General features: G+C 45.2%; 1 protein-coding gene across 1 annotated transcript; it reads right to left on the reverse strand.

Annotated features, from left to right (window-relative positions):
- Window positions 1-5964: 5964 nt before the first annotated feature.
- On the reverse strand, window positions 5965-43855 carry klhl24a (kelch-like family member 24a). The gene is made up of 7 exons (XM_067995548.1): window positions 43522-43855; window positions 31013-31977; window positions 29644-29828; window positions 23943-24061; window positions 17449-17637; window positions 15794-15982; window positions 5965-13556 (listed from the first exon to the last, which is right to left on the reverse strand). Exons 2-7 carry the CDS (start codon window positions 31930-31932, stop codon window positions 13359-13361), a joined length of 1800 nt encoding a protein of 599 aa, XP_067851649.1. The 5' UTR covers window positions 31933-31977; window positions 43522-43855; the 3' UTR covers window positions 5965-13358.
- Window positions 43856-68457: the final 24602 nt, after the last annotated feature.

Consider the following 68457-nt stretch of genomic DNA (forward strand, 5'->3'; position numbering starts at 1 on the left):
TGATAAAAACTACAGAACCAGACTGAATAGACAAAGACCATACTGTCTTAAGGTGATAACAGTTGTTTTAATATGATTGGAGGCCCGTGGTTGCTGTGCGGGCTTAATTGGCTAATGTGTACACTAATAAAGACTAATGATGTAATAGCTACTGAAAATCTGTATTTCAAAGGTATAAAAAAGCATGACAACCATTTTGAAGTTGAGGAGGTAGTTGCGAACACTGCGGAGCGTCCAGTTCTTCTCCCAAAGTACTTTGTCCAATAAACTGCATGTTGAATCTTTAAGTCTGACTCCGAGTGGTGATTTTCCCACAACAAATTGGCATAGTCGGCAGGATCTCACTACTGGTGAGCTGATCGGTTGGCCTCGATCAGCGAACTGGAGTAGAGATTATTGAACTGTGGGAGTCAGACTAAGCCAACAGTGCAGTTAACACGGGGGGGTAAGTGAAGAGAATTTATGGGACTGTTGGGTATAACTAAGAGCTGGTTGCTTGTGCTGATCGACTAAGGACAAGGAAGTGCCTCTTTTACGCACTGCCTTAGACCGGTTGTTAAGAGGGGAGATCCCCCACGCGAAGGTCAGGACCCTGAAGTGGGCGCAAAAACAGGGGCACTTGCGATTGTGAAGCACAAGTAACCAGAACCATCCGGTATCAAACTCTGTAGTGGCGAACAAACGCAGAGATTAGAGCATAAGTTAAAGCATAAGTTAATCTACGATGTGTATTGTCTGATCATATGAACCTAGAACTGAACTCCACGCGAGGAAGCACATTACCAAACTGGTAATTGTGGCCGTGAGTATATAGTTGCAGCTAAAAGTAAAATCTGGAGTGGAGTTCGGGCTGGGAGTTAGAAAGTTTCAGAGTGTTGGGAAAGAAAAGAAAATCCGGTGATTCCGGTATAGACCGGGGATTACGGCTGGACGTACGCCAGCACTACCGACAGAGTCGGTGATTACGGAGCACCGGCAAAGTCCGGTACCGGGACACGAAAGTAGACAGAAAAGAAAACCCGGTGAAAGGCCGGGACCCGAAAGATAGATATAGCGAGAGGCTGAATAGACAGCGAGAGGCTGAATAGACAGAAAAGAAAATCCGGTGAAAGGCCGGGACCCGAAAGATAGATATAGCGAGAGGCTGAATAGACAGCGAGAGGCTGAATAGACAGAAAAGAAAATCCGGTGAGAGACCGGGACCCGAAAGTGAAAGTTGAGAGAAAAGAAAATCCGGTGAGAGACCGGGACCCGAAAGATATAGCGAGATCAGAGCACGACAGGTGAAGATGACAAGTGAACAACCTAGATGGGGACCTGCGGGTTCCCTTATTGAGAAGCATATGACAGATAGACACTCGTTGATTAAGCAGATGCAAAAGGATGGCTGGGATATTTCTCAGACCTTAGAACAACAGAGAAAGTGGATAGATAGGGAAAAGAAGGATAGAACAAAAAAGTATTACTAGTCCACCAACTAGCTGGACTAATAGGACAAGTAGGCACCTCCACTAGAAAGTGGAGCGAAGATAAGGATAAAATAAGGGAATTAGAAAAAAAGAATCAATTAAAATGTTTAAAAGACAGAGACCCGGAAAAGAAAGGGTGTACTGTCTCTTTAAAAAGCCTGTCCTGATTGTGAGTGGTTTTTTTCGGTGTTGTGGGCCACGCCCCCTTCTTACTGCGTCTTACGTGTTTATGTATTTGTTTTGTCTTGTGTTTAATTCTGAGATTGCTGAATTAAAATTGGAGTTATTGAAGTTAAGTGACTGATTAAATTCTGATTCTTATAAAATGTGAGCATGTCAAATTCCAGACATGGGATCTTCTAAAAATTGGCATTTTGAATTTTTATTTTGTGATTGGCTGTGGTTTAAAAAAAAGGTTTAAAAAATTAACGGGACAGAAAAAAAGCTATCTGGTATCACCGTGATCGGAAACGTTGGAAAGCTGGAACAGCTCGGAGAGTTGGTCACAATCATTTAATCATACCCACTAAAAGTATGTAAAAAAAAATGAATTGGAAAGCTATAGTTGTGTATGACGAGCAAATTATAAAACTTACGAAGACTAAGTCATAAACTAAAATGTACGATAGGAGATGTTGTTTCCCGGTATGAATTTTTTTAAAAAAGAATTTATGTGAAAATTACGTTGACGTATGCTTAGAAAAGTTTAACCTTCCCAAGGACACCGATATCTGTTTCCAATTCACCAAGACAAAAATGAGGTTTTAATTGTAAAGAAAGATAAAGTGCAGATTTAAAGAATTACAAGTTACAATTGCAGGATGATCTCTAGTTATAAATTAAACTGATCTTCGAAGCACTTTGTGCTATTGTGATTGATTAAACACTATGATTAAAATAAATCTCAAAAAAGTGTGAAAAAGATAAAATGAAAGCAATCCACAAATGTGAGAAGTGAAAAAAAAATTCAGTTAAAGCTGTGTGAAGTTAATGTTAACCCCTTCCATCCCAAGAAGCGAAGACTGTCATGCCAAGCAGTTCAAACAGATAGAAATGACCCAGTCGGTTGAGAACTGTCTGAGGCTTGCCCAGAACACAGGTTGAACATGAGGTAACAATTGGTATAGGTTATATTATTAAAGTTGACCCAATTACTCGGAAATGCCAAAGGCACCCAGACAATGCTACAGTGGAAAAAAATTGATAAGAAAGGAATGTAAAACAAATCGTATCAAAAGAAAGCATAGGTTAGACAATTGGAAGTCCATTACTTGAGCTATGTACTGACACAGGGTACTAAACGCCTATCAGTTTTACCCCGCCACAGTATGATAAGGAACTTCGACAAGTTCGGGGGCTATTCACGAATAATAGATACAAAACAAATCTGACCAAAGAGGGGAGACCTTCCCTGACAAATTATATAACTCGCGTTGAGAATGCTATGAAAATTACACCTCCTAACTCAAGTGTTAAAACAAAGCGAGACATGGAATGGAGGTGGACATCGTAAAAGAGATAGATTTGTACATCTTGAAAACACAGAGATTAGGACTTAGAGTTAGAAATTCCAGTCCGCAGTCCTACGTACATCTGTATGTGGGAGAGACAGTGTTTATTTCAGACAGGCTGCGTGCTCCAGAGAGAGAGAGAAAGAGACTAGACAATTTCTCTCTCCTGTTTTGTTTTCTGATTTGGTTTCGGGTAAAGGGATTATTCCTTTGGACAAAATAAATAATAAATGATGATTTGACAAATTAACCCCTTGGGCTCTCAAGAAGAGCCGCAATGGATTTTCTCTGTTTCTTTTAAAACAGGTGACCCTGGTTACCAAGAGTAATTACAAAGTTACGATGCAACCTTTGCTGGACAAATTTGGTGCATGAAACGATCCAGTGATGTTAAAGATTTAAGACTTTAGCTGCAGACATCAGCAGATACCAAATGTCACAGCGTGGTGATATCAACCTGATTCTCTTCTTTTGAAAACATTTTGATTTGTTTTGTTTTAACTCCCATATCTTCCCACCCAGAGACAGAGTGCTCGAGGTGGGAAGATATGGGAGTTACATCCAAAATTAATTATGAGCACTTCATCTCTACTATAAAAACCACAAAGCCTGGACATAATTTGTTTCTGAAATTGGAATTGATAAGAAAATTTATATGAGTTGCTATTCAAGCACTCGAGGGAGAAAATTTACTTGTAATTTAAGGGGATAATCAAATTATATTTTAAAATAAAAGAAGTCAAGTCTAAATGGTTCCTATTGAATGCTGTGTATCAAGAATTCTTTTCGAGAGGGAAGAAAATTTTACATTGACAAGTCCTGTCAGTCCAACAATACTGCTCTCAAGTTGGGATAATTGTGAAATGATGGAAGGGACTCGGGCACAATATAGTGGGATATTTTGGGAAATGAAAAGCGATTCAAGAAGAAATTACGTAAAATAAATAAATTTTGGGATATTGGAGCTGACTGTAAATATTGTATCGGACAGTAACATTGATTTGGCAATATTAGATCAAAAGGTCAGAGATTTAGGGCCTCGCATTAAAGATATATTTAAAAATAAATGAAAATACAGATAAGGAATTGTCTGAGGATCAAATACTCATACATTTGCACAGGATAGCTACAGTGCTAGAAACACATGCCCAAACCATTAATAAATTAATAAAAGAGGAATATAATGTATCTTAGCAGGCGGCTGCTAATGACATCTGCAGTACATATGGTAACTGGATTGTGGATCAGACACGAGAGAACCTTGCCCAGATACAGGCAGGGGAAGTACCCTTATGAATAACGAATCAACAAATTGAGGGTGAGCCTGACCTGTGGGCATGATGGAGGTGGTACCTCCAAGCGGCTGTTACCAAACAAGAACATCACCCCTTGCCAATTCAGGGCAATGGTGCGAGTGTACCCCACTCAAGTGGAGTGTAAACCTGACGGAGGAGGGCTCCTAGGGTTGGTACTAGTAATACTGGTGATGGCACCCGAAACCCAGGGACGAGAGGTGTAACAAGTACAGAATATTGGGGTAATGAAGGACGGAATGCACATATCCCATCACAATATGTTACCATATGCTGAAAAAATTTAAAGGGAATTTGGCTGGAACAAAATTAAAGGGATGTGTTACTAGACATGCTGTCACTGTATGTCCACATAGTGTTAGACACAGCCCAGAAGCACAGGGTGGGGTAATTTACAACAGAAATGCGTATGTGCCGCCCCAACAGCCGAATAGCATAAAGATAGGGCACTTTGCACCCAAAATCTGTAACATGTAACCTGTGAGTTACGGGTTAGGCATACGCACAGAACATCACGGAAGTTAAATACCCGAAAGGCTGTGTATTAAGTGCCGGACCAATGTTGCATGGACTTTATCGGTATTGGTCTCTATGATTATTAAGCCATAATCATGACCAACAGGGGGGTCTGTTAGCGTAAAATTTGGGTTGTTGGGTTAAAGGCAAAGATGAAGTGACTATTGTGTGCATGGCGGCGGTCAATACCCTAAAACCACACCGAAATGCGCTTTGTGCAGACCAGACTAACCTTAATTAAAAGCTTAAACATAACACTTGACTACTAACAAAATGGACACTACTAAACAAAATGGATTCTGTGACTGTGGGAAAGACAGTTAAAAGTGCTGAGTTTGTATATTCCAAAACTGACTTACAGTCTGGGAATACAAAAGACATTTCACAACGAACTGATAAAAACTACAGAACCAGACTGAATAGACAAAGACCATACTGTCTTAAGGTGATAACAGTTGTTTTAATGTGATTGGAGGCCCACGGTTGCTGTGCGGGCTTAATTGGTTAATGTATACACTAATAAAGACTAATGATGTAATAGCTACTGAAAATCTGTATTTCAAAGGTATAAAAAAGCATGACAACCATTTTGAAGTTGAGGAGGTAGTTGCGAACGCTGCGGAGCATCCAGTTCTTCTCCCAAAGTACTTTGTCCAATAAACTGCATGTTGAATCTTTAAGTCTGACTCCGAGTGGTGATTTTCCCACAACAACGGCAAGGTTGGAAACTGTCTGGTCCAGTCTCAGACAGTGGCCAGGGAGAGCGATGGAGTCGTTGGCTAGGGAACGAAGTTTGCGGTGGGGACCAAAGACAATGGCTTCGGTCTTCCTAATATTTAGTTGGAGGAAATTTTTGCTAATCTAGTTGGACAAACAGTGTGATAAATCAGAGACAGTGGGTCGAGAGAGGTGGTGGTGAGGTAGAGCTGGGCGTCGTCAGCGTACGTGTGGAACCTGACCTTGTGTTTTCAGATAGAGTAAAGCTCCCTCTACATGGTCCATGGTTGAGATATTGGAGGGCACCTGTGGAACCAAATCCCAGTCTGAGTCAACAGCTTCAAAAAAGGAGAGGAAGGGACAAAATAGACAGAGTAATGCACACATTGTATGATATAGTACTCACACTCACACAAATGTAGAAAATGTAACAAACAGTTTGTTGAGAACAGGATTTTTATTAAAAGTCATTAACCTACATCACATACACACAATAAAATGTCATTTATATGTAACAAGCAGTATGATTACATGCAGAGATGTGCTGCCAATCACAGTGGATACTGACATCTCAACACTTGGAGGAGAGCTGCCGTTTGATGAACAGATGAAACATTCAGTGCAGCTCTCCAACCTACACACCTTCCTCTGGGTTAAGTGAAGGACTCTCCCACAACAACCAACTCAAGAAGGAAAATAAAACCACAATAAATACATTTTAAGAATGGGTTGAAAAATCCAGCTTGTGGCAACCACTTCAGGACAAGAGGGAGAAAGGCTAGACGGACATTGAAGGAAAGGGGAACAAATCTAGGAATTCTTGTGCCAATTATTTGAATATTACAATCTTTTTTCTGCTTTCTCTCTTTCCAATTTGCTTTCTCTCCTGTCCCCAGTTGGGTCTCTCGCACTACTGGATAGCCTGGCTCAATTGCTCAGGGCTTGGCAGGCAACATTCTGCCTGGTTCAAGTGCTTCCCAGGGTTGACTTGACCACCGTCATTCTCTCCCCATCAGGAAGCTTTCACTCAGTACAACTCATGGAATCATACAGCACAGAAGGAGGCCATTCAGGCCATTGTTCTGTGCCGGTTCTTTGTAAGACCTATCCAGTTCGTCCCACTCCCCCACTCTTTCCCCAGAGCCCTGCAAATTTCTCCTTTTCAAGTATATTTCCACTTCCATTTTGAAAATTACTATTGAATCTGCTTCCATCACCCTTTCAGGCAGTGAATTCCAGATTATTACAACTCGCTGTGTAAAAAAAATTCTCCTCATCTCCCCCTTGGTTCTTTTGCCAATTATCTTAAATCTGTGTCCTCTGTTTTACCGACCCTCCTGCCAGTGGAAACAGTTTCTCCCTAGCTACTTTATCAAAACCTGTCATAATTTTGAACTGCAGATTTTTTTAAAGTAATATTTTAAAATGAAGATCAAATGTGATAGTGACACTAACCATTGTCACTGCACTCCATACAAAAACTTCCACAGTGCACACGGTCCCCAGTGGCCAGTGTTTCTGGGTTGGACTGTTAAAAGTGCCTCGAGACCCGCTGCCTGTCATCACTGATGCCCAAAGGCAACAACAACAACAACTTGCATTTGTATAGAGCCTTTAATGTAGTAAAACGTCCCAAGGCGCTTCACAGGAGCGTAATCAGACAAAAAATTGACACCAAGCCAAACAAGGAGACATTAGGATAAGTGACCAAACGCTTGGTCAAAGAGGTAGGTTTTAAGTAGTGTCTTAAAGGAGAGGGAGGTGGAGAGGCGGAGAGGTTTAGGGAGGGAATTCCAGAGCTTAAAGCCGAGGCGGCTGAAAGACCAGCGGAAACCACACAGCCAGATAACTCAACCCACTATAGCTCTCAAACATCCAGAGGTCACTGTAAGAATTCTATGTAGTGGTATATTATTATTTAAATCACATTTCCTATACATTTCATAGTTCTGATCAAGTTTAAAAAATGCTACACCACCCTGGATTCACATACAGTTTGTTTATATCCTGCTCGCACTGTACAACGTAAGCATATAACAAAAGTAAAGCATTTATCTGTCTCCAGGACAACCCAAATATTACAAAAATAACACAACCACTTTACAATTATTTCATTACAAAAAAGGTATGCCAGCTACTTACAGCATTAAAAATGTCTCATCCAGACTGAAAATCATTCACTCACTGCTCCTGACATACAAACTCAAAACTGCTGCTTCCCTTCCATAAAGCAGGTCAGGTCCCCACCGAACTACACTCACTGTGAAGGTCTGTGTGCTCCAAGCAGAGATTAACCAATATGTAGGGGGGTTACAGGCTGAAATCTAACCAAAGGGTTCGGATTGTTTATTAATGAAGAGTGGGGGAGTCCAAAATTAAGGGCCATAAATAGAAGATAGTCACTAATAAATCCAACAAGGAATTCAGGAGAAACTTCTTTACCCAGTGAGTGGTTAGAATGTGGAACTCACTACCACAAGGAGTTATTGAGGCGACTAGCATAGATGCATTTAAGAGGAAGCTAGATAAACACGAGGAGAAAGGATATGCTGATAGGGTTAGATGAAGTAAGATGGGTGGGAGGAGGCTCGTGTGGAGCATGAACACCGGCATAGACCAGTTGGGCCAAATGGCCTGTTTCAGTGCTGTAAAATCTATGTAATGAATAAATGGGAGTCAGTTACAGGCTGGAATATAATTGATGGGTCTGGGTTTTATAATAAAACCATATAAAAAGTAGCTGGAATGTTTCTGAATCTCTTTAATTGGGGTCACAGCCTTCAAAAAAACAGCTGGTGTCTGCCGTGGCGACAACGCAAACTGTTTTAACTTGTGTATTCCAATGATGTACGGGAATGTCCGGTCACGGGGCTGTCAGTGGATATGCCAACTACAACCATGCTGCGTGTCGCCAACAGTCAATCATACAGTCAATTATTGCGATGGCCGATTCACCTTGTAGATCACGCATCAGTCAGACAGAATGCACTCAGCAGTGGACAGTTCACACGCTGACAGGGGTGGTCAGAAGAGATCCCCCCACATCCTCTCCTCCTGTACAGCTGGTGCACAGCAAACCACAAAAGGTGGCAACATTCACTCTGCAAGACAGTGCTGAAGAACGTACTTAAAGAATAAATAGGTTTGTTAATAAAGGCTTAGTTTACAACGTTTTATAAAAAGTTATAAATACTTAATAATTCCGTACAATTCTGAGCTGGTGATAGGTATGGCTGCTTACACAAGGGACGGTTTTCCTGGTTAGCTGTGGTAGATCCGCTTTCAGTTCAGGTTCCCAGGAGCCCTGGGCGACTGCGGTTATTAGTCAGACTCCGGCTTGTCTCAGGGTCCATGAGTAAAACCTCTTCTGCCATGTTTCACTGACAGTTGAAGAAGTCGCAGTGAGATCTCAGTGATAGTTTTCTGACGCACCACTCCGTGCAGAGTTTGACCGTAGCAGGATTCTCGCTTTCACCTTGTTCTTTGCTCTCAGCCTCCCTCGTTGGTGGATGTGAGGAACATCGGGAGTCTGAGGGACATTTGAAGGAGGCTGAGTGCAGCCTGGCTGAAGGCTGGACCCAATGTATAAGCTGGCCATAATTCACAAAGCGGAGTCCTCGCTGTGAGGTTTTCAGTTGCGAGCCATATATCTGAGCCATTGGGTTACGGCAGGAACATAAAACACGATTAAAAGCAGCTAGCTGTGTCCGTCGCAAGGGTTGGAGCGATGACTAAGTGGCATTAATGTCACCCCTTTCTTGTCCATTTTCTCTCTGTCCATCACCCTTTTTCTGTATTGCTCTCTCTCTCTCACTCACCTCAGTACCTGTCTGGCTATGGGACTTCCAAGAGCTTTCTGTCACTGGTAAGCAAGAGAAATCAATGCCTTTATGGAAGCAGCATTCTGAGCAGCAGTGAAAGCCCCTTGTTAAATCTATGGGGCCAAGGTGAGCTACTATCTATCTTTGGTTAAGTTCAGAAACAAAGCAGATCCCTGGCCTGTGAATAACATCACAGCATTTCTTTCTCTGCCTCTAATGCCTAGTGCTTTCAGCTCCATTTTCTTGTTTTATCTGGCCCTGTATATCCTGTCACAGCCTCATGGATGCCATTAACCGGCTCCCCTGCTGCACAGAAGATCCTTGGCCCTATCCAGCTCCTCGTCTGCTTTGAGAGACCCACCTCACTGATTGGCTCTTCATCTGGGCTGAGGGACCCACCCACTAACCAGATGGGCATTTTATTCCTATTTAGGAATTGCTTCCTCCACTGACAGTTCTTCTCTGTTGAACAGAAAGATAACGGAGGCAAGACTGGCTGCTCACTGAGACAGGCTGTCTGTCTCTCTCTCTCTCTCTCGAATAATATTTCCAATCAGCCCTCCTGACCTATTCCTTCAAACTCTGACATCGCTCTTTTAACAAACCAATGCAATGCTTGTACAGCTCTCAGAATCAGCCCCGTCAAAAGTATCTCCTTACTGAAGAAGTGTGGGCTGTGTCAACTCTCCAACCCCCGCTCCCTCAGCCAGCAGTGCTCGCTGATACAGTGAAACATAGGAATAGGAGTAGGCAGCGAGACATATTATTTACAACAAAGCAGTCCTCGAACATAACACTCAAAAAAAAATAATTAAACGATTACATATAAATGCATCAAATAATTAATTCAGATGAAGAACAAGAAAAAAATGAAGTCACCAAAAGGCCCAACAAAGTGTGTTCTGGGCGATTCTTTGATTGAACGGGAGGGCTAAGGAAGGGGGCAGGAGGGTGATGGGTACAGAGTGAGGGCTGGGTCACACATTCCCTGCTGGTTGCAGGCACAAGGTAATCCACTCAGATAAACACAGACACTAACTGGACGAGGCTTCCGTCATCAGTACAGCTTTAAGCCTTACATGTTTTAGATTGGCGCTGGACATTTTAAACCCTTCACAGTGGTGGTGAGTATGCACGGCACGAGCTACCCCACCTTTCTGGGCTGATTGGGAGGATAGTCCAACTGGATTATCCAAGATTTGTTGATTCTTTCCCCGCCATAATTTTCCGGAGCATCCTTGTTTCCCAACGTTTATTTAATCTCACTTAACAGAAGAAAAAGCTTAAAAATAAAGATTTTTTAAAAAAAGATCTGTGCACAGACCGGGAGTACCAATGTCTATTCCACCTCTCCATCATCCCACCCCAATCACTTTGGACTCCATCTATTTTCATCAGGCATTCAAACCCAAAACCCCCTTGACTCGCTCTTCAACCTGTAATGTCCTAGTTTAACAAATCTGTGATCCAGACAGTTCATTCTAAAGTTCCTAGTGATGTAGGGTTTTATTAAACATTATTGCAATTTTAATTTTTAAAAAATTCTCCCAAGCAGGGTCAGAAAATTGAATGCAATAATTGAGTGATTTGGAGTAAATTGAAATGATTTGGGTTTGACTGAAGTACCATACATTGGATCACAGAAGGCCGTAAAGCTAACTGGTCACCGTACAGCACCATTAACCCTTTAATTTCCTCAAAATTCTAAGCATTTAAACATTAATCATTTGCAAAATTACCCTGATATTGTGTCTTCCACTATATTGAAGTGCTGGAAAGTCCTTGGGGGTCGATTTTGACTTTGTGCAATCGTGTAAAACGGATGCTAGTGAATCGGCAGCCCGTTTTACATCTCTCCCGATTATTATTTTCATTGATTTCAATGGCGATAAAACGGGGGAGAGATGTAAAACAGGTTGCCGATTCGCTTTTACCTGTTTTACACTATCGCACAATGTCAAGATCGATCCACAATGTGTGTGGATGTGGGCCCAAGACTGGATCAGGCATGGCTATAATACACTCTTCCGTGGCCTGCTAACACTCACTGTCTCAGCTGGTACATGAAGAATGGCCCCTTGGGAGAGATGTCACAGGGCTACTGGTACCTGCGTCCCCACGCCCCACCCACACCCCACCCCACCCCGAGATAGTGCTTTCAGGAGACAAAGGGAGAACATTTTAGAAGCAGAAGGAAGTGGCAAAGGGACACGTTTAGGAAATGCTACAATGGAATATTGTTCTGTAGGGGACATTAACATCTTACATTAACATGGCGGAGGGTTAAAGCTCACCCGGGGGTGGTGATGCAGGACAGTGCACAATCTGATATTCCAGGGTTGACAGTCAGCTCCACAACTCTCCCTTTTCCGTTCTACTTTCTAAATCTTTTATTTCTCCCTCCTCACCTGTCACATACTATATACATTACTGGGGAATAATTCACAGTATCTGGCCAGGGTATATATACATGGTATATATAAACCACACACTGTATATACAGTACTGGGATATAACCCGCGCAATGGGGTATATATACACGGTATATAACCCACACAGACTCTACACTGTATGGGGAATCATGTACCTCCATTGACTTAACCACTGTTGGGTCTATGATCTGAAGCCAGAAGACCAGTTAGACCCCAAAATCCAATTTTCAGAAATGTAACTGTGGGTTCCAGGGGGTCAAAGTGGAGCAGCTGAGCTACTGCCTATAGGGCATTCTTTGTAAGTGTCAACACAGCAGCAGTGCTCATTACACTGCGAGCTGACCAATCCGATCACTTTAGATCCTTTCTCATGGTCTCAATCTGCCTGCACAAATCCAATATTGAGGCAATGAAACCCAGAAGGCACGGGCTCTGTGGCTGCAGTCCGGAGAACAATAAGAGCTGCTCTCAGTGACAGCCAGCATGCCCTCATACACGGACGGATGACAAGCCTACTCGCTGTCACTCTTGTCAAAGGCAGATACAGTAATCTCCGCTCCGTTTGGTGCTATGCATCGTCCTACACGTCATCTCTGCGGTTGGAGAGGTGGCAGACATTGGCCAACTCCTTTTCAACGAAGCAAAGACTACTACAACGCGCTCGAGGGAACGAAAAACCGCAAGAGACAAGAACTGGGATGGGTGCCTTCTGACCTCAACATGTGGGATCACAGCTCATCGAGCCTGGCCTTCTGGTCCTAACGCTCTTTGTAACTCAGGGTAACCGGCGCTGAGGTTTCACGCGGTCTACATCATGACTTCTATTGAGTCATGTGCAGGCATTAAAGTATTTGGTCCTCATATTCCTCAATAAAGGCAAAATGGTGAAAGAGGAGGACATTAACTAGGGGTCCTTCTACAAGAAGATACCTGCACAGCTCCACTTTACTGGAGTGACGCCACACAGTAGCCACTGATTGGCATCAAAGTGACATAGACTCTCTGATGTGAAGGCCTCAGTCCTGAGCTTGGACAGGGTTTCGGTCTCTTCGATTCGAAGGCCTCTACCACTGAATCAAACAGAAGGCTTCCGCTTGGATTTCCTGCTCCTGGACTTTGGTTCTGAACTTCTAGCTACATTAGAAAGGCAAATGAAAAGGTTTTTTTTTGTATATATGCTGTTTTAAAAAAAATAACGACCGTCTGGAGGACAGATGCTATTGGATCCTAAGATATTATGTCGTAGCACTAAACGTGCCACTCACAGTCCAGTACCCAGCCATGGTTATCTGAGGGATGTGGGTATATGTGCAAATGGCATCACTTTGCCTGCAATGCCACGGTTTTGGTATGCATATCACTGGGGCCTCAACGTTACACAAGAAAGAGATTGTTGATCTATATCTACCATTGTAATAAAACTTTTTAAAAAAGGCTCGATGGTTTGAAGAGTATGCTACAGTAAAACGGTCGTCTAATATAGAACCTGCAGAGGCCGACCCTGTCCCTCCGCAGGAAGTTATAGCGTGGTTGTGTCTCTTTGTCACACAGCATTGGGTGGGTGCTGGAGGTCCCTGGCTCAGGGCCTGTATTTCTCATTGTATCTGTGGATTGTCACACAGCCGTGGTAGGAGATGGGCCTGGGCATGGCGGCCATTGCTGTGATGATTCCCGTGGCTGGGTCGTAGCACGTGATGGTGTCAGTGGCCTCTCCGGTTTCCTTTCTGCCGCCCAGGATGTAGATCTTGCCGTTACACACAGACATGCCGCAACTCTCCTGCACGACATAGAGAAAAAGAGATTGTATCAGATACCCTATACTCTCTGGAGTTTAGAACAATGAGAGGTGATCTCATTGAAACATATAAGATTCTGAGAGGGCTCGACAGGGTAGATGCTGAGAGGCTGTTTCCCCTGGCTGAAGAGTCTAGAACTCGGGGTCATAGTCTCAGGATAAGGGGTCGGACATTTAAGACTGAGATGAGGAGAAATTTCTTCACACAGAGGGTTGTGAATCTTTGGAATTCTCTACCCCAGAGGGCTGTGGATGCTCAGTTGTTGAGTACATTCAAGGCTGAGATAGATAGATTTTTGGACTCTAAGGGAATCAAGGGATATGGGGATCGGGTGGGAAAGTGGAGTTGAGGTAGAAGATCAGCCATGATCTTATTAAATGGAGGAGCAGGCTCGAGGGATCGTACGGCCTACTCCTGCTTCTGTTTCTTATGTTCTTATACAAGCCTCTATAACAGACCATGCATGACCAGCATTATCTGTTACTGGGGTAACAGTGAATGAGTCAACAGGTTTATGTTGACGCTGTAAGGTCTGATTTTAACAGCGTACCTTATCATTCCATCTTTTGGTAAGATTAATTCCTGATGACTTCCTTATGGTAAATGATCCCCAATTGGATATTGGAGTTACTGAGCGTCAGTGTGAGGGAGCTGGATCAACATTGGTAGAGATACAGTCAGTAACACAGGGAGCTGGCTGGGAGGGGTCACTGAGTGACAGTGTGAGGGAGCTGGATTTACATCGGTAGAGACACAGAGATATTAAACTTCAGCAACTTCCTCTCATACTGGGCTTAGCAACACATCCCAGGCACCACTCAAAACAAATATATTCTAAGAAAATTGAACAGAAAGAAAAGCATTGAACGAGATGGGAGAGGCATGAATAATTCACCAGCTTTTCAGGCTGATTCAGTAGCAGCTATTGAAGGTACTCTGTTTCTCTCTATTCCTCAATGTCTCTCTCTATCTGACTATCTGTTTGTCTGTCCATCACTCTGTGTGTGTCGCTGTCCGTTCCCCTCTGTCTATGCATGTCTCTCTCTTTCTCTCATCTGGTCTTGCTCACTCTCATTCACATCAGATATTTAAGCCTAGACAGTGAATGGTGACAGACTGTCGAACTGCAGGCAGCCACTGAGGCCTAGCCTGATCCTGCCCTCTCCGGATATCCATACACTGGCATCTTCCAGCATGGATCCCTGGCTCATGGTCAAAGGAACAGTGGCTGATTTTCCACTCCCTAACCCTGGAATTTGGGCTGGGATTTTCTGCTTCAGCATTCTTGGCACACGCTGGGAGCAGATATTGGGAAACTCTGCAACCCCAGCCCTTGATAGTCTCAGCGTTAAAAGGAATAGTTGAAAAATCACAGGCAAGAGGTGTCGAATTTCCTACGTTACGCTCCCAGCATTCACCAGATGCACTAAAGCAGAAAATACCACCCACTGAGCCCCATTCTATCACCCCTACTGCCAGCAGACTTAAATCAGCTAATTCAGCACAGAAAGAGGAGAGAACCGGGGATGAGGGGGTGGACATATGAGAGGTTGAGTAGATTGGGACTCTACTCATTGGAGTTCAGAAGAATGAGAGGCGATCTTATTGAAACATATAAGATTGTGAAGAGGCTTGATCGGGTGGATGCGGTAAGGATGTTCCCAAGGATGGGTGAAACTAGAACTAGGGGCATAATCTTAGAATAAGGGGCTGCTCTTTCAAAACTGAGATGAGGAGAAACTTCTTCACTCAGAGGGTAGTAGGTCTGTGGAATTTGCTGCCCCAGTAAGCTGTGGAAGCTACATCATTAAATAAATTTAAAACAGAAATAGACAGTTTCCTAGAAGTAAAGGGAATTAGGGGTTACGGGGAGCGGGCAGGGAATTGGACATGCAGCTGAGTTCGGATCGTTCAATGCCCTGTGGGTGGCGGAGAGGGCCCAGGGGCTGAGTGGCCGGGTCCTGCTCCTACTTCTTGTGTTCTTTAGATTTGAGGTTAGGATCAGATCAGCCATGATCTTATTGAATGGCAGAGCAGGCTCGAGGGGCCGATTGGCCTACTCCTGCTCCTATTTCTTATGTTCTTATGTTCTTCCCACCCTGTACAGAGCACAGAGCAGCAGCACCTCTCTATTTCTGATCATTTTAGGAACAGCAGGATCAAATGACATGTTGGACACTTTCACAGTGTAGATGCGGAGGAGGGGTTGCGTGGTTACCTGTCTGCTGAAGGTATTCACCACGTGCATCCAATAGTCCTCAATTGGATCGTAGCAGTAGATGGACTTGGTCAAACCCCCGGCCACATACACAATGTTGTTCAGGGACACTGCGGTGATGCACCGTTTAGCAATGGGAATGGGCGCACGCAGCAGCCAAATGTTAGTGGTCGGGTCGTAACACTGAACCTGTCAAAGAGGAACAGGGAAGTCAATAAATGCACTGGTACTGTAACAAACACATGAATACATATATAGGTACTGTAAGAAACATGTGAATACACACAGGCCTACTGTAACAAACATGTGAAAGCATTCACAGGTACTATAACAAATGCACAAATGCATGTAGGCACACTGTAATAAGCATGTGAAAACATACACTGGCATTGTAACAAGCACTTTAACATATACTCGGGTACAGTAACAAACATATGAATGCATACTGCAACACTTCACTTTGCAATATATGCACTTTACAGCAGGTATTACTAGATAGTGATCAGGAGTGGCTGATTTTCTGATCCTAGCCTAAGGGCATTGAGGACAGTTGCAGAGACCCTGGTCTAAGATCGGCTAACAATCGAGACTGGGAATCAAACCTGGGGTGCTCGTGGTCTCTACAGCTCAGTACCACAACACTTGGTGCAGTTTCCCACATTGTAATAACTTATCACAGAATTCCTTTGTAGCTCTGTAACTGTTGGTAATCACCAGGCACGGAGCTCACAATTTCCTGCTCATTTACGGATGTAAAATTCGAGGGTGGTGTGCCTGCGATTTCCTGGTTAGTACGGCGAGCAGCTGAGGCTCCCCGGCAACAGGGCGAACTCGGAAAGTCAGCTCCAGTGTGTCACAATATCATGACAGGTTACTGAAGAAAGAATGGAGGAGAAAACAGCACCAGTCTACACATGCAAACAACTGGCGTAAGAGAGAGGCGAGAATAGAACCTATTATAGAACTGAACCACAAAGACCAGAAGATCACTGGTTCCATTCCTGGTCTTTACTGAGCCTGTTGATCTCAGCTGATTGCAGCAGTAAGCATATTCCAATTAGATTCAAAATCCTTGGGTCTGGGAGGGTAAAAATCAGTCAGATCACTGTCTGGTATCTCTCGCTAAACGTTGTGCGTGTGTGTGTGAACGTAAATGTGTGTGAATGTGTGGGTGAGCATGAATGTGTTGTTAATTGTATATATGTGATTTATATCAATTAGTGTTAATTGTATTCAGGTGATGGGTATTAATTGGGGACTCTCTTGTATCCATTTATAGGAGGGTGTGTAATGTGGAGCTCCGTGGATAAAGGCTTGGAAGCAACTGAAGACCAGGCTCTAGTATTCAATCCTTCACCACCTGGCTATCCAATTTATAACATGTGTGAGTGTGTATGTGTGAGACTGTGCATCTATGTATGTCTGAGTGTGTGTGTGTGTGTTTGTGCGGTTGCATGTGTATGTATGTGTGCACATGTGTAAATATGTGCGAGTGTCTGAGAGAGCGAGCACGTGTGAGAGTCTAGAGTTGGGTATGAAATGTTAAAATTATACAAAGAAAATAATGATACATCGAACACACAGTACACATGCTCAGACACATGCGTGCACCACCTTTTAAACATGGAGTGACTCTCTCCCTGTTTGATACCTACCTTATCAGAGCATGTGTTGTCATCAGGCCCTCCTCCAATCACAAAGAGTTTACTGACACAGCTGACCACAGCCGGGGAGCTGACCGCTTCCTTGAGGGGAGCAACCTCGATCCAGCGGTTGGAGAAAGAGTCGTAACATTCGACACTGCTCAGCCGATTCTGACCATCATAGCCCCCCACAGCATACAACTGGAATGGGGCAGAGTAAAAGAAAACTGATCAAGTCAACAGAAATCTTTTCAAAGTAGCTTTCACCAGAGTCCCTGAAAAAAAATGGGCAAGCAGGCCTTGGCTCCTTGCCTCAAACCCCAATTCCCAAAAAGGATCTTCCGTTATAAGCCCCCAGCCATCAGTAATTGAACCACACGTACTGTTGGGCACACTTAGAAATGTAGGCCAGGATTTTTCACAACTGCACTGGCCAGGCCCAGATTTCACTCCTCCCCCCACCCCCGTAGTGGATGGACAGGAAATGGTGGGCTGGAGATTGTGAACAAAAAGTACTGTGGGGGAGGGACTTGTACCCTGACACTGTTGGGGAGGGGGCTCGTATTTTGGTACTGCTGAGGAGGGGGCTTGTGTTCTAATAGTGTTGAGGAGGGGGCTCGTGCCCTAGTAGTGTTGGGGAGGGGGCTCGTGTTCTAATAGTGTTAGGGAGGGGGCTCGTGACCTAATAATGTTGGGGAGGGGGCTCGTGTTCCAATAGTGTTGAGGAGGGGGCTCGTGTTCTGGTACTGTTAGGGAGGGGGCTTGTGTTCTAATAGTGTTGAGGAAGGGGCTCGTGTCCTAATAGTGTTGTGGAGGGGGCTCGTGTTCTAATAGTGTTGAGGAAGGGGCTCGTGTTCGAACAGTGTTGGGGAGGGGGCTCGTGTTCCAATAGTGTTGAGGAGGGGGCTCGTGTTCTAATAGTGTTGGGGAGGGGTCTCGTGTTCTAATAGTGTTAGGGCGGGGTCTCGTGTTCTCATAGTGTTGGGGAGGGGGGCTCGTGTTCTAATAGTGTTGGGGAGGGGTCTCATGTTCTAATTGTGTTGGGGAGGGGGCTCGTGTTCTCCGAACACTAAAGATGTTACCATTGTGCCTTTGGCTCACTGGTCTGTCGTGACACAGTTTACAGACAAGGACAGCATCTGGTTACATTTTAATCTGCTTACCCGCTGGGACTTTGCACACGGCTCTCAAACATTGGAAGCAGCTGTACACAGATCCCCTTTCCTACAAATTAAAGGTGGTGGAGATGAGATGCCTCACAGTGTTTAAGTAGCATGGGGGTGTTGCCATGACAACCCACACAGCAGCAACATGTGCTACGTCATCCACTATCAATAAAGTTTCAAATATCCCAGAATTTTAGTTTCAAAGATACCACAATTACACACGTCAGTCTCAGTGGCTCAGTGACTTCTGCATCTTTGCCCCAGTACATAAAGGGAGCAGGATGAAAACAGAGAGCTCGAGCTCGAGCTGAATGGCCTCCTCCTAAGTTTTCCTATGCTTCCCCTGGCAGCCTTCTCAACTTCAGCGGATTTCCAACAGGAAGAGCCGACAAAACAAACAATCACCTTATTTTACTGAATCTCTCTCATTTTCAAGGTAAGGGATGTAAGCCGCAAGGGAAAGGAACACTTTATACATTTAGACCTTCCCCACATAAAGCAGTTATCAGGTACAGCCCGGGTGAGATACAGAGTAAAGCTCCTTCTACACTACCCCGTCAAACACTCCGTGTGTGTGTCTGGAAGCAGGAAATACCAGAGGGCTGAAGGCAGAGACATATGAGGGGCTGAGAGATGCCCTAAAAACAAAGTCAACGAACAGTGCAGAGAGAGAGAGAGAGAGAGAGCACAGTCCAACGGGCAGTCTGCATCACTCAACCAATGCAGTACAAGGCAGGTAAGGATAAATTTGTTTATGTTAATGTCTAAACAGTTATTAGGTATTTTTGGCAGTCAAAAGTTTTTTTAAAACCTGTCATCTTTCTTTAAGCCACAGTAACCGGTTTGAACTTGTTGCTGTTTCAAGTTTACAGATCCAATGTCACTGAGAGGACCCAGAATATTCCAGGTGATTAGCACATGTTATTGGCTGATGCAGTAGCCTATCAGGGAGCCTCTGGCGTACCTGTTGCTAGGTGTTGGGGTTCTCCCTTCAAACCTTAATTATTTTCAGCCTCCTCATTTACCATAACTGCATCGGCCGACTCACCACAACCTGTGCTGACTTTTGAACTGAGACCAGCACAGGAAAGCAGGTTAACAGAAGTAGAAGGAGGGTGAACCGGGAGAGGAGAGGAAGGCAGGGGCCCTCGATTTGTGACCAACTCCGGGGTCCTGCACGGGCTTCACAACAACAGTGTTCAACTATTAACCCCTCGATGCCTGCTTGGTCCCTCCCGATATTCTTATGTTCCCAAGAGCTGCCTTGGTCTCAGTGGTCGGTGGTGGTGGTGCTGGGCCTTCTCCTTGAAGCAACTGTGTTACAACTGAGTGGCTTGCTAGGCCACTTCGGACGGCATTAGAGAGTCAACCAGATAGTGCGGGAGTGGAGTCACATGTAGGCCAGGTAGGGGTGGCAGGATCACTTCACTGAAGGACATTCGTGAACCAGTTAGGTTTTAATGACAAAACAGCTGCTTTCATGATCATATTTTTCTGGTGCCAGCCTATGAATTACCAGATTTACACCTAATCTCATAATTTTGCAGGATGAGATTTGAACTCCTGCCCTCTGAGTTGGAAGTCCAGGCCTATAACTACCATGCTACAGTACCTGCCCTAATCGCACATTAACAGTGAGAAACTGCACTCAAAGGGAATCCGGGTCACAGATCTGATTCTCCTTTCAATGCAGCTCCCCAGTGTTGAAACAGGTTGAGTGGATTTACTTGTGTGGCAGCAGCAGAAATTAGGTACCTAATAAAAGGCATAACCTTGTTTTATTCTGACATTTAGGAAACAGAATGACAAGTTAGCCCAGCCCAAAAGAAACCATTTCTTCTCCCCTACTCCCTCGCAGTTGAATCAAGGGAAGTCAACTTATACATCCACCATCCTCCTCCATGTACCTACGGGATGCACTGCAGCAACTCGCCAAGGCTTCTTCGACAACACCTCCCAAACCCGCGACCTCCACCTACTAGAAGGGCAAGGGCAGCTGATTCATGGAAACACCATCACTGTTTCCTCATCGTCACTGGGTCAGAGTCCTGGAACTCCCTCCCTAACAGTACTGTGGGAGGACCTTCACCACATGGGCTGCAGCGGTTCAAGAAGGCGGCTCACCACCACCTTCTCAAGGGCAATTAGGGATGGGCAATAAATGGCAGCCTTGCCAGCGACGCCCACATCCCAAGAATGATATTTTTTTAAATGGCGCAGAGGGATCAACAGAGTGAGACTATCTGGGGTTAGGGTTAGGGTCAATGAAACTGCTTCTGGGCACTCGAGACTTATTTTCAGACTGGTGGTGGACAATTTTGTTTTATCATCTGACAAGTGTTCGGTACAGTGTAAACAGCTGACGTAATGTTGGTGAGGACTCCAAGGAGTATTTCTAAAGATTGGCTTGTTCTCTTCCTGATTGAGGCCTGGATCTGGAAAGCAATGGGAATCATTCCTCGACATGGTCTCGTCATTCACTCTGCTCAGTCTATCAGGTGACATGTCACACGCCTTTTGCTTTTGTGGCCAAATCATTCCCAGTCTCAAAGTAGCAGCCGGTTCTGGAATGTTGCACAATCCAGTGTCCTACATGGAGTTGGAATTATGAGCTCTCTGATTGAGGCCAAACTAGGTGACAATTTTGAAGTCCATCTCTGTGGCCTTTGCCGAGTCAGCTGATCTCAGGTGGGGCAGCAGTAGGCGGTGCTACCATTGGCCTCAATACTCTCGAGGTCAGGAAGGGTTCCTGTTCCTGATTGCTGTCCAATGGCTCCTGCTGGAAGGACCTGTGCGTGGACATCCGCTGAGGGCAGGATCGGGATGGTCAAATATCCTGTGGACACTCACTGACTGGGCTCACACATGACGATCGGCCAGTTGAGTGAGGTACTGGAGGAGGCCCAGTACCTGTGGAACCCAAACCCCGGCAAGAGTTGGAGCCTTCAGGAGAAGAGGGGGAGTAGTAGAAATCTAGACCTCTCTCCCCCAAAAGGCTGTGGATGTTGGGATAATTGGAGCTTTCAAGACTGTGGTCGATAGATTTATGTCAGGTAAGGATATCAAGGGATATGGAGCAAAGGCGGGTAAATAAGGTTGAGGTACACAACAGCCATGATCTAATTGAATGGTAGAACAGGTCCAAGAGGCTGAATGGCCCTATTCCTATAAGGTAAGAAAATTTAAAGGGAAGTTTGGAGGGGAAAAAAAACTAAATCTGCAGTGACTACAAAAGGGCCCTTTAAAAGCAGTGCAGATGGAGGGAGGCACTGCCCCTTTAATAGAGTCAATGAACAATTTGGGTGAATTTATGAGCCCAGAGTTTTGGCAGAATGTTGAGCAGTACCTGTAACCAGGATCTTTCAGCGGAGCATCAAGCAAGCGCACGGCACTCTCTACGTTGACACACCAGCTGTCAACGGGCTTCTGTTTACATTGAAGATTAAACAGGCTGAGCAGGATCTGCCTGATTCATTCGTCCCACAGAGTGCGGGCCATCTGTCCTGTCACTGCCAGAGCCTTGTGCTCGCCACCACTTCACTACTTGAGACGAGACCCTGAGTCAGATGTTCCATCATCGCGCAGATCTATTGACCTGCCCAATCCGCTGATGTCAGTACCGTTAATGCCCCCATCGCAACCGCATTGATTCCATTTTCTTTTCTTGCAATCTTCTCCCTTCTTCTGGGGAATACACCGACTGTTTTGGGGGTAAGGTCCCGCAGAGGCTGATCGTATCTCGACATCTTGTGCAACAGTCTTCAGTTGGCGTATTTTCAACGGGAGTTTCGGTTTCAATACGCCTGCTCAAATATGGGTGAGTGCACCCAGTGTCCACTGTCGTTTCCAGAGCAAAGTCCTGGAAGTAATGGTGACCAGTGGAACGGTGCCTCGGCTGATTCCTCCCACTCCCCCCGTCCCCCGACCCCAGTACTGCCTGAGGGTAAGTGGCAAAGGGGAAGACAATCTAACTGAGGGGTAGATCTTGACTTTGTGCGATGGTGTAAAATGGGTGACAGCGATTCGGCAGCCCGTTTTACATCTCTCCCGATTGAAGTCAGTGGAAATAAAAATGGGGAGAGATGTAAAAGCGGGCTGCCGACTCGCTATCCTCCGCTTTGCACCATCGCAAAAACTCTACCTGAATGTCCATGGGCTAATCCGAATCTGTCCTCACCTGACACCCACACTTTCCAGCGGTGGTCACTGGATAGTGCTCAGATGGGGGAGCCTTGGATGGGTTTACCCCTCCCTAATCCAGTCGCACTGAGCCCAACAGTAACACCCCAACTGCTGCCCTAATGGGGATCAACTAACTCATCAACAACAACTGGTATTTACGTAAGAAAGAGCTTGCATTTATATGGCGCCTGTCGCAACATCCAGAAGCAATTCACAGCCAATGAAGTACTTTTGAAGTGTAGTCACTGTTGTAACATAGGGAAACATTGCAGCCAATTTGCGCACAGCAAGGTCCCACAAAGAGCAATGAGATGAATGACCCAACAATCTGTTTTAGTGATGTTGGCTGAGGGATAAATGTTGACCAGGACACCAGGAGAACTTCCCAAATAGTGCCATGGGATGTTTTCCGTCCACTTAAGAGGGCAGACTTGGTTTAACTTCTCTGAAAGATGGCACCTCCGACAGTGCAGTACACGCCTGGATTATGCACTCAAGTCTCTGGAGTGGGGCTTGAACCCACGACCTTCTGACTCAGAAACAAGACTGCCATTTATGTAGCACCTTGAATGTAGAAAAATGTCCTAAGGAGTTGCGCAGAATCTTAAGAAAAAAAAATGGATTGCGAGCCAAAGAAGGACATAATTAGGAGGCAAAAAGCTTGGTCAAAAAGGTGAGTTCTAAGGAGGTGGAGGCGTTTAGAGAGGGAATCCCAGAAAGGCAGGTCTAGGCAGCTGAAGGCACCACTGTGAGTGGGAGAGAGGGGGATGCACAAGAAGAGGCCAGAGTCAGAGGAACAGAGAGCTCGGAGTGAAGGGAGGACCGCTACACTGGAGGAGGTTATGGAGATAGGGAGGAACAAGGCTCAAGCTGAAGATCAAACACAGGATCCGCTGATCTGTACCACACTCGTCAGTGCACATCCCCACTTAGCCATCAAAGGAGCTAGTTCAGAGCTATTTTTTAAAAAAACGGGTTCAATGAATTATCATTCACTTCAACTTTGATTTTTTTCTTGTCGCATCTTTTGAACTAACATTTGTGTTTCATTTAAGCAAAAGACAAAAGCGTGTTTTTAAAAGTTTTTGATTTTTTTTTAATGTAGTGTTTAGCTGTGTTAGAGTTAAAAAAAAAAGTTGATTTAAAGTTTCGTGTTACCTTGCCAAGAAGGACGGCCATCTTGTGGCGCCACCTGCCTTTGTTTAAAGAGGCCACTCGCATCCAGATATTCAGCTGGGAGTTGTACATCCACACATCACGGCTGTTGATTCTGCCACCTGTTAAACACAGAGAAAGAAAGAGACTGAATACCAGGCTTTAGTTTGACTGGAAATAGGGCCTGTGCTATATTTTTATTATCTTTAACCTCAGGCCCTAATTTGACTGGAGACGGGGCCTGCGCCAAATTTTTACTACCTTTAGCCTCAGTCCTTAGTCTGACTGGAGATGGGCCTGTGTTAGGTCTTTATTACCTGTGGGAAATGCGAAGAAGTTGATAGTTGCACAGACTGGAACAAGCTTTTTTTAAAAAAGAAACAGCATTCAATTTTTCGAGGATTACATTCGGTTCCATAATAGAATGTATTTTTGAGCTATATTGTCAGGACTTCTTGGGAAAGGCCATCGTCAACCATCGGCACACTGACCAAAAGGCTTCGTTGCTCTTCTGAAGCACACTGAAAATTTTGCGTTTGTTTCTCCAGGCCTCGGTTTGACTAGAGATGGGGACTCTGTTAGAATTTCGCACATGCCAACCTAGAAAACAAGCAAAAGCTGACCAGCAGCTGCAAAAAAGCTGACAACTCAAGGGCAGCCCGGCCCGTGAAAACCAGGAGTCACATAGGGTTTGGAACTTAGGCCCAACATTCCTTCCCTTGTATTGGAGGAATAAAAACCTAAATACAGGAAGGGCTGAAGGGAAATCCAAATGTTGAAGACTTAAAATTGGTGATGCATTCTGGTTGATTTTTAGCACTTTTGTATTTCACGATTACTAAACTTTTTTTAAAAAGCAAAAACAAAAGTGACGTTTGGATTTTCAGCAGATCAACCTGACCATCACTTCCTTAAACGTGACCTCAGCTCTCCCACATCCAACTCCCCTCCCCCTACCCTTTGACCCAGGGTTTGTACATGACATGCAGAGGTCCCGAGAGCGGAAATTGGGAAAAGGTGACATGAAAACAAAACAGAAATAAAGGCACTGACTCGGAGGAAATGAGCTGGTGAACTCCTGCCGTCCTGTGCTAACAACAACAGAATTCCGAGGCAAATTCTAGAGTTCATGTTGTTACCTCAATGTTCTCATAAACTGTTATACAAATTAGATTATGATCTGCTAACTGTCACAAAACTGTCATAAACTCTACCTTACCTCAGAAATAGAACCACTCTCGATCCCGGGAACACTGATGCATTCGTTCTGAGATTGGGGCCTGAACTCACACGTAAACACACAGAACCCTATAACTTATCCAATGTCTGCTAGTTCCTCGATAGTGTAGGTGCAGAGAAACTATTTCCTCTGGTGGGGGAATCAAGAACAAGGGGACATAACCTTAAAATTAGAGCGTGGCCATTCAGGAGGGAAATCAGCAAGCACTTTTTCATACAAAAGGTAGTGAAAATCTGGAATTCTCTGCCCCAAAAGGCTGCATATGCTGAGGGACAATTGGAGCTTTCAAGACTGAGATCGATAGGCTTCTCTGACTACAGGCGTGGTGCCGGAGGATTGGAGGACTGCTAATGTTGTACCGTTGTTTAAAAAGGGAGAAAAGGATAGACCGAGTAATTACAGGCCAGTCAGCTGTACCTTGGTGGTGGGCAAATTATTGAAAACAATTCTGAGGGACAGCATAAATTGTCATTTAGAAAGGCACGGGTTAATCGAGAACAGTCAGCATGGATTTGTTAAGGGAAGATTGTGTCTGACTAATTTGATTGAATTTTTTGAGGCGGCAATAAGGAGGGTAGCGTTAGATGTAGTCTACATGGATTTTAGCAAGGTTTTTGAAAAGTCCCACATGGCGGACTGGTCAGAAAAGTAAAAGCCCATGGGATCCAAGGGGAAGTGGCAAGTTGGATCCAAAATTGGCTCAGCGGCAGGTAGGAAAGGGTAATGGTCGACGGGTGTTTTTGTGACTGGAAGGCTGTTTCCAGTGGGGTTCCGCAGGGCTCAGTACAAGGTCCCTTGCTTTTTGTGGTATATATTAATGATTTGGACTTAAATGTAGGGGGCATGATCAAGAAGTTTGCAGATGATACAAAAATTGGCCATGTGGTTGTTAGTGAGGAGAAAAGCTGTAGACTGCAGGAAGATATCAATGGACTGGTCAGGTGGGCAGAAAAGTGGCAAATGGAATTCAATCCGGAAAAGTGTGAGGTAATGCATTTGGAGAGGGCAAACAAGGCAAAGGAATACACAATAAATGGAAGGATACGGAGAGGTGTAGAGGAACAGAGGGACCTTGGAGTGCATGCCCATAGATCCTTGAAGGTAGCAGGACAGGTAGATAAGATGGTTAAAAAGGCATACGGGATACTTTCCTTTATTAGCCGAGGCATAGAATATAAGAGCAGGGAGATTATGCTAGAACTGTATAAAACAATAGTTAGGCCACAGCTTGAGTACTGTGTACAGTTCTGGTCACCACATTACAGGAAAGATGTGGATTGCACTAGAGAGAGTACAGGGGAGATTTACGAGGATATTGCCAGGACTGGAGAATTTTAGCTATGAGGAAAGATTGGAACAGAGGAGGCTGAGGGTTGATTTAATCGAGGTGTATAAAATTATGAGGGGCCTAGATAGAATGGATAGGAAGGACCTATTTCCTTCAGCAGAGGCGTGAGTGACGAGGGAACACGATTTAAAGTGATTGGTAGAAGGATTAGAGGGGAGCTGAGGAGAAATTTTTTTCACCGAGAGGATGGTGGGGGTCTGGAACTCACTGCCTGAAAGGGTGGTAGAGGCAGAAACCCTCAACTCATTTAAAAAGTACTTGGATGTGCACTTGAAGTGCCGTAACCTACAGGGCTACTGACCAAGTGCTGGAAAGTGGGATTAAGCTGGATAGCTCTTTTTCAGCCGGCACAGACACGATGGGCCGAATGGCCTCCTTCTGTGCCATAGCTTTCTATGATTCTATTCTATGATAGATTTTTGTTGGGTCAAAGTGTCAAAAGATATGGAGCAAAGGCGGGTAAATGGAGTTAAGATACAGATCAGCCATGATGTAACTGAATGGCGGAGCAGGCTCGAGGGGCTGAATGGCCTGTTCCTATGTAACTGCACCATATAGGGGTGTCTAATCTGCGGTTTGAGGCCTCATGATCCCATAGCGCTGCCAATTCAGCCCTCGAAGCACAGAAACCCGGCCCCATTTTGTGCTTCCATTTCTCACTCGCTGGTGTGTGTCAAGTTTGAATTCCGTGGGGCCCGAAGGTTTGGAAAGGGGCTGTTCTTGACACTGATGCCTCTTTGGTGGATAAATTCTAAATCAGAACACCAGGATCTGTTAGTAGCAGCAACCGGAAATAACCGCAATTTAACGGAGACGGGGATTTAAACTCTAAATGTGCGCCCTGAGTCTCCATGATAGTCTGTGGTATGACCCACAAGGACAAAATTGTGAACACCACTCTCCTACTGTATAACGTGTCTTAAAGGGACCGCTGCAGGCCGCTCAAAAAAAGGTATAAAAATGATATTTGTCGGGCAGGAGGAGCATTAATGGTCCAGTGAGTGAACTGACCCCCATCTTCGATGTGCAGCCTTCCGCTGCCCTCCCTGAGGATCGCCTCCTCCCCCTCCCCTTAACATATCTTCATCGGCTGGGCTCCCCGGTGCGGTCGTCAAATTTCTCGCTTCTTCCGAGCAGCTCGCTGACGGAGTGCAAATGAGGCGCCAGCACGAAAATGGTTCAGGACTCCGACCATTTCCACCGGACGAGCAGTGGGCAGTGAGCAGCGGGCAGCGGGCACCAGGCAGTGAGCAGTGGGCAAGCAGGCAGTCAGCAGTGGGTAATGGGCTCACTTGGAAATTGAGCCCCGGGTGTGGAAGTCCAAGAAGCTGTTTCTTGCTGTGATTATATAGAATGTACAGCACAGAATCAGGCCATTCGGCCCAACAGGTCCATGCCGTGTTTATGCTTCACACGAGCCTCCTCCCACCCCTCTTCATGTAACCCGATCAGAATGCCCTTTTATTCCTTTCTCCCTCATTTGTTTATCCAGCTTCCCTTTAAATGCGTTGTGTGATACAGTGAGTTCTCAGCAGTTCCTGTCTAGGACATGTAGGTGGTAAGAGAGGGAGAGAGGGAAGAGGCAAGGAAGAATGAGGGAGAGGCAGAGACAGCAGGGAAGGTGAGGGTTAGAGGAGGTTAGGGGCTGAGGCAGGGAGAGGTAGCAAAGGAGAGGGAGGGAGAGGGAGAAAGAGGGTGGGGAAGTGAGGGGCAGAGGGAGTGAGGGGCAGCAAGGGGTACAGGATTTGAGGGCCAGAGTGGAGTGAGGGTGAGAGAAACTAATGGGCAGACAGAGGTAGAGGCAATGAGTGGCTGAGAAATTGACTGCTAAAGCAGAGGGTGGGTGGAGAAGGGGGAAGTGGTGATAGAGAGTGAAAAGGAGTTAATAGGGCTGAAAGGAAGGGGAGAGCAGTGGCTGTTGGGACGGAGGTCTTACAGAAGGACAATCAGGAAGGAAACTACAGGATCGCAGCAGCTGTGTGATAGAGTGTGGTAAAAAGCTGTAGAAACAGTCAGACATTGCTCACTGATCCAGCTCTGAATCACTCGCTACTTTTCATTCCCTCAAGCTCAGTTCGGCACCTCTGACCCCCTGTACCACCCAATCCCAGAGTGTGAAAGGACAGTGTCTGACCCACTGTATAACCCAGTCCCAGAGTGTGAAAGGACAGTGTCTGACCCACTGTATAACCCAGTCCCAGAGTGTGAAAGGACAGTGTCTGACCCACTGTACCACCCAGTCCCAGAGTGTGAGAGGACAGTGTCTGACCGACTGTACCACCCAGTCCCAGAGTGTGAGAGGACAGTGTCTGACCCACTGTACCACCCAGTCCCAGAGTGTGAAAGGACAGTGTCTGACCCACTGTATAACCCAGTCCCAGAGTGTGAAAGGACAGTGTCTGACCCACTGTACCACCCAGTCCCAGAGTGTGAGAGGACAGTGTCTGACCAACTGTACCACCCAGTCCCAGAGTGTGAAAGGACAGTGTCTGACCCACTGTACCACCCAGTCCCAGAGTGTGAGAGGACAGTGTCTGACCCACTGTACCACCCAGTCCCAGAGTGTGAAAGGACAGTGTCTGACCCACTGTACCACCCAGTCCCAGAGTGTGAAAGGACAGTGTCTGACCCACTGTACCACCCAGTCCCAGAGTGTGAAAGGACAGTGTCTGACCCACTGTACCACCCAGTCCCAGAGTGTGAGAGGACAGTGTCTGACCCACTGTACCACCCAGTCCCAGAGTGTGAGAGGACAGTGTCTGACCCACTGTACCACCCAGTCCCAGAGTGTGAAAGGACAGTGTCTGACCCACTGTACCACCCAGTCCCAGAGTGTGAAAGTACAGTGTCTGACCCACTGTACCACCCAGTCCCAGAGTGTGAAAGGACAGTGTCTGACCCACTGTACCACCCAGTCCCAGAGTGTGAAAGGACAGTGTCTGACCCACTGTACCACCCAGTCCCAGAGTGTGAAAGGACAGTGTCTGACCCACTGTACCACCCAGTCCCAGAGTGTGAAAGGACAGTGTCTGACCCACTGTACCACCCAGTCCCAGAGTGTGAGAGGACAGTGTGTGACTTGTATTACCCAATCTCTCTGTGCTCGGATGTCTTACCTGACACGAGGATGTCATTCCTCAGGGCACACACAGCGTACTCAGATTTGGTGAACTCTGGAAGTTTGGCCAGCGACTTCCACTCTCCAGTCATTGGATCATAGCATTCTGTGTATGGCAGATTGAAGCCTCCCACTCGCTCACAGCCTCCCACCACCACAATAACCTCGGAATAACCTGTGGACCTGGAGGGAAGGAAAGAGAGCTGAATGGCAGGATGGGTATTCGCACTGAATAGCAAAATACTACAGAGCACTGACTGGCCAAGTGTGGGCCATCTCCTGCCATTTCTACAAGGGGCAGGCACTCTACAGTGCCATCGGTGAGCCAGGCATCATGCCTGTTGAAAGGATTGGAACTCAGCACAGTTTCTATGGCAACGAAGAGGCCCGGGAGCCTCGATTCAGAGCCTGGTTAAAAACTGCCTCTGTTCAATACGAATCTCAGTTGCTCTACACCACAAGTTCGCATCAACCTCCAAGGACAATGAGTTGACTAAATGCCACTCACCACACCCCTCTCTTCAGCGAGCAGCAGACAGCACAGACTGTGGAGCTCACTCGCTAAAAAATTGGTTTCTATTCCTATTCTCTCCACTCCTCGATTTTCTCCTTTCCTCTCCTCTTCTCTCCCCCTCCCTCTCTTGAAAGGCAAGCCTCTAATACTTGTGTGACAGTGGCTATCAGTGAGCTATTCAACCGTGGGGGTACCACAGCCAAGCACATTTCGACGTCCACACTGGACAGTGATTGAGTGCCGGAATCCTAGTTGAATTTCATTTCTCTAACTCGGGCATTCAGCCCCGATGGAACAAGAGCCTCTGTTTGTCTAAATGCTTCGGTGTTACCTACTGAGCATTCCGGAGCCGGTCCAAATTTGGTATTCTGCCTTTCCTTCCTACTTTTAGGCCTTACACTGTCGCACGCTATTCTTTGATCAAGGATTAAGGAAGCCCAACGTTCCCACTAAGAGGTCCTCTTACATTACAGACCCAATGCCGACCCAAACCCTCTATTTACATGTCCTTTGGGGCGAGTTGCCAAATTGCAGCCAGTCAATAAGAGTTAATCTGAACTGTATGGGGTTGTGTATCAGGACCAGGACTGGCGCTATCCAGCCACGTGCAGCTCAGTGCTGCCGCCTGCTCTCTTACAGATGCCAGTCCTAAGGATTCTTTCAGCCCGATTCCCCAGCATAGAATGGATTCTGCACCATCTACTGACTGGCCACCCAGGCCGAGAGTGGGGCCTGTATTTCTGCCTGGTTAGGTCTCGTGCTAGCTGATCAGAATATAGGGCATTGTGAGCTTCAGGGATACCTCAAATAAGAAAGTTGAGCTTTTGTTTCCTCCCCCCACCCCCCCCCTCACCTTCGAGGCCTAGTTCGCGGTGACATCATCTCGTTGCCGAGCACATGGTACCTCCTAGCCTCGTGCAGGAGCTGGTAGCACTCGGGTGAGTTCTGGATCAGCTGCTCCCCTTCCACGGTCTGCACAAAGTAGTTGGGGTGGAGTAAAGGGAGCCTGACATGAGTCAGCAGCTCCTTCATCATGGGCCTCCTCCGCTCCATGTCATGATAGACCCAACGCATCACCGACTCAAACACTGTCTCTTCCTTGCCGATAGCCAGGTCGTCGCTGGAGACAAAGTCGATAAGCTCGTCCTTCTCCAGGCTCAGGAACTCCTCATGCATGGCAACCTCGGAGAACGTCTGCAGGCCGTAGCCTCGGCACTTGGAGTGCAGCGGCTTCAGGGAGTGGGTGTCCGCAAACCTCTGGATGCCCAGGCAGTTGCAGGGGTCCAGCTGCTCTTCCAAGAACTTGGCGCAGGCGTCTCGGATGGAGCTGATCTGGAAGAGGCTGGAGGTCTCGAAGAGGTACTGCACATTGTCCGTGGTGATCTTCACCTTTCCCGTGTAGACGTACTGCAGGAACTGGTCCATGGCATCCGCGAAGATGCCGTTGATCTCCACCAGCATCTCTCTGCTCTCGCGGTGGTCATTGCAGAACATGGCCCTGAAGTAGCTGCTGCAGGAGGAGAGGACAGCCCGATGGCAGGGGAACTCACGACCCTCCACGCAGATGACCACATCGGTGAAGAGCCGGCTGTCCCTGAACTCGTTCAGCATCTGTAGGATGCCCTCGGCGTGGGATGGGCCCGAGGAGAAGTCGAAAGTGTCTTGACTCACCGCGGGCTTCTGGTCCACTTCGAAGACTTTGCGTTTGGTGACGGGCGAGTCACGGAAACGGCTGTCATCCCTGTTGATGCGTCGTCCCAGGATCAGCACCATGGCTTTATCCGGCCACTCACTGCAGTAAGAGGCTCCTGTATGATCCTGGGATCAGGGATAGGCAAATTCAATTAAAATTTCAACAACAATGTTTACACAGTATAGAAAAATGATAGTATTCCTCCACTTATTGTGTACTGTATACAGGGGCAGTGTTCTCAGATGCAATGGGGTAATAATACTCCTAATTGTGTACTACACAAAGGGGCAATATTATCAGGAGTAATGGGGTAATATACTCTTTGTTGTATACTGTACATAGGGAAAATAGACACTGATGCAAGGATTACGCCAAGGCAGAACCAGGTCTGTTGAAAGAAGGGACATGAAGTATTGTATTTAGCCAGATGATGCATTTAATACCTGCCTTGCATGACACCAAGGTTTCCCTTTAACCCTTTTGCAAACTGAAATATCTCCTTAATGTTCAGAACATTCAAATCTTTCTTTTCATAAAATTGTTTTCTAAAAACCTTTTATCGCACTTCCTGCCCATCGATTCCTTTCAATCCGACAGGTGCTGTTTCTCTATTGGGTACAGTCCTGAAGGGCTAGACTTTCCATTGGATACAGTCCTGAAGGGATAGATTCTCTATTGGTTATAGTCCTGAAGGGATTGATTCTCTATTGGTTATAGTCCTGAAGGGATTGATTCTCTATTGGTTATAGTCCTGAAGGGATTGATTCTCTATTGGGTATAGTCTTGAAGGGATAGATTCTCTATTGGGTATAGTCCTGAAGGGATTGACTCTCTATTGGTTATAGTCCAGAAGGGATTGATTCTCTATTGGTTATAGTCCTGAAGGGATAGATTCTCTATTGGTTATAGTCCTGAAGGGATTGATTCTCTATTGGTTATATGCCTGAAGGGATTGATTCTCGATTGGGTATAGTCCTGAAGGGATAGATTCTCGATTGGTCATAGTCCTGAAGGGATTGATTCTCTATTGGGTATAGTCCTGAAGGGATTGATTCTCTATTGGGTATAGTCCTGAAGGGATTGATTCTCTATTGGGTATAGTCCTGAAGGGATTGATTCTCTATTGGGTACAGTCCTGAAGGGATTGATTCTCTATTGGGTATAGTCCTGAAGGGATTGATTCTCTATTGGGTATAGTCCTGAAGGGATTGATTCTCTATTGGGTATAGTCCTGAAGGGATTGATTCTCTATTGGGTATAGTCTTGAAGGGATAGATTCTCTATTGGGTATAGTCCTGAAGGGATTGACTCTCTATTGGTTATAGTCCAGAAGGGATTGATTCTCTATTGGTTATAGTCCTGAAGGGATAGATTCTCTATTGGTTATAGTCCTGAAGGGATTGATTCTCTATTGGGTATAGTCTTGAAGGGATAGATTCTCTATTGGGTATAGTCCTGAATAGATTGATTCTCTATTGGTTATAGTCCTGAAGGGATTGATTCTCTATTGGGTATAGTCTTGAAGGGATAGATTCTCTATTGGTTATAGTCCAGAAGGGATTGATTCTCTATTGGTTATAGTCCTGAAGGGATTGATTCTCTATTGGTTATAGTCCTGAAGGGATTGATTCTCTATTGGGTATAGTCTTGAAGGGATAGATTCTCTATTGGTTATAATACTGAAGAGATTGATTCTCTATTGGGTATAGTCCTGAAGGGATAGATTCTCTATTGGGTATAGTCCTGAAGGGATTGATTCTCTATTGGGTATAGTCCTGAAGGGATTGATTCTCTATTGGGTACAGTCCTGAAGGGATTGATTCTCTATTGGGTATAGTCCTGAAGGGATTGATTCTCTATTGGGTATAGTCCTGAAGGGATTGATTCTCTATTGGGCATAGTCCTGAAGGGATTGATTCTCTATTGGGTATAGTCTTGAAGGGATAGATTCTCTATTGGGTATAGTCCTGAAGGGATTGACTCTCTATTGGTTATAGTCCAGAAGGGATTGATTCTCTATTGGTTATAGTCCTGAAGGGATAGATTCTCTATTGGTTATAGTCCTGAAGGGATTGATTCTCTATTGGGTATAGTTTTGAAGGGATAGATTCTCTATTGGGTATAGTCCTGAATAGATTGATTCTCTATTGGTTATAGTCCTGAAGGGATTGATTCTCTATTGGGTATAGTCTTGAAGGGATAGATTCTCTATTGGTTATAGTCCAGAAGGGATTGATTCTCTATTGGTTATAGTCCTGAAGGGATTGATTCTCTATTGGTTATAGTCCTGAAGGGATTGATTCTCTATTGGTTATAGTCCTGAAGGGATTGATTCTCTATTGGGTATAGTCTTGAAGGGATAGATTCTCTATTGGTTATAGTACTGAAGAGATTGATTCTCTATTGGGTATAGTCCTGAAGGGATAGATTCTCTATTGGTTACAGTCCTGAAGGGATTGATTCTCTATTGGGTATAGTCCTGAAGGGATTGATTCTCTATTGGGTACAGTCGTGAAGGGATAGATTCTCTATTGGTTATAGTCCTGAAGGGATTGATTCTCTATTGGTTATAGTCCTAAAGAAATTGATTTTCTATTGGTTATAGTCCTGAAGGGATTGATTCTCTATTGGGTACAGTCCTGAAGGGATAGATTCTCTATTGGTTATAGTCCTGAAGGGATAGATTCTCTATTGGGTACAGTCCTGAAGAGATTGATTCTCTATTGGGTACAGTCCTGAAGGGATTGATTCTCTATTGGGTATAGTCCTGAAGGGATTGATTCTCTATTGGGTACAGTCCTGAAGGGATTGATTCTCTATTGGGTACAGTCCTGAACGGATTGATTCTCTATTGGGTACAGTCCTGAAGGGATTGATTCTCTATTGGATACAGTCTTGAAGGGATAGATTCTCTATTGGTTATAGTCCTGAAGGGATTGATTCTCTATTCGTTATAGTCCTGAAGGGATTGATTCTCTATTGGTTATAGTCCTGAAGGGATAGATTCTCCATTGGGTATAGTCCTGAAGGGATTGATTCTCTATTGGGTATAGTCCTGAAGGGATAGATTCTCTATTGGTTATAGTCCTGAAGGGATTGATTCTCTATTGGGTACAGTCCTGAAGGGATAGATTCTCTATTGGTTATAGTCCTCAAGGGATAGATTCTCTATTGGGTACAGTCCTGAAGAGATTGATTCTCTATTGGTTATAGTCCTGAAGGGATTGATTCTCTATTGGTTATAGTCCTGAAGGGATAGATTCTCTATTGGTTATAGTCCTGAAGGGATTGATTCTCTATTGGGTATAGTCCTGAAGGGATTGATTCTCTATTGGGTATAGTCCTGAATGGCTAGACTTTCCATTGGGTATAGTTCTGAAGGGATAGATTCTCCATTGGTTATAGTCCTGAAGGGATAGATTCTCTATTGGGTACAGTCCTGAAGAGATTGATTCTCTATTGGTTATAGTCCTGAAGGGATTGATTCTCTATTGGTTATAGTCCTGAAGGGATAGATTCTCTATTGGTTATAGTCCTGAAGGGATTGATTCTCTATTGGGTATAGTCCTGAAGGGATTGATTCTCTATTGGGTATAGTCCTGAAGGGATAGATTCTCTATTGGTTATAGTCCTGAAGGGATAGATTCTCTATTGGTTATAGTCCTGAAGGGATAGATTCTCTTTTGGTTATAGTCCTGACGGGATTGATTCTCTATTTGGTACAGTCCTGAAGGGATAGATTCTCTATTGGTTATAGTCTTGAAGGGATAGATTCTCTATTGGCTACAGTCCTGAAGGGATTGATTCTCTATTGGGTACAGTCCTGAAGGGATTGATTCTCTATTGGGTACAGTCCTGAAGGGATAGACTTTCCATTGGCTACAGTCCTGAAGGGATTGATTCTCTATTGGTTACAGTCCTGAAGGGATAGACTTTCCATTGGGTGCAGTACTGAAGGGATTGATTCTCCATTGGGTACAGTCCTGAAGGGATTGATTCTCTATTAGATACAGTCCTGAAGGGATAGATTCTCCATTGGGTACAGTCCTGAAGGGATTGATTCTGTATTGGATACAGTCCTGAAGAGATTGATTCTCTATTGGTTATAGTCCTGAAGGGATAGATTCTCTATTGGTTACAGTCCTGAAGGGATAGATTCTCTATTGGTTACAGTCCTGAAGGGATTGATTCTCCATTGGTTATAGTCCTGAAGGGATTGATTGTCTATTAGATACAGTCCTGAAGAGATTGATTCTCTAATGGGTACAGTCCTGAAGGGATAGATTCTCTATTGGATACAGTCCTGAAGGGATAGATTCTCTATTGGATACAGTCCTGAAGGGATTGATTCTCTATTGGGTATAGTCCTGAAGGGATAGATTCTCTATTGGATACAGTCCTGAAGAGATTGATTCTCTATTGGGTACAGTCCTGAAGGGATTGATTCTCTATTGGGTACAGTCCTGAAGGGATAGATTCTCTATTGGATACAGTCCTGAAGGGATAGATTCTCTATTGGATACAGTCTTGAAGGGCTAGACTTTCCATTGGGTATAGTCCTGAAGGGATAGATTCTCTATTGGTTATAGTTCTGAAGGGATAGATTCTCTATTGGATACAGTCCTGAAGAGATTGATTCTCTATTGGGTACAGTCCTGAAGGGATAGATTCTCTATTGAGTACAGTCCTGAAGTAACTGATTCTCCATTGGGTACAGTCCTGAAGGGATAGATTCTCTATTGGATACAGTCCTGAAGGGCTAGACTTTCCATTGGGTATAGTCCTGAAGGGATAGATTCTCTATTGGTTACAGTCCTGAAGGGATGGATTCTCCACTGAGTACAGTCCTGAAGTAACTGATTCTCCATTGGGTACAGTCCTGAATGGATAGATTCTCTATTGGATACAGTCCTGAAGGGCTAGACTTTCCATTGGGTATAGTCCTGAAGGGATAGATTCTCTATTGGTTATAGTTCTGAAGGGATAGATTCTCTATTGGGTACAGTCCTGAAGTGATTGATTCTCTATTGGATACAGTCTTGAAGGGATAGATTCTCTATTGGTTATAGTCGTGAATGGATTGATTCTCTATTGGTTATAGTCCTGAAGGGATTGATTCTCTATTGGTTATAGTCCTGAAGGGATAGATTCTCCATTGGGTATAGTCCTGAAGGGATTGATTCTCTATTGGGTATAGTCCTGAAGGGATAGATTCTCTATTAGTTATAGTCCTGAAGGGATTGATTCTCCATTGGTTATAGTCCTGAAGAGATTGATTCTCTATTGGTTATAGTCCTGAAGAGATTGATTCTCAATTGGGTACAGTCCTGAAGGGATAGATTCTCCATTGTGTATTGTCCTGAAGGGATTGATTCTCTATTGGTTATAGTCCTGAAGGGATTGATTCTCTATTGGTTATAGTCCTGAAGGGATTGATTCTCTATTGGTTATAGTCCTGATGAAATTGATTCTCTATTGGTTATAGTCCTGAAGGGATTGATTCTCTGTTGGGTACAGTCCTGAAGGGATAGATTATCTATTGGTTATAGTCCTGAAGGGATAGATTCTCTATTGGGTACAGTCCTGAAGAGATTGATTCTCTATTGGTTATAGTCCTGAAGGGATTGATTCTCTATTGGTTATAGTCCTGAAGGGATAGATTCTCTATTGGTTATAGTCCTGAAGGGATTGATTCTCTATTGGGTATAGTCCTGAAGGGATTGATTCTCTATTGGGTATAGTCCTGAAGGGCTAGACTTTCCATTGGGTATAGTCCTGAAGGGATAGATTCTCTATTGGTTATAGTCCTGAAGGGATAGATTCTGTATTGGATACAGTCCTGAAGAGATTGATTCTCTATTGGTTATAGTCCTGAAGGGATAGATTCTCTTTTGGTTATAGTCCTGAAGGGATAGATTCTCTATTGGTTACAGTCCTGAAGGGATTGATTCTCCATTGGTTATAGTCCTGAAGGGATTGATTGTCTATTAGATGCAGTCCTGAAGAGATTGATTCTCTATTGGGTACAGTCCTGAAGGGATAGATTCTCTATTGGATACAGTCCTGAAGGGATAGATTCTCTATTGGATACAGTCCTGAAGGGATTGATTCTCTATTGGGTATAGTCCTGAAGGGATAGATTCTCTATTGGATACAGTCCTGAAGAGATTGATTCTCTATTGGGTACAGTCCTGAAGGGATTGATTCTCTATTGGGTACAGTCCTGAAGGGATAGATTCTCTATTGGATACAGTCCTGAAGGGATAGATTCTCTATTGGATACAGTCTTGAAGGGCTAGACTTTCCATTGGGTATAGTCCTGAAGGGATAGATTCTCTATTGGTTATATTTCTGAAGGGATAGATTCTCTATTGGATACAGTCCTGAAGAGATTGATTCTCTATTGGGTACAGTCCTGAAGGGATAGATTCTCTATTGGTTACAGTCCTGAAGGGATAGATTCTCCATTGAGTACAGTCCTGAAGTAACTGATTCTCCATTGGGTACAGACCTGAAGGGATAGATTCTCTATTGGATACAGTCCTGAAGGGCTAGACTTTCCATTGGGTATAGTCCTGAAGGGATAGATTCTCTATTGGTTATAGTTCTGAAGGGATAGATTCTCTATTGGGTACAGTCCTGAAGTGATTGATTCTCTATTGGATACAGTCTTGAAGGGATAGATTCTCTATTGGTTATAGTCGTGAAGGGATTGATTCTCTATTGGTTATAGTCCTGAAGGGATTGATTCTCTATTGGTTATAGTCCTGAAGGGATAGATTCTCCATTGGGTATAGTCCTGAAGGGATTGATTCTCTATTGGGTATAGTCCTGAAGGGATAGATTCTCTATTGGTTATAGTCCTGAAGGGATTGATTCTCCATTGGTTATAGTCCTGAAGAGATTGATTCTCTATTGGTTATAGTCCTGAAGGGATTGATTCTCAATTGGGTACAGTCCTGAAGGGATAGATTCTCCATTGTGTATTGTCCTGAAGGGATTGATTCTCTATTGGTTATAGTCCTGAAGGGATTGATTCTCTATTGGTTATAGTCCTGAAGGGATTGATTCTCTATTGGTTATAGTCCTGATGAAATTGATTCTCTATTGGTTATAGTCCTGAAGGGATTGATTCTCTGTTGGGTACAGTCCTGAAGGGATAGATTATCTATTGGTTATAGTCCTGAAGGGATAGATTCTCTATTGGGTACAGTCCTGAAGAGATTGATTCTCTATTGGTTATAGTCCTGAAGGGATTGATTCTCTATCGGTTATAGTCCTGAAGGGATAGATTCTCTATTGGTTATAGTCCTGAAGGGATTGATTCTCTATTGGGTATATTCCTGAAGGGATTGATTCTCTATTGGGTATAGTCCTGAAGGGTAGACTTTCCATTGGGTATAGTCCTGAAGGGATAGATTCTCTATTGGTTATAGTCCTGAAGGGATAGATTCTCTATTGGGTACAGTCCTGAAGAGATTGATTCTCTATTGGTTATAGTCCTGAAGGGATTGATTCTCTATTGGTTATAGTCCTGAAGGGATAGATTCTCTATTGGTTATAGTCTTGAAGGGATTGATTCTCTATTGGGTATCGTCCTGAAGGGATTGATTCTCTATTGGGTATAGTCCTGAAGGGATAGATTCTCTATTGGTTATAGTCCTGAAGGGATAGATTCTCTATTGGTTATAGTCCTGAAGGGATAGGTTCTCTTTTGGTTATAGTCCTGACGGGATTGATTCTCTATTTGGTACAGTCCTGAAGGGATAGATTCTCTATTGGTTATAGTCTTGAAGGGATAGATTCTCTATTGGCTACAGTCCTGAAGGGATTGAATCTCTATTGGGTACAGTCCTGAAGGGATTGATTCTCTATTGGGTACAGTCCTGAAGGGATAGACTTTCCATCGGCTACAGTCCTGAAGGGATTGATTCTCTATTGGTTACAGTCCTGAAGGGATAGACTTTCCATTGGGTGCAGTACTGAAGGGATTGATTCTCCATTGGGTACAGTCCTGAAGGGATTGATTCTCTATTAGAAACAGTCCTGAAGGGATAGATTCTCCATTGGGTACAGTCCTGAAGGGATTGATTCTGTATTGGATACAGTCCTGAAGAGATTGATTCTCTATTGGTTATAGTCCTGAAGGGATAGATTCTCTATTGGTTACAGTCCTGAAGGGATAGATTCTCTATTGGTTACCGTCCTGAAGGGATTGATTCTCCATTGGTTATAGTCCTGAAGGGATTGATTGTCTATTAGATACAGTCCTGAAGAGATTGATTCTCTATTGGGTACAGTCCTGAAGGGATAGATTCTCTATTGGATACAGTCCTGAAGGGATTGATTCTCTATTGGGTATAGTCCTGAAGGGATAGATTCTCTATTGGATACAGTCCTGAAGAGATTGATTCTCTATTGGGTACAGTCCTGAAGGGATTGATTCTCTATTGGGTGCAGTCCTGAAGGGATAGATTCTCTATTGGATACAGTCCTGAAGGGATAGATTCTCTATTGGATACAGTCTTGAAGGGCTAGACTTTCCATTGGTTATAGTCCTGAAGGGATAGATTCTCTATTGGTTATAGTTCTGAAGGGATAGATTCTCTATTGGATACAGTCCTGAAGAGATTGATTCTCTATTGGGTACAGTCCTGAAGGGATAGATTCTCTATTGGTTACAGTCCTGAAGGGATTGATTCTCCATTGAGTACAGTCCTGAAGTAACTGATTCTCCATTGGGTACAGTCCTGAAGGGATAGATTCTCTATTGGATACAGTCCTGAAGGGCTAGACTTTCCATTGGGTATATTCCTGAAGGGATAGATTCTCTATTGGTTATAGTTCTGAAGGGATAGATTCTCTATTGGATACAGTCCTGAAGAGATTGATTCTCTATTGGGTACAGTCCTGAAGGGATAGATTCTCTATTGGGTACAGTCCTGAAGGGATAGATTCTCTATTGGATACAGTCCTGAAGAGATTGATTCTCTATTGGTTATAGTTCTGAAGGGATAGATTCTCTATTGTATACTGTCCTGAAGAGATTGATTCTCTATTGGGTACAGTCCTGAAGGGATTGATTCTCTATTGGGTATGGTCCTGAAGGGATTGATTCTCTATTGGTTACAGTCCTGAAGGGATTGATTCTCTCTTGGGTACAGTCCTGAAGGGATTGATTCTCTCTTGGGTACAGTCCTGAAGGGATAGATTCTCTATTGGGTACAGTCCTGAAGGGATTGATTCTCTGTTGGGTACAGTCCTGAAGGGATAGATTCTCCATTGGGTACAGTCCTGAAGTAACTGATTCTCCATTGGGTACAGTCCTCAAGGGGTTAATCATTCACGTACAAACTGTTTAGAATGACCCTGTGAAATGGGGCTGTGAGTGTTGAGTCCAGGAGTGGGGATAGACACGGTGAGTTGTTATGATCTGGAATGCACTGCCTGAAAGGGTGATGGAAGCAGATTTAATAGTAACTTTCAAAAGGGAACTGGATAAATACTCGAAGAGAAAAAAATTGCAGGTCTATGGGGAAAGAGCAGGGGAATAGGACTAATTGGATAGGTGTACCAATGAGCCGGCAAAGGCACAATGGGCCGAATGGCCTCCTCCTGTGCTGTACCTACCATGATAGATTCTCCATCTGGTCACACGTGGAGTATTGTGTACAGACTTGGGCACCTTATTGTGGGAAGAATATATAATCAATGGAAAATGTGCAGGCTGTGAGTTTGTTTAATGGTGATGTGTTTATCGATATTGAGAGGCTGTGATTTTATTTAATAGAGGCGTGTCTATTATTGGGGGTGGGGTTTGTGAGTTTATGCTGTTGCAACGCAGATCAGTCCACATAAACAGGAAAATAACAAGGGTGTTACGAAACAGGAAACAGGACTATAATCTTCCAAACAATGAACCAAAACAGATGGGGGCCTCTCGTGACTATTTATGTTCTCTAATTACAGGGGTGGGACTTATAGTGCAGGATCTACAAGGGTGGGACTTATAGAGTGAGATCACACTCGTTTCAGTTAAAACGATGGCCATGTTGTGGGGGAGTGTGTTATATACCATATGTAGCTTTCGCCGTTAATTTGCATTGGATCAATTTCATCACCTCCGCATCAATCAAAACAGCAGTTGATTACGTGGCGTGTGTACACACAGAACGACACACACAAACAACTACACAAACAAAAGTACACACACACAACTGCACACATAAACATTAAACACACACTCAGGTATACATATAAACATGATTAGACACTCGCACCATTTGACAGACACGCAATTCCACAGATCGAGGTCGCCCTGTAGATGTCAGGCCGGGTTCACTGAAATGTTTACCAACATAAGAAGGAAGAGAACTTGCATTTATAGATGGAATATGCACCATCTACCCCAGGAGGCGTCAATCTCAGACATTAATAGCAGCAAGGAGAACGATGCTCGGCTCCCCTCGGAAATATGGTTCCTAAACAGTGCCTCTCCTTTACATTCAGAATTAGTCCTATTTCAATTTCACGGTCACCAAATCGCCAAATGCTGACCAGGACTGGCCCTGCATCTAACTAACCCGTGTTTGCACAGTTCTTGGGGAGAGGCAAAAAATGGAATAAGTTTTCCATTCCCCCAGCACTGACACCCCTCAACTCGGATCAGCACAAAAACACGCACTCCGGTAAATCAGTTTAAGACGGGTGAGCTCAATGCTGCGAGATTCGGGCTATGGCTGGGCTCATGGGACATGTAAACTCCGGACTCGGCTGTGCCCAGACTGGAACAAGGCATCAGCTGTTTGGCAATTCGGAGAGCTTGAAGCAGCAAAAGGGATTTAAAAAAAACCCCATCATATCCGCCTGGAAAGTGAGCGTCAGCTGGTAAACAAAGAGAGCAATGCAAGTTTTAGCAGAGGCTGTGCGCCCTCTCCTGATCATTCCTTCAATCAAGCACAATCGCAAAATATTTGCTTTGTTTTTATTGGGTTTATAGTTTAACGTTATTTTTTAAAATAAAAGCACTAAAGCGGACCAATGTAGGACAGAGCCGTGCTCATGTGAGCTTGTAATTCCTCCATGGTTTTATATATCTGGGGATTTTATTCCTATTTTTTTTAACGTGCTTCCTTAATTCAATGTAAACAAAACTCTCCCCTGATCACATGGAAGGAACAATAACAGTCGGCGTCAGCACCATCTTTATTTGTGTGTGAGCTTTGCTGTCAGTGTCTGGGGTGGTAAACGACGCACAAAACAAACCATCGTCCACAATCCCCACTCAGTGACAGACCCTTCCAGCCACCTCGCCAGTCACCTCTTGGGTTTAAATAACCAGGGCTTTGATCTCTCTCTCTCTCCAACCACCACCCCCCCACCCCGCTCTTTCCTGGGAATCTGTCCAAACAGGATCACGATTCCTAAAGCGACGATCCAGTAAACCACTCTCAAGTTCACTTCTGTTTTCTTTTCTTCTTTACGTAACAAGAATCTATTCCCATGTGTTGGAGCAAAAAAAAAACCAACAAAAATCCTTCTTTATTTCTGCACAAACCTGCTCTAACTCAAACCAGTCGATTTACAAAATCTCCCCTTGTGTTTTGAAAGAGTTGACTCACTTGTAGATATCACACGCTTTAAATCTGTAAATAATAACCAATTCTTACCGATCAAAGGGTGATGATCTCGTCCACAAAAGACTCTCCCCGACAAAGATAAATTTCCTCCTGTTTATTTGTTGATTTCCAGACTAGCGGAAGTTTAAATCCACTTTGCCCCTAGGTTGTGCCACTGTGCAATTTTGTTGTCTCTCTCTCTCTCTCTCTGTATATATATATATATATATATTTGATGCTGTTACAGTCTATTCACTGCTGTCACAATGTCACAGCCACTCTCACTCAATAGCCCTCTCCCATTCCCTGCTCTCACTTCTTAATCTGAACAAAGAACAGCAGCATCAGCACCTACCCATTGCATCAGCGCGCCTGAGCCTGAGCCTGAGCCTGAGCCGCGCCGCACGCCGGGAGTCGTAGTCCCCGGCCGAGGGCCGCCCCCGGCCCCGCCCACGCGGCGGGCCGACGGCCAAAGACTACAACTCCCAGCGGGCCCCCCCCGCCCCCGCCCCCCCGCGCTGCACGGGAGACCAGCTGCGGTGGGTCAGCCCGAGAGAGTGCGGAGGCAGGGGCTCGCCGAGACCTTTAAAACCACGGTCTCTGCCGCCGGCACAGGCATTGGCCGGGACTCAGGCCCGCGAGTTCGACCGGTTGCCAATCGGAAAAATTGAGCCGGCTTTTAAACAGCATTTAGAATCATAGAAGTTTACAACATGGAAACAGGCCCTTCGGCCCAACATGTCCATGTCGCCCAGTTTATACCACTGAGCTAGTCCCAATTGCCTATAGAATCATAGAAGTTACAACAATAGAATCATACAAGTTACAACAATAGAATCATAGAAGTTAAAGGGGAGGTGCCCGCTGGAGCCGCGCGGAGCAACACCGTGGCGTCCGGCGCCTGTCTGCTCCCACTGCCAGGCCGTGGTGAGACCTGGCTGCAGTGGAAGGCAACTCATCAGACTTTCTGTATCCACGCCATCGGTAGTCCACAAAGGACTCCTACCCCTAAACGTACCCCTCATCACCCGTAAATACTGCTTCACCCAGTGGCCCTTCCTCAAACTCACTAATATGCATTTTCCACGATGCTGGAAGCTGGGTGTGACCTGCTCTTCTGTGCAAGAGGTCATCTTGGGAAGAACCCAAAGGTAGAAAAAAGGACAGCAATTTGCAATGTATATCAAGTCGACACCTCAAAAGAAGAGCAGAACATAACGCTTTTCAGCATGTGTACCCCCAGTGGAGGAGGAAGACAGGAAATATGGAAAAGAAAAGTTGCCTCCAAATTTGGGAGTGATAAGAAACTCAGCACTATAATTATCTGAAGAATGTGGAGAAGTGATGAAAAAGTTAATAGGATGTTGGGCTATATAACCAGAATAGTGGAGTATAAGTCCTGGGCCTATGCTCAGACTTCATTTAGAACAAAGGTGTCTATACTTTTGGAGCGAGGAGCTGGATCCCTGTAAGGCAGAGCCATTGTCCTGTAAAAGTGATTTGAACATTGTTCCCAGCTAACTGTAGCTGAAAAAGGAATCCTTTTGTCTCTGTGGCAGGGGCTGGCCAATACACAGAACTGAACCAAAGTTAAGATGGAAGTGGCATCCCTTTCCCCCTTCAAAATAGAGACCTGGAGATGAATTTGCAGGCCAGGTTATTTGATCTGTAAATTAGCCAGGGTGCAGAAGTTTAATCTAGATACTTATCAAATTCTACATAGTCAAAATATGAATGGATATATGAGACCTGGATGAGGTGGGAGCATTTGCTTGTTAAATGATTTTATGTACCGGGTGTTCCAATGTGTCTTTGGATTTGATTGGTTGACAGCTCTTCAATCAGAGACCTTGGGACTGGAATAAATTCTATAACTTTCACTCATGTCTTCAGTTTCCGTTCAGTCCAAGAGAAAACTGGATTCTGTGTGATAGGCAGGAGTTTTGCATCACCATTGTACAACCATTACACTGAAGTTTTATGACTGATTCATCCAAAAGCCTTGCTGCATAATGAATTGTATAAAAATATGCTCTGGAAAGAATAACTTAATTTCCTGTGGACTCATTCTATCTTTTTCATCTTCTCAGCATTTGTACCACCAGTAACTTGTTTCGTATTGCTTCAGTGTAATTATCGTCCAATAAATCTGAGTATTAGTGTTAGCCTTAAAGTAACAGTGATTTTATTGCTTTTTGGAATAGACTGAGGTTGGTGGACTTCCTGTACGGTCCTTAGGGCAATAGACTATAGCAATTGTTAATACGATAGCCATGTTAGCCCAATCACAGCATTAATGAGGGAGCAGGTTTCAATTAATAGGGCACTTGGTCTGGCTATAAGGACTACATTTCTATGGTCAAAACAAGTTACGTGGTGGGAGAGAGCCTGAACCCCTAATACTAAGGAGATAAATGCAAAGGAGTGAAAGATAAATTTAGAACAGATATCAGGTAAACACAGATTGATATGTATTTGAAACAATTTACTAAGAAAAATAATCGAGGATCCAGGGTTATTTACAATGCAACTCTGGAACTGGGTGATACAGTGGGTCAGACACTGTCCTTTCACACTCTGGGACTGGGTTATACAGTGGGTCAGGCACTGTCCTTTCACACTCTGGGACTGGGTGGTACAGTGGGTCAGACACTGTCCTTTCACACTCTGGGACTGGGTGGTACAGTGGGTCAGACACTGTCCTTTCACACTCTGGGACTGGGTGGTACAGTGGGTCAGACACTGTCCTTTCACACTCTGGGACTGGGTGGTACAGTGGGTCAGACACTGTCCTTTCACACTCTGGGACTGGGTGGTACAGTGGGTCAGACACTGTCCTTTCACACTCTGGGACTGGGTGGTACAGTGGGTCAGACACTGTCCTTTCACACTCTGGGACTGGGTGGTACAGTGGGTCAGACACTGTCCTTTCACACTCTGGGACTGGGTGGTACAGTGGGTCAGACACTGTCCTTTCACACTCTGGGACTGGGTGGTACAGTGGGTCAGACACTGTCCTTTCACACTCTGGGACTGGGTGGTACAGTGGGTCAGACACTGTCCTTTCACACTCTGGGACTGGGTGGTACAGTGGGTCAGACACTGTCCTTTCACACTCTGGGACTGGGTGGTACAGTGGGTCAGACACTGTCCTTTCACACTCTGGGACTGGGTGGTACAGTGGGTCAGACACTGTCCTTTCACACTCTGGGACTGGGTGGTACAGTGGGTCAGACACTGTCCTTTCACACTCTGGGACTGGGTGGTACAGTAGGTCAGATGCTATCCTTTCACATTGTATATCTAATCAATGCTGTACCTGATCTGGGAGTGTTCGATGGGACAGTGTAGAGAGAGCTATACTCTGTATCTAACTAATGTGATAGGGTGACGTTTCTCCTGGTGTTTGTGATGTCATGAATTGACATGGCTTTTATGTACCATTCCTGGACAGTGAGTTTTAATCTTCAGTGTAACATCAGAGAGAAAGTCTGGCATCAGCCAAGGCCCGGTGGTAGGTTGCATGTCTGCAATCTCTGCTGGGAAGACAGTTCATTTGAAAATCAAGCAGAGAAGATATACAGCAAGCAGAAAATAACAAAAGAAAAAGAAAGCTGGCAGCGCCCAGGGCGAGCGTGCCAGGCACTCAGAGAGCAATCGGTGGAAGTCTCATCTGATAGCTTATCTATAGAGAAACTTGCAGATCGTTTCAGAGAAATTACTTTGTATTGTACTCAGCGCGGGCTCTGTTTTGTGATTTTATTTTCATTATCAGATGATTGCTGATTAACATATTAGGGAGACCTTGTGTTTTTGTAACAATGCGATTTACCCCAACCCTACAAGATTTTTGTACTGCAACTTTAATTGCTGAAGTTACATTGCCTTGTGTTTTTTTTATTCCAGTCAATTTTCTCCTCTCCTCAAGATGTCCACCCCCTGCCACGATACAGTTTCACAGTACCCCGCCCAAGTGCTTTTCTGTTACGTGTGAGACTTGGCTGTGAGTGCCAGCAAGCTATTCAACTGCAGGAGCATTCCAGTCAAACCTGATCCTCACCCAAACATGACTTGCCACATCTTCCATCTACTGGAATAAACAAGGCCAGTTACACACAGTACTGGAACGAGTCAGAAATAATACACAGGAATGTTGCACAATGACCCTGGGGCCCTTTTCTCTGTAAACTGAAACATGAGGTGTGATAGCTTAAGAGGACAGTAATTATAGATCATTATGTTAATAATTCTAATTTAATAAAGGCCAAGTGCACGAATAAGGACTTCCTCTAGAAAGAATCCAAATCAAATATGTTAATGAAGCGACAAGCAGGAAAGCAATTAGAAAATATCACATTAGTGTTAGTGAGCCTGGTGTGTGTCACCTTAAAGCACATTTGTATCACAGTTGTTCTGCAATCGAGTCCAGGGCCTAAATTTTAACCCGGAAGAATGGGTGGGTTGGGGGCGGGGGGACAGTAAAAATTTTAAAAGTTTGGATCTGGAACAAACCCCAGCACCAACCTGCCGAAAAACACGTTTCACCCGGACGCGTCTGGGTGCGCGTGTGCTTCAGAAACCTGGAAGTCCCGCCTGCAATTAAAGCCGGCGGGATGATATTTAAAGGGACAATTAAGATAGTTCATGTAGTTAACTCAATTACATTTTTGTGGATTAAGGCAGACAAATGATTTTAACTCTACCTGAACGTGTCTCCTGTGGCCTTTGAAACACGCCATGAAAACAGAGGCGAGTTGCAGCCGGCACTCATTAGGACCTTTAAACCAGTGATTGACACGTGAATAAAAGGTGAGTTTTTGCAACAGGGCACTCAGTTCTCTCAGACAAACCTTTGGCTGGGTGTTCTTTGTGTTTAGACTGAGATTTCTTTGTTCACACTCAGAATTCTTGTGCTCACACATATTTACTTACATTTTGGACCCCCTCAAACTGCCACCATCAGGATGGGGGGGCGCAATGGATTTATTCAGCAGTGCATCTGAGGAGGAGGCACATCAGCATCCACGGCAGGTACGGCGTGCAGTTCTGGGAGTTGCAGCTCCGCAAGACAGAGGTGTGCCACAGGGACCTGCAGAAGAGCAGAGAGAGGAAGAACGGAGGGGCCAACATCGCAGGAGGCACTACCCTTGTGAGAGGGTCTACAGGCAGAGGCTGAGCTTCCTGGACCTCTCTGAGGAGCAGTGCCTATGAAGGCTCAGGTTGAGTTGCCAGTTGATCGCAGACATCTGCAGGATCCTTCATGCAGAGCTGCTCCCGGCTGGGCCTGGTGGCCATGCATTGCCCGTCGCAGTTAAAGTCACCGCTGCCCTCAATTTCTTCGTCTCCAGATCTTTCCAGGGCGCCACTGGTGACATCACCAGGATCTCTCAGTCGTCTGCCCATAAGTGTATACGACAGGTCACGGATGGCTTGTTTGCCAGGTCATCCGACTATGTCAACTTCCCCATCGACGACATCAGCCAGACTGAGAGGGCAGTGGGTTTCCACTATCTGACTGGCTTCCCACGGGTGCAGAGCGCAATTGATTGCACACACGTAGCAATCCAAGGACCTCCACATGAGCCAGGACTGTTCATCAACCGAAAAGGATATCACTCCATCAATGCTCAGCTGATTTGCGACCACTGGAAGAGGTTTCTGTAGGTGTGTGCCAAACTCCCTGGCAGCTGCCATGATTCCTTCATTCTGCATGAATCCAACATCCCGGCCCTCTTCCACACATAAAACAGAATTAAGGGCTGGCTCCTTGGAGAAAGGGATACCCCCTGCAGATGTGGCTCATGACACCTCTGAGAAACCCCACCAACGAAGCATTGCAGCGGTACAACGACAGTCATATCACGACCATGTCTGTTATTGAACAAGCCACAGGAATGCTGAAGATACGTTTCAGGTGCCTGGATCAAGCTGGGGGAGCGCTGCAGTACTCACCGGTGAGGGTGTGTAGAACAATAGTCGTGTGTTGTGTCCTGCACAGCGTCGCTCAACAGAGAGGGTTACCAGTGGATGAGGTCCCACGCGCTCAAGAAACAGCCGCACTTGCCATCAACATTGAAGAAGACGAGGAGGAGGAGGAGGACAATGGGTGAACCATCGGCAGAGCAGCGTCTCATCTGGCGTCTCGTCATGCCAGGGAGTCACTCATATTTGATAGATTTTCATAGAGATAGAGATCTGAAAAGTGACTATAGTCAAGTACTCAGACCACCTGTAACGACCCCCATGACCACCAACACCACCACCCCCACTCCCCCCACCCCCCAGGTTGCACAAAACAGTCCTACAACTACATATACACCCATTGTAAATGCACCCAGTGGGTGACATCAAGTCTCACTGTTCGTGATGAAGCACATGAAAGGGCAAGGCATGGCAGTGGTCGTAACATTTAATGTGAATTTAACAAAAAACAATTATAAATGAAAAACATGACAGTCTGTCAGCCACCCTTGTGCGTACCCTTGGTGCATCCCCTGTGGCTGCAGCAGAGGTAATGGCAGGTTGCTCAGATTCATGCTCGGACTGCTTAGACGCTTTCGGCCTATGACCCGTGAGTTTTGGAGCCTGTGAGGGCACCTCCAAAGACTACTCCACCTGCACCAGTGCAGGGGCAAGCTCGGCTATCTGGAGAGGAGGCAGCATTGAGGAGGTTGCGGGGGAGGGCAATAGGTGAAATGTGGGAGCGGTTTGAGTGGTGTCCCCACTTCCATGTCCCCAGTCACTATCATCCCTCTCCTGGGCCTGGGCCATGGCCACATCACTCCTGCCCGTCTGCTGGACAACAACTTGGAGCAGATCTGTGATACATTCTAAAGTATCTGTCTGCCTGTTTAAGGTGGCAGACATGTTGGCATCCAGAGACTGCATGGCCGTTGTCAGGGCCTGAATGGACTCATTTGTGAGCCATGCTTGAAGCTCAATAGAGGCTGCCATTCCCTCCATTGCAGACTTACCTGCACCATCAGTCAACTAATGCTGGAGGTGGACTCCTCCAGCCTCTGCGTCAATGTGCAGGCTGAGTATGGCAAGCCTTCCAGTATGTCGCAAAGGTGCATCTGTACCTCTGTACCTCTATCATTCTCCTTTTCAAGGATGGCCTCTGGGGTTCAGCATCTGTGCCAAACTGAGCAGAGCTTGGAGAGGAGTGCGCTCACTGACGCGGACTCTTCACAGCTGTCCCTGCCACCAGTGACTGCTCGTGCTCACTTGTGAGTGGTGAATCGCCAGGTGACAACCCAACTACCTCTCTAAAAGACCCATCGAGGTGTGAGTATCTGCGCTGGTGGATGGCTCACTAAGATGCAACGGTGCTCCCTCCGAGGTAGGGAGCTCCTCTGAGGAATCGCCCTCGCCCAGGTCTTCAGTCTGTGAAGCAGTGCGGAGCAGGCCCGAACGGCCGAATGGCCTACTTTTGCTTCTATTTTCTATGCATTTTCTATGTGACACCCCTGAAAGAGAACATACAGCAATATTAATAATCGTGGAAGTAATGTTGCGATGAGCGTACTGAGGTGTGCAACAGATCAATCATTGATAACTATGTTGTGTGGGAGGGATGTTAAAGTTCTGCCACCAGATGTTTGCGGGGTGCCAGTCTCGGCATCCCCGATGGCCTGGCACTCCACCGTACGACTTATCTCCAAGGCCTCCTCCTCCACCTCTGTAAGGGCCATTATTTGTGGAGGCCCCCCTTCAGTCCGACTCCCCTCCCTTGCATTTTGGGCTCTCTTCTCCTACAAGGGGAGAAAGTACCGACGTGTGAGTGAGTGAGGGTGAAGCGGTCACCCGATGGATGCATTGCTCTGGGTCAGGATGACAATGAAGCAGATGCATCAGAGGGTGACTATCAGACAGATTGATCACATTGGATCAGGATTGGGGTGAGTGGGAGAGGTGGCTGCACAAATGTTGGGGGGTGTGGTGAAGAAGTGCACAGAAAGTGAAGGCAACTTGACGCTGAGCCTTAAGTGGGTGTGAGGAGTGATGTGATGGAGTAGGCTTCGCAGGGCAGTGTGAGGGTTTGTGGTGGGGGGGGTAATGCTGACCACAGAATGCAGGTGAATCAGTAACTGTACTCACTTTTCCTGTCCTGGTCAGATCATTAAATCGCTTCCTGCATTGCAGCCATGGCTGGGGCACCGTGCTCCTGCTGCTTACCTGGTCTACCACCTCCAGCCACACCTTCTTTGTGGCAGAACCAGGTTTCTTCCTCCTGTCCGGAGGATATAGGGCCTCCCTCCTGTTTCTCACAGCGCCCAATAATGGCTCCAGGGCGGCATCTGAGAACCAGGGTGCTGGCTTTGCTCTAGGACGTTCCTTGCTCATTTTGCCTCCTTTCTCCTTCAAAATGCACTGTTGGAGTGGCCCTATAAATAGTGGGCTTTAAACGCGTCATACGGGTGTGCAGTCTGCCTGCTATGCATCTTGAGGATGCGAAACCCGGAAGTTCAGCTAAGTGCCTTCGATTGAGTCACGATCGCTTGGGAACACACACAAAATTTTTTTCTGGTTTTCCCACCCTTATTGACCCCCCGCTGAGGTCCTGCCTCATAGTTAAAATTTAGGCCCAGATGTTTTAGACGGTGCCCCATTTAGATTGCAGGATGTATTCTGCAGCGAACAGACCCATTTATCTATAGCTCACTCTTAGGGATCTGTGACTCCATAAATCATCCAAATCTTCTTCAGTAGGTTCCGGCCTGTAACTCACTACTGAGTATCCACTATCCTATATAAACCAACCAAATCCCTTTGATTGAATTCAAAGCCTGTAACTCACTCCCAGGTATCTGTTATTCTATATATAATCCATCTGAACCTCTCAATTAGATTTCAGTCTGTAACTCACTCCCTGGTTTCTGTTATTTTATATATATGAACTATCCAATTTAGAGAGGATCCTGTCCACTTGGGGCCTGGAAAGAAGTGGGTAAATCCCCCGCTCCGTTTTAATTGCCCCCCCTGCCTGGTTTCCGTCAGGTGGGGGGAGTTAAAGTTGACCCCCAGGTTTCCATTATTTGATGTATTAATCATCCACACCCCTCAATCAGATTCCAGCCTGTAACTCATTCCTAAGTGTCCCTTATCCTATATAAAACCATCCAAACCTGCGTTAGATTCCAGTCAATTACTCACTTCTGCGTATATATTCTGTATAAATCACCTGAACCCTCAATTAGATTCTAGCTGGTAACTCATTCCCAAGTATCCATTATTCTGTATATAAACCATCAATTAGATTCCATCCAGTAATTCATTCCTAGGTACTGTTATTTCATGTATAAAAATGGGAGCGCATGGAATTGGAGGCAACCTATTGACATGGGTAGGGAATTGGTTGGGAGGTAGGAGACAGAGCATTGGAATAATGGGTATATACTCCAATTGGCGGGATGTGACTAGCCGTGTCCCCCAGGGAGCTGTACTAGGGCCTCAGCTTTTCACTATATTTATAAATGACTTAGATGAAGGAATAGAGAGCCATATATCCAAGTTTGCTGACGACACCAAGTTAGCTGGCACAGTAAGTAGTTAAGGTGGCAGCAGAAAGTTGCAAAGGGACATTAATAGATTAAATGAGTGGGCAAAACTATGGCAGATGGAGTTCAATGTGAGGAAATGTGGGGTCGTCCACTTTGGACCTAAGAAAGTTAAATCAGAGTATTTTCTAAATGGCGAAAAGCTAGGAACTGTGGAGGAGCAGAGAGATTTAGGGTCCAAGTATAGAAATCACTAAAAGCTAGTGGATAGTTGCAAAAAATAACAAAAAAGGCTAATGGAATAAGAACATAAGAACATAAGAAATAGGAGCAGGAGTAGGCCAATCAGCCCCTCGAGCCTGCTCCGCCATTCAATAGAGCAGGTCAGAGGCTGGGTATTCTGCGGCGAGTGACTCACCTCCTGACTCCCCAAAGCCTTTCCACCATCCACAAGGCACAAGTCAGGAGTGTGATGGAATACTCTCCACTTGCCTGGATGAGTGCAGCTCCAACAACACTCAAGAAGCTCGACACCATCCAAGATAAAGCAGCCCGCTTGATTGGCACCCCATCCACCACCCTAAACATTCACTCCCTTCACCACCGGCGTACTGTGGCTGCAGTGTGTACCATCCACAGAATGCACTGCAGCAACTCGCCAAGGCTTCTTTGACAGCACCTCCCAAACCCGCGACCTCTACCACCTAGAAGGACAAGAGCAGCAGGTACATGGGAACAACACCACCTGCACGTTCCCCTCCAAGTCACACACCATCCCGACTTGGAAATATATCGCCGTTCCTTCATTGTCGCTGGGTCAAAATCCTGGAACTCCCTTCCTAACAGCACTGTGGGAGAACCGTCACCACACGGACTGCAGCGGTTCAAGAAGGCGGCTCACCACCACCTTCTCAAGGGCAATTAGGGATGGGCAATAAATGCTGGCCTTGCCAGCGACGCCCACATCCCGTGAACGAATAAAAAAAAAATAAGATCATGGCTGATCTGATCCTAACCTCAAATTTAAATTCATGTCCAATTTCCTGCTCGCTCCCCGTAACCCCTAATTCCCTTTACTTCTAGGAAACTGTCTATTTCTGTTTTAAATTTATTTAATGATGTAGCTTCCACAGCTTCCTGGGGCAGCAAATTCCACAGACCTACTACCCTCTGAGTGAAGAAGTTTCTCCTCATCTCAGTTTTGAAAGAGCAGCCCCTTATTCCAAGATTATGCCCCCTAGTTCGAGTTTCACCCATCCTTGGGAACATCCTTACCGCATCCACCCGATCAAGCCCCTTCACAATCTTATATGTTTCAATAAGATCGCCTCTCATTCTTCTGAACTCCAATGAGTAGAGTCCCAATCTACTCAACCTCTCCTCATATGTCCGCTCCCTCATCCCCGGGATTAACCGAGTCAACCTTCTTTGTACTGCCTCGAGAGCAAGTATGTCTTTTCTTAAGTATGGAGACCAAAACTGTATTCAGTATTCCAGGTGCGGTCTCACCAATACCTTATATAACTGCAGCAATACCTCCCTGTTGGCCTTTATCTCACAAGGCTGGAATACAAAGGGATGGAAGTTGTGTTACAGTTATATAAAGCTCTGGTTTAGAGTACTTAGAGTATTACGTTCAGTACTACGGGCACTGCACCTCAGGAAGGATATATTGGCCTTGGAGGGGGTGCAACACAGATTCACCAGAATGATACCAGGGCTAAAAGGGTTAAATTATTAGGACACATTGCATAGGTTAGGTTTGTATTCTGTTGAATATAGAGATTAAGGGGTGATCTCATTTTTTTATTCGTTCATGGGATGTGGGCATCGCTGGCAAGGCCAGCATTTATTGCCCATTCCTAATTGCCCTTGAGAAGGTGGTGGTGAGTTGCCTTCTTGAACTGCTGTAGTCCGTGTGGTGAAGGTTCTCCCACAGTGCTGTTAGGAAGGGAGTTCCAGGATTTTGACCCAGCGATGATGAAGGAACGGTGATATATTTCCAAGTCGGGTTGGTGTGTGACTTAGAGGGGAATGTGCAGGTGGTGTTGTTCCCATGTGCCTGCTGCCCTTGTCCTTCTAGGTGGTAGAGGTTGCAGGTTTGGGAGGTGCTGTCGAAGAAGCCTTGGCGAGTTGCTGCAGTGCATCCTGTGGATGGTACACACTGCAGCCACAGTGCGCTGGTGGTGAAGGGAGTGAATGTTTAGGGTGGTGGATGGGGTGCCAATCAAACGGGTTGCTTTGTCCTGGATGGTGTTGAGCTTCTTGAGTGTTGTTGGAGCTGCACTCATCCAGGCAAGTGGAGAGTATTCCATCACACTCCTGACTTGTGCCTTGTAGATGGAAAGGCTTTGGGGAGTCAGGAGGTGAGTCACTCGCCGCAGAGTACCCAGCCTCTGACCTGCTCTTGTAGTCACAGTATTTATGTGGCTGGTCCAGTTAAGTTTCTGGTCAATGGTAACCCCCAGGATGTTGATGGTGGGGGATTCGGCAATGGTAATGCCGTTGAATGTCAAGGGGAGGTGGTTAGACTCGCTCTTGCTGGAGATGGTCATTGCCTGGCACTTGTCTGGAGCATGTGTTTAAGATGATTAACGGATTTGATAGGGTAGCTAGAGAGAAACTATTTCCTGTGGTGGGGGAGTCCAGAACAATGGAGCATAACTTTAAAATTATAGCTAGACCATTTAGGGGTGATATCAGGAAGCATTTCTTCACACAAAGAGTGGTGGAAATCTGGAACTCTCTTCCCCCAAAAAGCTGTTGAGGCTGGGGGTCAATTGAAAATTTCAAAACTGAGATTGATAGATCTTTGTTAGGCAAGGGTGTTAAGGGTTCAGTACCAAGGCGGGTAGATTGTGTTAAGATACAGATCAGCCATGATCTAATTGAATGGCGGAACAGGCTTGAGGGGCTGACCAGCCTACTCCTGTTCCTATGTTCCTAGAGTCCAGCTTGTAACTCACTCCAAGAGTCCATTGTTTTCTATAACATCCCGATCTTATGATCTTGAGGCGAGCCCCATCCCCTAATTTGAATAGGCTCTTTGCATATGGGAAATGGATGTGGCATTTTGGCTGGGTAGGGCTGGAAATATGAGAGACAGCAGCTGTTAAAGGGCTGCTGCTTGCCATTAAAGAGGAGTACATTTTTGTTTGGCTAAGCAAACCCTTGTCTGGTAAAGATAATGCAGGTTAGAAGGAATGTGGGGAAAAATGCACTTTTTCATGATGCATTGGAGGTCTTACTGCGGGAGGTGCAGCAAAGAAACCTGGTCCTCCTTGGAGGGGATAGCCACCCTCATGTCATAACTGTTTGCATTATGTAAGGAATCTTACAACACCAGGTTATAGTCCAACAGTTTTATTTGAAAATCACAAGCTTTTGGAGGCTTTCTCCTTCGTCAGGTGAAATGTGGGATTCCTTGAAGAATCATAGAATCATTGAAGTTACAACATGGAAACAGGCCCTTCGGCCCAACATGTCCATGTCGCCCAGTTTATACCACTAAGCTAGTCCCAATTGCCTGCACTTGGCCCATATCCCTCTATACCCATCTTACCCATGTAACTGTCCAAATGCTTTTTAAAAGACAAAATTGTACCTGCCTCTACTACTGCCTCTGGCAGCTCGTTCCAGACACTCACCACCCTTTGAGTGAAAAAATTGCCCCTCTGGACCCTTTTGTATCTCTCCCCTCTCACCTTAAATCTATGTCCCCTCGTTATAGACTCCCCTACCTTTGGGAAAAGATTTTGACTATCTACCTTATCTATGCCCCTCCTTATTTTATAGACTTCTATAAGATCACCCCTTAACCTCCTACTCTCCAAGGAAAAAAGTCCCAGTTTATCTAACCTCACCCTATAAGTCAAACCATCAAGTCCCGGTAGCATCCTAGTAAATCTTTTCTGCACTCTTTCTAGTTTAATGATATCCTTTCTATAATAGGGTGACCGGAACTGTACACAGTATTCCAAGTGTGGCCTTACTAATGTCTTGTACAACTTCAACAAGACATCCCAACTCCTGTATTCAATGTTCTGACCAATGAAACCAAGCATGCTGAATGCCTTCTTCACCACCCTATCCACCTGTGACTCCACTTTCAAGGAGCTATGAACCTGTACTCCTAGATCTCTTTGTTCTATAACTCTCCCCAACGCCCTACCATTAACGGAGAAGGTCCTGGCCCGATTCGATCTACCAAAATGCATCACCTCACATTTATCTAAATTAAACTCCATCTGCCATTCATCGGCCCACTGGCCCAATTTATCAAGATCCCGTTGCAATCCTAGATAACCTTCTTCACTGTCCACAATGCCACCAATCTTGGTGTCATCTGCAAACTTACTAACCATGCCTCCTAAATTCTCATCCAAATCATTAATATAAATAACAAATAACAGCGGACCCAGCACCGATCCCTGAGGCACACCGCTGGACACAGGCATCCAGTTTGAAAAACAACCCTCTACAACCACCCTCTGTCTTCTGTCGTCAAGCCAATTTTGTATCCAATTGGCTTGGATCCCGTGAGATTTAACCTTATGTAACAACCTACTATGCGGTACCTTGTCAAAGGCTTTGCTGAAGTCCATGTAGACCACGTCTACTGCACAGCCCTCATCTATCTTCTTGGTTACCCCTTCAAAAAACTCAATCAAATTCGTGAGACATGATTTTCCTCTCACAAAACCATGCTGACTGTTCCTATTCAGTCCCTGCCTCTCCAAATGCCTGTAGATCCTATCCCTCAGAATACCCTCTAACAACTTACCCAGTACAGATGTCAGGCTCACTGGTCTGTAGTTCCCAGGCTTTTCCCTGCCGCCCTTCTTAAACAAAGGCACAACATTTGCTACCCTCCAATCTTCAGGCACCTCACCTGTAGCGGTGGATGATTCAAATATCTCTGCTAGGGGACCCGCAATTTCCTCCCGAACCTCCCATAACGTCCTGGGATACATTTCATCAGGTCCCGGAGATTTATCTACCTTGATGCGCGTTAAGACTTTCAGCACCTCCCTCTCTGTAATATGTACACTCCTCAAGACATCACTATTTATTTCCCCAAGTTCCCTAACATCCATGCCTTTCTCAACCGTAAATACCGATGTGAAATATTCATTCAGGATCTCAACCATCTCTTGTGGTTCCGCACATAGATGACCTTGTTGATCCTTAAGAGGCCCTACTCTCTCCCTAGTTACTCTTTTGCCCTTTATGTATTTGTAGAAGCTCTTTGGATTCTCCTTTGCCTTATCTGCCAAAGCAATCTCATGTCCCCTTTTTGCCTTCCTGATTTCTCTCTTAACTCTACTCCGGCAATCTCTATACTCTTCAAGGGATCCACTTGATCCCAGCTGCCTATGCATGTCATATGCCTCCTTCTTATTTTTGACTAGTGCCTCAATCTCCCGGGTCATCCAAGGTTCCCTACTTCTACCAGCCTTGCCCTTCACTTTATAAGGAATGTGCTTACCCTGAACCCTGGTTAACACACTTTTGAAAGCCTCCCACTTACCAGACGTCCCTTTGCCTGCCAACAGACTCTCCCAATCAACTTCTGAAAGTTCCTGTCTAATACCATCAAAATTGGCCTTTCCCCAATTTAGAATTTTAACTTTTGGGCCAGACATATCATTCTCCATAGCTATCTTAAAACTAATGGAATTATGATCACTGGTCCCAAAGTGATCCCTCACTAACACTTCTGTCACCTGCCCTTCCTTATTTCCCAAGAGGAGGTCAAGTTTTGCCCCCTCTCTAGTCGGGCCATCCACATACTGAATGAGAAATTCGTCCTGAATACACTCAACAAATTTCTCTCCATCCAAGCCCCTAATGCTATGGCTGTCCCAGTCAATGTTGGGAAAGTTAAAGTCCCCGACTATTACCACCCTATTTTTCTTGCAGCTGTCTGTAATCTCCTTACATATTTGCTCCTCAATTTCCCATTGACTATTTGGGGGTCTGTAGTACAATCCTATCAAAGTGATCTCTCCCTTCTTATTTTTCAGTTCTACCCATATAGACTCAGTGGGCGAACCCTCGGATATATCCCCTCTCACTACTGCCGTGATGTTCTCCCTAATCAAGAACGCAACTCCCCCTCCTCTCTTCCCTCCTGCTCTATCTTTCCTATAGCATCTGTACCCTGGAACATTGAGCTGCCAGTCCTGCCCCTCCCTTAGCCATGTTTCAGTAATAGCTATAACATCCCAGTCCCATGTACCCATCCATGCCCTGAGTTCATCTGCCTTGCCCATCAGACTTCTTGCATTGAAATAAATGCAGTTTAATCTAGACTTCCCTTGGTCTTTGCCCTGCTTTCTCAGACCATCTGTCCGGTCATGTTCTGTACACTCTCCCTTACTGCCTTTTGTTTCTGTCACCACTTTACTTCCCACAGACTTCCTGCATCGGTTCCCATCCCCCTGCCACATTAGTTTAAACCCTCCCCAACAGCACTGGCAAACACTCCCCCTAGGACATTGGTTCCAGTCCTGCCCAGATGCAGACCGTCCAATTTGTACTGGTCCCACCTCCCCCACAACCGGTTCCAATGGCCCAGGAATTTGAATCCCTCCCTCTTGCACCATCTCTCAAGCCACGTATTCATCCTAGCTATCCTGTCATTCCTACTCTGACTAGCCCGTGGCACTGGTAGCAATCCTGAGATTACTACCTTTGAGGTCCTACTCTTTAGTTTAACTCCTAACTCCCTAAATTCAGCTTGTAGGACCTCATCCCGTTTTTTACCTATATCGTTGGTACCTATATGCACCACGACAACTGGCTGTTCACCCTCCCCCTCCAGAATGTCCTGCAGCCGCATCGAGACATCCCTGACCCTTGCACCAGGGAGGCAACATACCATCCTGGAGTCTCGGTTGCGTCCGCAGAAACGCCTGTCTATTCCCCTTACAATCGAGTCCCCTATCACTATAGCTCTGCCACTCTTTTTCCTGCCCTCCTGTGCAGCATAGCCAGCCATGGTGCCATGAACCTGGCCACTGCCACCTTCCCCTGGTGAGCCATCTCCCCCAACAGTATCCAAAACGGTATACCTGTTTTGGAGGGAGATGACCGCAGGGGACCCCTGCACTGCCTTCCTACTCTTCCTCTGTCTGTTGGTCACCCATTCACTATCTCCCTCAGTGATTTTTATCTGTGGTGTGACCAACTCACTGAACGAGCTATCCACGACTTTCTCAGCATCGCGGATGCTCCAAAGTGAGTCCATCCGCAGCTCCAGAGCCATCAAGCGGTCAAACAGTAGCTGCAGCTGAACACACTTCCCGCAGGTGAAGGAATCAGGGACACAGGAAGGATCCCTGAATTCCCACATCCCACAAGAGGAACATGACACGGCTCTGGGATCTCCTGCCATGACTTAACCCTTAAGTTAGCTTAACAACAACTACAATGTCAAGAGAAAAAAAAGGAAAGAAAAACTACTTACCACTCCCTTTAAGGAGTTTACTCCTTTAAATTATTCTTAATTTAGAGAATGTTAACTACACTGGGGACATTGATTCACTAAAAAAAACGCTACTTGCTATAAGACCTGCAGACCTTACCTTTCTTTTTACTTTAGTTACTGTAGATAAGTAGAAATACTCACCTGAACCTACTCACCAATCAGGTGCCTCCCCTGTGTCGCGTCCCTGTCTGATTCCTGACGTCATTTCGAACTCCATCGCAGCTCCCTCTGAAATCCCGCCTTTTTATGCGATGCTCCCTCTGCTCCGATCCGCTCCTCTCAGCTGTTCTCAGCGCTCTGAAATCCCGCCTTTTTATGCGATGCTCCCTCTGCTCCGATCCGCTCCTCTCAGCGTCTGTAGGTGTCCATCGTGTTCCTCCTTGTCTGAGCAGATCCTGTGTATTCGCAGGATCTACTCCTCAGAATCGGTTTCTTTCTTGGACACACGAATCTCCATCAAAGACGGGCACCTCAGCACCTCACTCTACCGCAAGCCCACGGACAACCTCACGATGCTCCACTTTTCCAGCTTCCACCCTAACCACGCCAAAGAGGCCATCCCTTATGGACAGGTCCTGCGAATACACAGGATCTGCTCAGACGAGGAGGAACGCGATGGACACCTACAGACGCTGAAAGACGCCCTCGTAAGAACGGGATATGACGCTCGACTCGTCGATCAACAGTTCCAACGGGCCACAGCGAAAAATCGCATAGACCTCCTCAGAAGACTAACACGGGACGCAACCAACAGAGTACCCTTCATCGTCCAGTACTTCCCTGGAGCGGAGAAACTACGCCATGTTCTCCGCAACCTCCAACATGTCATCGATGACGACGAACACCTCGCTAAGGCCATCCCCACACCTCCACTACTCGCCTTCAAACAGCCACCCAACCTCAAACAGACCATCGTTCGCAGCAAATTACCCAGCTTTCAGGAGAACAGCGTCCACGACACCACACAACCCTGCCACGGCAACCTCTGCAAGACATGCCAGATCATCGACACAGATATCACCATCACATGAGAGGACACCACCCACCAGGTACATGGTTCATACTCCTGTGACTCGGCCAACGTTGTCTACCTCATATGTTGCAGGAAAGGATGCCCCGGAGCATGGTACATTGGCGAGACCATGCAGACACTGCGACAACGGATGAACGGACACCGTGCAACAATCGCCAGACAGGAGGGTTCCCTCCCAGTCGGGGAACACTTCAGCAGTCAAGGACATTCAGCCACCGATCTTCGGGTAAGCGTTCTCCAAGGCGGCCTTTGAGACACACGACAACGCAAAATCGTCGAGCAGAAATTGATAGCCAAGTTCCGCACCCATGAGGACGGCCTCAACCAGGATCTTGGGTTCATGTCACGCGACACGTAACCCCATCAGCGAAAAAAAGTTATCTGTTTTTAATACAACGGGTCATTCTCTCTCTTTCTCTTCCTTTCGGATGTTTCTATCTCTCTCTCTCTCTGTCTTTTGTTCTGGCCGTCTGTATATTCGGTGGTCCTGTATGTAACATCTCTCTGTCTGAACACTTTGATTGCCTTGACAACGGGCAGGTATTGTTCTCTGACTATAAATGCGGTAACCTTCAAGGAATCCCACATTTCACCTGACGAAGGAGAAAGCCTCCGAAAGCTTGTGATTTTCAAATAAAACTGTTGGACTATAACCTGGTGTTGTAAGATTCCCTACATTTGTCAACCCCAGTCCATCACTGGCATCTCCACATCATGTTTGCATTAAAGTTAGGGAAAGAGTGAATGGACTCTCCAAGGTCCAGAGGAGCTGAGAACAAATGAAGAAGAGGTTTTGTAGTTTCAAGAGGAGTTCCAAAGTAAATGTCCTTGCATCCAAAGACATTATTTTACAATTGGGGCTTACTCACATGACACAAACCAAGACTGTCACTGGAGCACCCTCAGGGAGGTAACTTTGCAAAGTAGGGAGACATCCCTTTATTGCGGAAAAGCTGTAGGTCACAACTTTTGTGGGGCAGATAAATTTCACTTTAACACATAAATATTGAAAGATGTGCCGGGAACCAACACTGCCACCAGAGGCTACCCACACATGGCATTGGAATGGACTCACCCAAGGTGGAGTGTGGACTGGCCACAGGAGTGGCTGCTTTGGCGTTCTGCCACTTTCTAACATCTAAACATCTTATATGGGCTTCCAAGAGTAGGCTGTTCACAAGAACCATGACCAGACGTGCACTGATGAGAGACCTTCCAATGTCGAACAGCTGTCCAGTTTGGAGGCGGTGAACCTCGGCATTTTCGGTCAGTCTGTTGAAGGAGTAGAGGAGGGAGAGTTATGAGGTGTGCTGCCACCAGCCAAGTATTCTCTTTGGGGGGTAACTTTAACTATTGGTGATAATGCAAAATGGGTGATATCGAATTGGTTGCCCATTACACACCACAGCTGATATTCCCTACCAGTGACTTCCATGGAAAGGAAAATTGGCTGTGGTGTTTAATCGGCAGCCAAATGGTAACATCCATTGTACACCAGCGCTCAAAGTTAAAATGACCCCATTTCTCTTTCTCTTAGAGTTGGCTCAACAGGTGAGGCAGTGAGGCATTACCTAGAACCTTGTGCATGTACGCACGAACTGGGAGTCGATGTCATTGTTGGCCCGCAGACATGCAGAGCTGCCTTTTACACTGCGCATTCATTTGTAATTGCCAAAATTGGACCTGCATTATGGCCAGTGAAATTGGATGGGATTTTATTGCCATGATCTAGTACTGCTGTTCTGACTCCTCTGACATTTCTGCACAATAACACTGTCTTTCGGTAACGTTAAGAGAATCTTAAGGAGAATTTGGCTAAGTGTTGGACAGCTCTCTCATTCTTCCTTTGAGCAATGCACTTGCCTGGACTCTTTCAAACATACACTGTTATATTATAAAATTAAGGTTGGTCCTGGGATTCCACAGGAGGGGCCCGTTGCCATGGTAACATACTAGCTTCATGAGGCACGTACAGTTGTGCCTCACCTGTCAAAAATTCATCAGCCGCCACTGCTTTCACTCATTGTCACTCTTACACTCTCTCACTCAGTAACAGAGGCACACATTGCACAACTGTAGCATGGTACATATCTGTCTTTTATTTTAAATTATACATTCTGTTCTTATATTTATACTTCAATTATAAATTCATATGTCCACACTTATAATGGATGCTGCCTATCTAAATTTGCCACACCTGGAGTACTGCGTACAGTTCTGGTGCCCTTATTTAAGGAAGGACAAACTTGCATTGGAGGCAGTTCAGAGAAGGTTCACTAGGTTGATTCCGGGTACGGAAGGGTTGTCTTATGAGGAAAGATTGAACAGGTTGGGTCTATATTCATTGGAGTTTAGAAGAATGAGAGATCATCTTATTGAAACATACAAGATTCTGAAGGGACTCGATAGGGTAGATGCTGAGAGGATGTTACCCCTCATGGGGGAATCTAAAACTAGGAGGCATAGTCTCAGAATAAGGGGTCGCCCGTTTAAGACGGAAATGAGGAGGAATTTCTTCTCCCAGAGGGTCGTGAATCTTTGGAATTCTTTACCCCAAAAAGCTGTGGAGGCTGAGTCATTGAATACATTCAAGGCTGAGTTAGACAAATTTTTGATCAGCAAGGGAGTCAAAGGATATGGGGAAAGGGCGGGAAAGTAGAGCTGAGGTAAAAAGCAGATCAGCCATGATCCCATTAAATGGCAGAGCAGGCTCGAGGGGCTGAATGGCCTATTCCTGCTCCTATCTCTTATGGTCTTATGGTCAGTATAATTATGTTTCCTGTCAGTGGTGGTGGTTCAGTGCCTCCACTGGCAGGAGGTTGTAATTGCAGCATGTCAAGTTTACGTGGGCAGTTTCCATTATAAGTGTGGACGTAGGAATTTATAACAGAAACGCTGGCTCAAAAGGCCTGACAAAAATGTAATGGCAGGAAGTTAAATGGTGCAGACAGCAAGTGTGCGCAGATGTAAGATTTTTAATCTGTTATAGTTATAAAAACACTGGGAGCCCCAAAAGGAGGGAAGGGGAGGATTCAGCTTCAGTATTCCTGGTGCTGAACCACACTTGCTGGGACGCATATCGGGATGTCACGTTCTTTGGACAGAAAATCATGAGCTGGGGTGCGCAAGTTTGCGAAATGCGCTCCCGGTGGGTGTTGTTCCGTGCTAGGAATGCTGACGTGGCAATCTCCCCTGGAATTTGCTTTGCCAGCATGTGAAAAGAATGACTTTTAAACCTTGAAGTGTCTCTGGATGGGAAGCTGAGTCAAGGCTGCAATCCAGGAAAAGTCACGTCAGCAGTTTCCAAACACCGCGAATGGCCTGATCTGGACCACAGTGAAGGCAGGACATTGTGATACAGTATTGACTCTATGAATGGCCTGACCTGGAGTCAGTGAGGGCAGGATATTATGGTACAGTATTGATCTTTAGTTTGTTTTTGGTGTTATTTGGTTGGACATTTGACATGAACTGTGTAGGTCAAATGGATTAAATTAGACTTTTGAAAAAACTTAACATGTACATTACTGACCTTTAAAATTATAAAACTATGATGATGGGCCAAGATTGAAAAGAGTAAAAAAGATAGTTTTCAATCTAGAGTTTTAAAATCTGTAATGTAGGTTTTAGAGATATTAATATAAAATGGTTAACATACAAGGAGGAGGTAGTAACGATATTGGATAGGATAAAAATAGATAAAGAGGAAGTACTTAAAAGATTGGCAATACTCAAAAGTAGAAAAGTCACCGGGTCCTAGGTTAGTGAGGGAAGTAAGGGTGGAAATTGTGGAGACTCTGGCCACAATCTTCCAATTCTCCTTAGATATGGGGATGATGCTGGAGGACTGGAAGATTGAAAATGTTACATCCCTGTTCAAAAAAGGGGAGAGGGATAAACCTGGCAATTACAGGCCAGCCAGCCGAACGTCGGTGGGGGGAAAACTTTTAGAGACAATAATCCTTGACAAAATTAGTTGGCACTTGGAAAGGTGTGGGCTAATAAATGAAAGGATTTGTCAAAGGAAAATCGTGTTTGACTAACTTGATTGAGTTCTTTGATGAAGTAATGGAGAGGATTGATGAGGGTTGATGTTGTGTTTATGGACTTTCAAAAGGCATTTGATAAAGTACCACATTATAGACTTGTTAGCAAAATTAAAGCCCATGGGATTAAAGGGACAGTGGCAGTGTGGATACAAAATTGGCTAGGGGACAGAAAACAGAGAGCAGCGGTGAACAGTTGTTTTTCAGACTGGGGGGGGGTGGGGGAGTATACAGTGGTGTTCCCCAGGGATCAGTATTAGGACCACTGCTTTTTTTGATATATATTAATGACCTGGACTTGGGTATAGAGGTTATGATTTGAAAGTTTGCAGATGACACAAAACTCGGGAATGTAGTAAACAATTTGGAGAATAGTAACAGACTTCAGGAGGACATAGACAGACTGGTGAAATGGGCAGACACATGGCAGATAAAATTCAATGCAGAGAAGTGTGAAGAGATGCATTTTGGTAGGAAGAATGAGGAGAGGCAATATAAACTAAATGGTGCAATTTTAAAGGGGCTGCAGGAACAGAGGGTCCTGGGGGTGCACATACACAAATCTTTGAAGGTGGCAGGACAAGTTGATAAGGCTGTTAAAAAAGCATTTGGGATCCTGGGCTTTATTAATAAAAGCAAGGAAGTTATGTTGAACCTTTATAAAACACTGGTTAGGCCTCAGCTGGATTTGTGTGTTCAATTCTGGGCACCACACTTTAGGAAGGATGTCAAGGCCTTAGAGAGGGTGCAGAAGAGATTTATTAGAATGGTGCCAGGGATGAGGGACTTCAGTTATGTGGGGAGACTGGAGAAGCTGGGGTTGTTCTCCTTAGAACAGAGAAGGTTAAGGGGAGATTTGATAGAGGTGTTCAAAATCATGAACAGTTTTGACAGAGTAAATAAGGAGAAATTGTTTCCAGTGACAGAAGGATCAGTAACCAGAGGACACAGATTTAAGGTGATCAGCAAAAGAGCCAGAAGCAATATGAAGAAACATTTTTTTTAATGCAGTGAGTTGTAATGATCTGGAATGCATTGCCTGAAAGGGTGGTGGAAGCAGATTCAATTGTAACTTTCAAAAGGGAATTAGATAAATACTTGAAGGGAAAAATTTACAGGGCTATGGGGAAAGAGCAGGGGAATGGGACTAATTGGATAGCTCTTTCAAAGAGCCGGTACAGGCATGATGGGCCAAATGGCCTCCTCCTCATGTACCTACAATGACATGATACTATGTTACATTGACATAAAATGGCTGATATAATATGCATTATGGGAAAGTGGAGTTAACTTAAGTTAGAAACATAGACCTGCACTTCTTAGCAGACAGTCCACCAAGGCAACACTGATAAGATATTCCTCCTAGCCGGCCATATGGAACAGAATGAGGTAAGGAAGAAGGACAGGGCTTTATCTGTCCTTAACCAAAATATAAGATTAAGCAAGCGTGAGTATAGAATGGATTAGATTATAATCTGGGATGGTTATACCTTTAGAACCTTGGTTAGACCACACTTAGAATACTGTGCACAGCTCTGGTCTCCAGATTACAAAAAGGATATAGAGGCACTGGAGAAAGTGCAAAAAAGATTTACAAGAATAATACCAGAATTGAGAGGTTATAACTATCGGGACAGATTGAACTGGCTGGGGCTCTTTTCTCTCGAACAGAAAAGGCTTAGGGGTGACCTGATAGAGGAAATTAATAGAGATAATGAGGAAATTACTGAAGAGAAGCAATTGAAGGCTGCTGAATACCAAGGAATGTGTCCTTGTAAATCACAGATTAAAGAAGTTCCAGCTGCTTTAGTAACTTCCTGGCAAAACCCCACAGAGAAGACAAAGAAGAATCAGGTGATATAAATAGATCACGACAGGGTATAAAGAGTGAGAGTATCCTGGTGTGCAATTTGGACTTTGGACACTAGAGATCAACCTCAGGACATTTCAGATTCTATCCAACGATGTAACTTACTGTGGATGCTTGGGACTTGAATGTTTACTATAATCGACATATCAATATAAGATAAGGCAGAAACTAAAGTATTAAAGCTGCTGACACTACACTGTCCGACCTATTAATTAATAAGATTAGCCGTAGTGGCTAAAATCTAACATGTAGCTTATGCTAGATTTTCCCCTCCTTAGCTCAGGGTGCTGATGTCAATTGTATCATCCCTGTTGCTGCTTCAGCTGATTTGAACTAACTGAACATAGAATGGGCCCTCAGGACCACACCGCACATTACCAATGGACTGTCCAAGGCCCTTTTATGATACAAATATTGTAACCAACTCAGGATTAATAAAATAATCACACTCTTGCCTCTTGGAGTGTGTGAGCCACTCACCTTCAGGGCAAATTGTGCTCTTGAGGTCACTGGGTGGGTTACTTTCTGTGTCCCTCTGCTCCCCATCCTCTTACTCATGAATGTTTAAAAACCTCCCGAAAGTGAAAAAAGTAATCAAAATGAAAGGGAAACACAAAATCAACAGAAAGGAAATACTTTTCGATAGAAGAAATTATAAGCATGGTCTGTGGAAGGAATGGGCTCAATGGTCTGAATGGCCTCTTCATGTTCCCTGTTTTCTTATATAAGAATATCGAGGAACAATCAAAGCTCATTAGGCCCAACAAGTTGATTGCTGTTTCATTGATCTCTACTCCACTTGCCCATCTTCTTACCATACCCTTCAATCCTGTCCCTCTCCAGTAACACATCTAATTGCCTCCTGACCCCTATTTATACTGTCCAATTCAATGTCCTTCCCTGGTAATTTATTCCACAACTCAATTATCAATTTGGGCAAAAAAATTGCCCTTGTCTTCCCTTCTTACTCCTAACCTCCTTATTTATTGCACACGTTCCCTGGGATTCGACCCCCTTCCCTACAGGGAACAATTTGCCTTGATTAG

Source organism: Heptranchias perlo, chromosome 13 (assembly GCF_035084215.1).
Source record: "Heptranchias perlo isolate sHepPer1 chromosome 13, sHepPer1.hap1, whole genome shotgun sequence".
NCBI lineage: Eukaryota > Metazoa > Chordata > Chondrichthyes > Hexanchiformes > Hexanchidae > Heptranchias > Heptranchias perlo.

Bases quoted from the DNA above. Each gene is read 5' to 3' on its own strand.
- klhl24a (XM_067995548.1), bottom strand. From the start codon at position 31,932: ATGGTGCTGATCCTGGGACGACGCATCAACAGGGATGACAGCCGTTTC. The intron at 29,829-31,012 runs GTGAGGGGGGGG...CCTTCCCTCCAG, and splicing joins CCGCGAACTAGGCCTCGAAG to GTCCACAGGTTATTCCGAGG. The intron at 13,557-15,793 runs GTAACCACGCAA...TATGTCGTGCAG, and splicing joins TGAATACCTTCAGCAGACAG to GAGAGTTGCGGCATGTCTGT.